The sequence below is a fragment of the Lytechinus pictus genome, chromosome 14, assembly GCF_037042905.1.
Source record: "Lytechinus pictus isolate F3 Inbred chromosome 14, Lp3.0, whole genome shotgun sequence".
NCBI lineage: Eukaryota > Metazoa > Echinodermata > Echinoidea > Temnopleuroida > Toxopneustidae > Lytechinus > Lytechinus pictus.
Window position 1 is genome coordinate 931,737 of NC_087258.1, and position 60,948 is coordinate 992,684.

Genomic DNA, 60,948 nt, shown 5'->3' on the forward strand with positions numbered 1-60,948 from the left:
AATCCTTGCATCTGATTGATTGAAAGGGAATTAGTCAGTAAAAATTACCAACAAGATGCTTTGTAAAGCACTCTCTGTGGGAGCTTTTCATGAAGAGATTTGTCAGTGATTTTCACTAACAATTACAAGATGTCATAAGCTACTGAAATCTTTGCATTTGATTGGTTGAGAGCACATAAATCTGTGAAAATCACTAATAATATAATCATGTATTGCTTTCTCCTGTCATTGGTAGTATTGAATTGTGAAATAGCATTTGTTAATTATACCACATTTTAACAGTGCCAATTGTGAGCTCTTGCACAAAGTGCGAATTATTCTGATCCTCCTGTGAACTATTTAAAGAAAAAATAAATTGTATTGTGAAATGATAAAAAAGAAGGAATGAATTTGTTTTTATTAAGCTCTTTGGTATGCTAGCTTTCCCTTCAATATCAGAGAAAAAATAAAATAGCATCTCATATAAGTGTGGACTGAAATTCTTATTAAGCCTGGAGTAAAATCACAGGATTTTGTGAGATTACCACTCTTTTTTTTTTTTTCTTAAATTCTTTCTTCTTCTAGGTCAGCTGATTGCAACAGGATCAACAGATGCATCAATCAAGGTATCATTATTGAAACATGAATCCATCCACTGCATTACTAGAATATTGCCAGTCCATTAGACTTGGATGTTGTCAAGGACCTACCAAGTTTTAGGAAGTAAAAGCTTTATATTTCACACTAGAAAGGACAGTTCTTTCCATTTGGATTTAAGGATATTTGTTTTGTAAATTTGTATGTAATTTGATTAGGTTACTTCCAAAATTTTGATGCCCGTGAAAAATGATCATGTTCATGTGGATAATAAAGAAGTCTGGAATTGAAACAATTGTCTTTTATCAAGATACTTTTGGTTGAATATTGCCATTCAAGAAAGTGCATAGGTGTATTCCTTGTATATCTCTCAAATCTATGAGGGAATGCCATTGAGTAATGCTGATCATATGGTATTGTTGAGTGTAGATTGCTGTTTTTTTAAAACTCACTGGTACTGTATTAATTTTCTTTTGGTTTTTAGATCCTGGATGTGGAGCGTATGTTAGCAAAGAGTGCAGCCTCAGCCCCTACCACAGATACAGTAGAAAGTCACCCTGTTATCAGGACCTTATATGATCATGTTGATGTAAGTAGTCTCAAACGTTCTCTTTTGAATATTCTGTTCCATGGCATTTGCTCCTGCAATAATTGCTCCTTCAACAATTACTCCCACTGAAAATACATTAAGCCAAACATAAACTTGAACTAGCTTTTATTTTTGACTTCCTGAAGTAAGCTATTCCAGAATTTCGGTGGCACAAATTCAAATACTTGATCAGCTATGGTTACATTTGTTTTGAAGGATGGGATCTTTAAAAACAAATAATCTTCTGGAACTTTCCAAGTTACAACCATGTTAATTGGCTTGGTATGTTAACAATTCTGCTTTTTATCAAGGCCTGTCCAGATTATTTATAAGATGTGAAAGAAGGAATTTTCCTCATGTTATCATTTGAACTTTGCAGGACATCACAGCCCTCGACTTTCACCCGTCATGGCCCATCTTGGTATCGGGAGGTAAAGACTGCACCGTTAAACTCTTTGATTTCTCAAAATCAACCGTCAAGAAGTCGGCCAAGTCCATCCAGGAAGTTTCCCCGATCAGGTTCACTACATTCCATCCATGTGGGGATTTCTTACTGGTTGCAACAGAACACCCAACGTGTAAGTTTGATCTCTTTGTCACATGATTAGATGATTAGGAATACTGTCATCTGCTCAGTTCTGAAAAAAAAAACGTGCAACTTTTCAGTTTTTTCTGAAATCGAAACATTCTCTTCAGATATAAATTAGAAGAATAAAATGTAAATGTTATTTTGAAAGATCTTAGAGTCATATTTCATGTAAATTCATGGTATCCTAGGAGCACACACCAAACCCATCACCTAAAAAGAGATGATGGCCTTACCCTGACCCCAGCAGTGACCCCAGATCCCCTCTTTCACTTTAATTTACCAGACTTCTAACAATGAAGTATCATGTAGTTATATAGGAAAGGAAATTTGTAGGAATCCCTGTGATAACTTTTCCTTTTAAATTTAACAATTTTTCCATTTGAAATATGTGAACAGAATTTTATGAAACAGAAACATTTAGAATAGAATCATTCTATCTACTGTATTATACTAATGATATTGTATATGTATAATACTAACCCATTGCCTGCTAAAACTGGTTAGTCACTGTAATAAGCTTATTGGAATCCCTGAATTCATTAGTCATTAAGTAAACAGGACATATCTGAGTATATTGCAAGGGAAATCAGGATACTGCCAAGATTTAAATTTTTTTTTCATTGAATGAAATCATGTTTGTTTGTTTGACAGTGAGGCTGTATGATGTAAATACTGCTCAGTGCTTTGTGTCTTGTAATCCCAGCGACCAACATAAAGCTATGATGAATATGGTAAATATAAACACAACGTGTTAGCTCTTTGTTCAATGAAATCAATTCTTGGAAGTGTGGGTTATGCTTAAATGCTGATGCATACATGAAATGTAACATGCAGTCTTATTGAGTAATATGCAGTAGACTGTAGTGCACACCTTCTTAGTGTGATTTGACCAATGTGGTTATGCCTTTTATACTTTGCGAAACAGGGATGCCATTACGACTCGAATCGCACGTTAATAATTCTTTGTGAAACAACCCCTGACAAGACATTCATAACTATTTTTTAATGTAGCCAAATGATATTCCACATTCCAATGTGATGTCATCTAGTACTATCTGTTTTGGTCACTGTACTTTGATAACTTGACTGATCACTACTTTTGTAGAAAATGTTGATGAATGATGATGGTGAGGAGGAGTCATGCCACAGCTAGCACACTTTGTTTAATGAAATACAAACTATAAATCATTCCTCTTGTGTAACATCCATTTTTTATTTATCTTACCAAGCCATACAATAAATTAGATTGTTACTCTTGTTAACTACCTTTGGTATTTCTAACCAACCCATACAGATGGAATACAGTCCTCTTGGCAACATGTATGCCTCTTGCAGTAATGATGGATCTATCAAACTCTGGGATGGTGTGAGTAACAGGTGTGTCAATACACTCAAAGACGCTCATGGAGGAGCTCCTGTCTGCTCTGTTAGATTCTCAAGAAATGGAAAGGTGAGAGAAGCCAGTTTTTGTAAATACTTTCTTTATCTGTTTCATGAAAATTTTATAAATCAAATCAATGAAAACACTATCGACATTAATTAAAAACAATTTTGGCAATGGTAATTTTGTTTACCTGTTTGCCAAAAAAAAAATGAATGTATGCAGGAAACCATAGGACCAAAGTCCTAGGGTCCTCTCCAAGGGACCTGGTTATAAGTATTAAAGCTTTACCAAAGGGCACTTGAGACCATCGTTCACCAGACTGAGCTATCATGCCTCCACATTCCAAGATCACTGCTATCTCATTCTACAGAACAGCCCCTTCTCATTGTTGACACAATTGTTTGTGTGGTGTTTATTTCTTTATGTTTTCTGTTTTACAATAGTATGTGCTATCCAGTGGCAAAGACTCCTTGGTGAAACTTTGGGAGATCGCTACCAGCAGAACACTCATCACATACACGGGAGCCGGGTCTGAGCAGATGAAGACTAATACACAGGCTGTATTCAACCACACAGAGGATTATGGTAAGATTAGTCTTAAACAAATTTAAGCAGACTGTATTTAGTCTTTTAAGGATGCTTGTTGGAAGATTCTTGACCAATCTAGGAGGAGCGGAGGGGGAGGGGAGATGTGACATTAGATGATTTGAGCAGGGAGGGGGAGGGGGCAAACGTATATAGGATTAGGTTGTGGGGATAGATTTTTATAATTTTTCTTTTCGTACATTTATCACAAAATTTTCATAATCAAGAATGATAAATCTTAATGCATGGAACTTTGAAATGTAAATAAAATTTTAGTCACTCCCAGTAACTATTCATCTTGTTGGTTTTGGTTTCTTTCTCTTTAGTATTCTTTCCTGATGAGAAGACATTGAGTTTATGTTGCTGGGATTCAAGGAATGCAGAGAGGAACAAGCTGTTATCTCTAGGTAATTAGAGTCTGATTACATTCTTGATTTATATATCCTGGTATAGGCCACGATCTTACGAAGAGGTGCAATTGATCTGTCAATGAGAAGCTAACAATGCCATAATTAACAATCTGAATGGCTGAGTTTCGGATTGCTTTGAATCAATTTTCAACTCTTTGTAAGACATTCCCTGGCCATTATCTTTTGAAAAAATAATACATGAATTAAATCTGCCCCCATGGTAAGGCCAAAGATTACACAATTAACCATGTGAATTGCATATGCATGTCCCCATTTGACAAAAATGAAGATGCTATGCTTTTTTTGATATTTCTATATATCTTTTTTTTTTTCAAATCACTTGTTGGGGATGACTTGGCCTTCAAGCACTACATAAAATTGGGTTATCACTGTTAATTTATCATTATCCTTTGAACAGTTCTTCAACTTTGTAAAATGAAAGAAAGATTATTATCTTTTGCAGTTTTTGTCATGACATATTTATGTTTTCATTTTGTTTTCACCTCCTAGGCCACAACAATGTCGTCAGTTGCATCATCCACTCACCTACAGGACCTGGCTTTGTGACTTGTAGTGATGACTTCAGAGCTAGATTCTGGTATCATCGAACTGACTCGAACTGATTTTCTGAGAAGCATAATTAGCTGAAGTCAGACATATAGGAGTGTAGTTCAATCAGGGGTTTCTAGGTAAACTAGGCCATAAGCTTCATTTTCAATTCCCTCAGAGAGGATTTAGACCTGTAGTTCTCTTTATTTGCTCTAGAACATACAGGACCCCATTTCATAAGACTTTCTATCGATAAACATACTAAGTTTCCATGACAAAAACTATCTTGGCCAAGCGAAAGGCACCGTTACAGTAGCTTATAGTAGAAGCTTTGAATGTGTCATTGATGACTAGTTTTATGAAGCAGGGCCCTATCCTGTCTATCTTGATGCCGGTCATGTAACCTATTCTATTACACCCTTAAACATGTAATATTTTTGTACATTATTTTGAAATGTGTTTGGGTAATACATGATTACATGTAAATGTTTCTGAAGCATTACATGGTTTTAGGTATCTGCTGCATTTTTTGTTAGGTATTCAGGATTTTTTTAAAGTAGCTGTAGGCGAGAAGACACATTCCCAATCTATAAAACAGAGAATTAGAAGGGGAAAATAGAAAAATTGTAAAAAAAATAACACTCCACTCATACTAATTCAGGCTACAGGCTATGCAGCCAGCAGGCTTATTTGATTGGAGGACATCCTTATAAACCAAAAGTTCTTTATTTTGAAACATGCAAATTGCATATACAATATATTCCTTGTTCCTGAAATGAAAAAAAAAGGGTCCATACATTGATTATTTGGAATAACAAACCACATTTTGTGTTTAATTAATCAACTTAAGAAATGTTGGATTAACAAACCTTTGAATGAATAAACATATTGAACCTTCCAAGAATTCAAATTTTCAGAATGATAATCGTCAGACTTTGAGCTGTAAATGTGGAAGCAGAATTCATCAGAGTATTCTGTCAAACCCCTTTTCTGGGTCAAGAATCTGCTACATATAGCATTGAAGAGCTTGCTGCAAGTATAGAAAATTATCCAAGTGACATTCTCCAGAAAATGGTTTTGAGGAGTTAATTCACCCATTTGGCATAGGAAAAAATGTGACAGAATTAGAGACTACCAAACACCAGAACCTAGTGTGCACCTGTGGCCCAAGGATTTGTATTATTTCACATCAAAACCTTTGTAATCATCTGGAAGCTTCTATTTCACTTTAACTTGATTTTTTTTCATATGAAGGAAAAGAACATTACCTGAATTATTTACTAAATGTAATCATTATGTTGAAGGGTTTATTTTCATTAGGTCTAATGTCAATCTGTCCAATTGCCAACTTGTCTTCTATCATTTGGTCTACCATCAGTTCTTTCAATTTCTACGTGATCTAATTGCCATTTCATCCACTCACCATTTCGTCTAATAACCAGGTAGTCCAATAGCCATTAAGTCCATATAGCATTTGGTCTAATAATACTAAGTGTTGATTGGGCGAAATGAATGAAAATTAAACGGATATTAGACCAATGGTTATGAGACGAAATGTTGATGGACGGAATGGCATTAGACTAAATGAAGGTAGGCCATGTGGCGAGTGGACGAATTTGCAATTTACCAAGTTGAAGTAGTGTACCTTGTGCCATTTTCTGAATGAAGTAAATGCATAGAAACAAATATTACATTTCATTTTTTTTTTGGGGGGGATGTGATATTGTTCCTGTTTTTCTCTTTTTTTGTAACACATTGTAATTATTCTCTGTCACAGTTCTGTGTATATTCAATGTAAATAAATTGCAAGACAATTTCAATATGTAACTTTGTGGTGATTCTCGTTGACAAGTGGATATTGACTCCAAGAATGCATTGTGGTTCAATTTTGATGTTGAGTGATGCCTTGGTGTTTGTAAGTCTGACCTCCTGTATATTATATGTCATGATTCAATGTATCTGTTTTTCAGTGCTTTCTAGTTCACAATCACATGAACATATACACGGGCGGATTAGACACAATAGTTTTGAGAGGTCGACTGTTGGACAAACACAATATGGCCCCTGAAATGGTATTGTGTCTAATCTGAATGGATCTGCACCTTCATATGTTCTCAAGTGCGTGTGGGCTGAGGATTTCATGGCATGAATAGGATGGATAACATCGGGGTCTGGCATATAACATGGGCATTTCCCTGTGTGTGTTGTGATGTCTAAATTTGAATTGTTAATCTTGTTTTATGTGTTGATTATGTATATTTTAGTTTCACCTCATAGATATGTTGATTTAAACTTTCAAGATTTTGCCAAAATATTCATAGGTACAAGTGAGTTGCAACAACTTGTGCACAATTTCAAAGAAGTTTACCAAGGAGCAGGGGCGGAAATCTCTCGCAAAGGGTAGGGGGGACACAGGGGCGGATCCAGCCTTCGCCAATAGGGGGACGGAAATTTGTTTCAGCTATATTTTCCCCGATCGGCAGCTCGAAGATGATTTTTGTTTGTTTCTTAGAAGGGGTAGTCCTCATTAGTCACTTCTGAGCTTCATTCTTATGAATTAATATACAATATCATAATCCTTATTTATATGATGTGAGCGCGAAGCGCGAGCAAATTTTTTGGAAATTTTATGTTTTTTTTCCTAAAATTTGAACTGATTCTGGGAAATGTTTTTATCCTGAAAAAGATGTGTATCCAACTTAATAATTACCACGAACGCAAAGCGCGAGCAGAAATGAACTGATGGAAAAGATACCTGTTAAATTAGCATTTAACAATCAAATAATGCGAGCGCGAAGCGCGAGCTGATTTTTTTTTTCATTTTCACCTAAAGAATGGAAATTCTAAGCACTTTTTGTAACTCAAGCAGAAAAGGTATATAAATAAGCAATTAATGCGAGCGCGAAGCGCGAGCGGAAAATTTCGAGATTTAGTCCAATAATATTTACTGAACGAGACACTCTATTCATGTTTTGTAAATCCTGAAAAGGATGAGTATCAATAATGCGAGCGCAAAGTGCGAGCAGAAAATGTTTATATACGTTTTGAACTGGTACCTGTTGAAAAGGTACGTGGTAAGTACTGCTTGCACTTAGCCATGAAGGCGTTACATATTTCAACAATCTAAAAATGCGAGCGCGAAGCGCGAACTGAAAAATTTTGAACTTTCTAAAGAAAGAATGGAAAATTTTAATCAGTTTTTGTAATCGTGAACAGGATAGCTATATAATATAACGATTGATGCGAGCGCAAAGCGCGAGCAGAAAAAAAAAATCAAGATTTAGACCTAAAAATTGGCCACTCTGTTCATGTTTTGTAAATCATCAAAAGGATGAGTAATATGGGGTCTTCCTACATTAATAATGCGAGCACAAAGCGCGAGCAGAAAATTTTAGATATTGTGATCGGAAACTGGATAATGATTTAAATTAGAGAACAAGTTGAGTATCTGAATAAACATGCGCGAGCGTGTTTCATATTTAGACCTAGAATCTAGGCATTTTAAATACAACTTTAATGATGAAAATCATGAAACTTTGATATTCCGATCTGAAAAAAGAGTCAATTTCAGCTTTATATTTCACGCACTATGTAGAAAAATTTTAAGGTGGATATGGATCGCACTTAAAAATTATTATTACTTTGAGTTTTGACATAGGACCGGGACATCCTTACGACATGTCATCATATGAAAATGATGACTATCTTCCTATTCCTCTTGTTAAGCGCGAGATGAAACAAAAGGGACAATTTAATTATTAAATTAATATATTTATTAATGCCTAATGAGGGCGCGAAATCTGATGATATCATGGCATAAAAACTGGACATTTCACTTTTGTGAGTATGAATAGGATGCATCAGTTAATATATTTTTAACCATTAATGCGAGCGCAAATCGCGAGCTAAAATTTTTGATAAACTGTCATGAAAGGGGATTTTAAGTATTTTGTTGTATAATCAATATTAAAACATTCATATCACTCGCCAATCAAAATGCGGGCGTGCAGCGCGCTAGCTGATACGTCTTGACAATCAGACCTGAAGAGGGATATTTTGAAAACTTTATGGAATACACGAAAATAATAGGTACCTGATAAATCAAAATTTGCGAGCGCGCAGTGCAAGCAGCAAATGTTAACATTCAGACCATAAAACTGACATTTTACAGAGCACTTTTTAAAAACCAATTTGTAAATTGCACAAAATAATGAAAGTTTGATTTCCGAGGTGAAATATGTTTTGTATATTGACTTCCAAACTTGATATTCGAACTCCATATTGAACAAGATATGTAAATCACCTAACAGGCAATGCGAGCGCGAAGCGCGATCGAAAATTTTATATAGTGGCACGAAAGATTCTTTTTATTTTCCAAGTCTTCCCCTCATCTGATTTTATGCACTCGTCGTCCTTCTCTTCTTTTTCTCCTTTCCCCTCCTTTTTTCCTTCTTTCTTTCCCTTTTTTTCTTTTTTTGCTCCGCCAAGAGGGGGGGGGGGGGGCGGGCCCCTCGGCCCCCTGGATCCGCCTATGGGGACAAGGGGCGGGAAAATTTGACAAGCAAAAAAAAGGTTATCATCGCCAAAGTAAGGTCATCTCGTCCCAAAATACATGTTTTATTTCGATTTAGAATGATGTATTTCTTACCATCATATAAAAAGACCAAAATAGTAGGGGGGACATTTGATATTGTGTCCCCCCTACTATTTTGAGTAGGGGGGACACGTCCCCCCTGTCCCCCCTGGGATTTCCGCCCATGCCAAGGAGCTACTAACTCCATGCTAATACCGTGTATTGTGCATCCTAAAAATTGCTCAAAAGCAAGATTGGTTTCAATTCATACTAGTACAGTTCTAAGTACAACATTCAATTTAAAATTTGCTGACCAAACTTGAACTCTTGAACCCAAATATTTGAAGAATAGTTTAGATGCAATTCTAAAATTGAACAGTGTTAATGATAAGATTTGAGCATTGTTGCTCGCTCAGAATAAAGAATATGCTTTATGATCAGCTTATTAGTTACTTTGATAAAGCAAACATCAATTGGTGGCAATTGTGATAATGAAAGAGATGTGATGGTGTGGTGTTGGTGCTAATGGTGATGATGATGGTGATGATGATGATGATGGGAAGATGACGATGATGGTGATGATAATGGGGATGGTGATGATGATGATGATGATAAATGATTATGATGATGATGAGGATGGTGATGTTGAAGATAATGAAGTATGATGCCATAGGGTTGTGATGGTGTTTGTGATGATCTTGATGATTTAATTAACATTGCAGTGCTGATGATAGCCTGGGGATGGTGATGATTAGGCCCTTATGATGGTGATGATAATGGTAGTGGTAATGATAAAGATAATTTAGGTCCAATCAATTAAATTTTGTTGTTTGTTTTTTTGTTATGTAGATTATATATTCCAAATTTGGGTCATGCCTCTGCAGCCCTGGCTCCCCATTTTATCCAAGTAATTAAGGGGTTATAATTTACGAATATTAAAGCGGAAAAATTTTGAGATATCATGAAATAACAAGGAGAGATTTGGGACGCAGAAAGATCAAATATTGGACGGGTGTCTGCGTCCACTGATGCCTACATTTTTCACCGCCTGGCTCCTCCTACTTTAATTTGAAATTTAAGACTGGAAGCAAGACTATCCAGTTCAGAATTTGGCAAAAATCGACGAATAACTCTGAACAAAATGGCGAAAATAGCGCTTTACATCCTCCTACTGATCATCTTATCTGCTAGTCTGTTTGAGTGCTCCCTTAATCCCTATAAAACTTTATCAGTTTCGAAGTCAGCCTCTCAGCCGGAGATAAAACGTGCTTACAAGAAGCTCGCCCGTGAATGGTAACTATTGACTTGCAGTTGTCGTTTTATTGTTGCCCCACGTACTAAATATCGTGTGAGCGTGAGTGAGCTTGTGAGCCGTATTCGTGTAGATATTTTGTCTGATGAGGAAGCTGAAATAATGAAAACGGCCGTGGGCCGCGGCCCTCAGGTTTAGCTCAAACCTGTGTGCATTGTCTGAAATTTAAATGTATTTTTCATTTATAATATGAGCAGTCAATAGAAAACAAAAAACCTGTGATTTTATTTAACTTCAATTTCAAAAGACAATTCAGATTCAACTTTCATTAATGATTTTCATTGTTTCAAGTCAAGACACTGTCTAACTTAGAATAGACTAAGACTAAGTGACATGAAAGATGTTTGTTGTGGCTTGTGCTCATCTAACATTAGACAGCTGGCAGCCGACTGTTTCGAGGAGGGTTTTTAACATTTATTAATTTTTCTCATATTTCTCCACGTATACACATGCAGCTCAGACGGCTCGCGATCGTGCAGCTGCCATTAGGGTATTAACATTAAATGCAAAATCCCCCTGACGGGGCTCATTGATTTTGGTCTTTATTTCATAAAAATATATAGATCTAAAAAGAACAGGACCAAAATAAAGATTATTATTCTATTTTGGCCTGAAATACACCAAAACGGGGAAAAACAAACTTACTTGGGGCAACTCCCATTTCCCTGGTTTATCCAAACTTAATAGTTTTAAACATATGGCCATTGTGAGTCCCTGTACATATCGAGTAAGAACTTCGGTCTCAGACTCTGTAATTGGTGAGTGGAGCCAACGGAGTTCAGCGAAACAACCATATAACAGACACCAAAGCTTTTGGTCCAGGGCGGGCCATGCTCATTACCACCCCTAATTTTTAATGAAAAAAAAGGATTGGATTTTAATTTTAGGTCTCCAAAAAATGAGCTAAAAACAAATAAATCTGTGAGTGTGGCTATTATTTAATTTAAATCCAAGTTTGCAAATATTGTGAATTTATCTTCAAAGTTGTATGAATAAAAAAAAACAGTCAACAAAAGGTCAGCCGCATTGAATTTCCATGGAATAGTCAACAGCATGCTATAGCAGCATTAGCTACTGAGTTGACTTTGACAGGGGTATAAGCGGAATGCTGGAGCCAATGACTGAGAGCAACTTCCGGGTTGCACATCACATGCGGTGCAGTGCAATTGAGCAGCTCTTGCGTGTCTTGACTTTTGTTCGCTCAATGAACCATGTCGAACAAAGGGAGGAGATTGTTGAATCACGGCCATGAAACACTGTGACGCATTTAAAGATTTCAAGAAATATTTAGCAAGTTGAAAAGGAACATTGCAATTGAACAAATTTGACAAACGTAGATAATGCAAATTTAATTATGTGAAAAGAAAGTTTAGGACACGAAATATTGCAGGCTAGGAAAGCTTACAGTGTAACATGTCCAATCATTTGCAGGTTACTCTTAGCCTTGCCATGTAGTCCCTATTCCATGATAGAATTATACCAGTCTATAATAATATATGATTTATACATAGCGCACGTATCCACCTTGTGAGGTGCTCAGGGAGTTCATTACCCTGGCTAAGCTATTCTAGTGATTCCGGTGCTCACAGCTTTTTGAAGAATTTTTCCCTGCCAGTACCCATTTACCTCATCTGGGTTGAGTGTAGCACCATATGGGTAAATTTCTTGCTTAAGGAAAACATGCCATGGCTTGGAATCGAAAACACATCCCTCAGATTAAAAGAAGAGAGTCTTAACCACTAGACCAAGACACGCTCTAAGTAAAAGTAAAGAATTGTGTAAATTTGATGAATGCCATTTCTGTTCAATACACAAGGCCAAGGTTAAATGCCATTTGGGGGTCAGTGAAGGGGTATTGTTAAAAAAAAACACATAATAATTAAGACTAAAAATTTCAAGATAAATATATTCTTTTCAATTTGAATACAATGATTATCGTGCATTGGCAATATAAGGTTTGAGTTCCAAGGTCAAGGATCATTTCGAATCGATTATCTTCATTACAATTTCGCGACATTTTGTTAATTTAAATCAGTATTTTTTGTTTGTGTGGGATGGTTCTTGAGATCACATATTTTATCAAAATAGTATCATGATATGAAATGAGTAAGTCAATGTCGAGAGACATTTGAAGTAAATTTGCGTGGTGGTTTCTTTAATCAAATGTTTGTTTGAAAATTCATATTCTACGAAGTTTATTACAAGGAGTGTAGTTTTATTTATTTGTAACAGTTGTGTTCCTCTCTGGGTTAAATTGTTAAATTTATTTCATTGCTCATTGCAGGCATCCGGATAAGAGTGACCACCCTGATGCATCTGATAGGTTCATCAAGATTCAGCAAGCTTATGAGGTAATTCAATTCTTTGATATCATATTGTGCTAAGCACTTCAGCTATATTAATAAAATGTAATCAGTTGCTATTTCAGAGTTTATGTGCAACAAAATTTGTACTTGAATTCACAGAAAGTAGAACATGTTTAAAAACATGACTTGATTCTTTGTAAAACACCCTCTATAAAAGTTACACACAGTATCTGTAAATTGGGTGATTGTGTGTGTTTTATAGGTTAGAGATCTGTATTAGTCAGACATAGATATTTACTGCTGGGTTCGATTGTTTTCCCTAGGCTGACCTTTCTGTCACTATTTATCCTAAATAATGTGATTTAGCAACTTAGAAAAACTGTTTCTCATGGGCACAGCTTAGCGAGTTCTAACTGTGGCCAAGTTTTAAATCCAAGGCTTTTGTGCATCTGGTCAGCCAAGCTCAAGTTTAGTCAGCAACTTGGAAGAGAAGTCGCCGCAGCGAATAGGAAACTGAGAATGATCAGATGCACCTTTTCATCTTTTGACCAAGAAGGATTCCTACATTAGAAACAGTAAAAAGATCTATTGCAGTGTAGTAATTAATGTTCAATAGAATTTACACAAATTGTATGTGAGTCTGACTATCGGTGAGTCGAATCTCTTCAGAGTGGGACCATTAGAATGTGTTCAACTTCCATGTGAAATGTGATTTAGGAGAGGTATAAAGTAGCACACAGTCTGTATTCAAACTTCCAGTTCCAAGTAGAAATTTAGAGCATGCTTTTGACCATGTCTTCATATTTTTGACTACAGATCTTATCTGACGATGAAAAACGGAGAGAGTATGATCAATTTGGGTCCATCGATCCTAATGGCAGCCCACGCAGGCAACAGGATCCATTTGGGGATCCCTTCTTCCAGCAGCATTTTAATGGCTTTGGTGGGGGCTTCGGCTTCCAGGAATCTAGAAATGATGACCCTCGTAGAGTGACGCTTTCCAGGTTACAAGATGGTATCCTACCACAGAGCGGCAACAAACCCTACCTGATATTCGTGACTGGAAGCTTCTGCTTTAACTGCATGAATATTGAGAGGATATGGTCGGATATTGCTCCAGAAATCGAGTCATGGGGTAAGAATAAGTTTGAGGATAGTTCTCTCAAATTCAAAGCGGTCCATTTATTTGTTATATACATTTTATGATTTAGACATGAGGATGTCTTAAGTTTAAATGTTCAATGCAATGCGATAAAACATTGATATTCATTTCAATCAGTATTCTTCCAATTCCAGGATTCCGAAATGAAAACATACAATTTACAAAACAAAATATCAGCATTATTTTAACGAGCAAAAGTAGAAACAACATTTTTATGTAAAAAATGATAGTTTGGATGATATCACATGTTAGAGTAGATATCAATTGATATCCTGTATAAAACTGGTTTGATTGATTTTATATTTTTACAAGATTTTGTGCAATATGTTGGATTCACACCAGGTCTGTTCTTTTCCCAATCTAGGCGTAGGTGTAGGAACGGTCAACATTGACAGTGACCGCCGGCTGCCATCTGTCCTAGGGATTCGCCATCGTCCAGCCATTGCTGGTATTATTGATGGTCAAGTGAAGGACTATGGTCAGGGCGGTGTGACCTTGAAGGCCATGAGGGACTTTGTAGATCGATTGGTGCCAAGCAGTCTGATTCAAGAGGTAAGTCCTATTTTTTCCTATTCCACAGCAAAGAAATATGGGAGCACTGTGGAGCGTTGTGGCCCTGTGGATTAGTCTTCTGACTTTGAAACAGAGGGTCGTGGGTTCGAATCCCAGCCATGGCGTAATTTCCTTCAGCAAGAAACTCATCCACATTGTGCTTCACTCAACCCAGGTGAGGTGAATGGGTACCCGGTAGGAAGAAATTCCGCTGGTAGAACAGTTTTCGAATCTGAAGTGGCTACCCTGGGTAAATACTGTATACCTATATTATTATTATTATTATTATTATGGGCATTTTCATGCAATAAATGCAACATGTGTGCCTGTTTGTAATGAGAGGTCTACTTCGAGTGTTATTGATTTCATTTCTTTCATGCATTCATATCAATGAAGAACAATAAACTAGTGCTCTATTGCTCTTCATCAATTCTATTCAGCTTCTAGCTGTGATGAATAAACTAATTTGTATTTGAATTGAATTTAATTCATCTTCAAAGCATAAGTACGTGCAAGTCTACATATTAATGGAAGTCTTCTAAATATCTGTGGCCTAAGTCGAAGCGTAGCATGTGATATTTACAATTTTCATCTCAGTCAAATTCTTCTGTTGGAGAGATTTATTTGTTCCCAATAAATGGGCAGATTAATCTCTATTTGAAAATCACTGCTTTATCTTTCAGTAACATTTGCTTATTTACAGGTCAACAATAACAACTATCAAGACTTCTTTGCTAACTTCTACAATGAGAACAAACCCCGGGTCCTGCTGTATTCCCAGAAACGAGACATTCCCATCATCTTCAAGGTTGGCGCGTTGGCATTCAGTGAGTACCAGACGTTTGGCTTTACCTCTTCCAAGTATTCCAACACAAATGAGGTTCTGAAGCATGTCGGCATGCAGCACAAGGCAGGAACGGTCTTGGTCTTTAAAGAGAATATCAAAGAGAATGTGGATATGGTTGAGGTAAGTTATAATATAAGGCACATATTATGTACCTAATGAAATTTGTGCCATATTTTAGCAGCATTTTCATCTTATGTCTTTCGATCCTCTATAGACAAAATAATTGGATGGAGTGAGCATTTATAGAAACGTTGTCATTCAAGCTCACTTCTGTGTATATGCATGTGCATGTACCTTACATAAAGCTGTAAAAGCTTTAGTATTGATCTTTGTTTTTAATACCAGGATGTAGTGTAAGTCTTGTCCAAGGTAGGATTAGGGATTAGTGCCATCTTTATCATTGTTTATTTCACTTATTGTTCTGAGAACAATGTATTTCCTGCTCCCTCATTTCCCCCATAATTGACTGATACTGAAAGTGTATTATGTTCTGTCAAGTTCTGTTTTTTTTTCATGAACACACCTCTTTTATTGTAGAAACAAGTCAAACCAGCAGTAATAATAACTATCCAAGTAACACAAAATTTCACCCAAGGAAATATGCATGCATGGCTTCAAGAAAAGTCCTCTTTATCAACAGGACTACTGATTTTCCAGTTATGGAGCAACTTATTATTACAACCTCAATTATTTAGCAAGCATGTAAAAAAATCAGTTGAAGACAAATACACTCTACTGGTCTAATTATTGTAATTAAGTTATTGTTCTCAGGGTCTGGTTTATTTATCATTATTTTTATTCATTTCAATTACATGTATTACGCAGTGTATAAATGCATTCATCAGTAATACCATTTTCATTTAATGCTGTAGATGATTGTTATATTTTGATGAAGTGCTCAAGGATTTTCATATCAGGTTGTCTAGAGATTTTCTTAAAGATAAGAATTGGCACTAAAATAGAATATTGATGCAGGGAAAATAAAATTAAAATTGAATAGTTTTGATATCTGATTTTCTTCTTCTTTCCAGGAGAGACATATGACTGTGGAATCACTGCATCATTTACTCAACTACAACAAGTATCTCTCCTTTCCCAGACTCTCTTCTCAAACTATCTTTGAAGAAATGTGTCCTGAGTCTCCATCATTAGTAGGAAGAAAGTGAGTATAAGGGTTGAATCATTAAAGCTGTTATTGTGATCCACTGACACATGATCTTGCGTGCTAATTAGATTCTTGGCCATTTATATTTCCATGAGGCAAAGTTTATTGATCTTTGTAGATGAGAATTATGTTGTTAAGCATTTTCATGAAAAGTTCAACTTTTGTCACAATTTGGTATATGATTTTCATATACTTTTTTTTTTCTAATGGTTTTAAGGAATTCTTTAGCATAATTTTGGATGGTACAGTCTAGTTTAATACAAGAAATGTGGGCCCTGCATTTCATAATGTCATTATTACCATCCTCTACTCTGAAATGCCTAGCACCTGGCTAAAAGCAGGGGTCCCATGTTAAAGTCTTTGGTATTACTCAGCTAGGGATTGAATCCATGACCTCCCGTCCAAGAGGCTGTTGGACAACCAACTGGGACATGTGTAATAAATGATGCGCTATCAAGGATCAGATGTTGACCATTCTGAGATAATTGGTGGAGCGTTGTGGCCGAGTGGATCAGTCTTCTGACTTTGAAACAGAAGGTCATGGGTTCAAATCCCAGCCACGGCGTAATTTCCTTCAGCAAGAAATTTATCCACATCGTGCTGCACTCAATCCAGGTGAGGTGATTGGGTACCCCGCAGGATTAATTCCTTGAATGCATGAATTCTGAAAGACAGCTCGAGCTAAAGCCGGGGTAGTAATAATAATAACATGCCTTGGAATAGAATATTTCTAGATAGATGGGGCTATATAAATGCCTATTGTTGTTATTATTATTATTATAATTGCATTTCAATTTCAGATTATGCATCATCCAGATTACCAAGGCCACTCCAGAGCACGAGGCATTCCGAGCTTCTTTCAGAAACATGGTGATGACTACGCCATCTTGGCCACACCAATCCAAGGTGACATATATGCTGTTTGAAAGACAGGAGCAGGTAGCAGTGGCAATGGAAGGCTTAGAGGTCGAAGTTCAACATGCTGTTCCTGTAAGTGCATGTATATTGTGCTGCAGATACAGAGTTGCAAGCATCTTCTAGTACAGAAATTGAAATGCATAATTTCAATTCTAAGTGCCTGTGTCTTTTAAAGATCATGCAAGTTTTACTGAAATGATACAAAGATTTAGGAAATGCCTCTCTTCATACTGAAATCAAGTTTCTGAGGTTCTGTGTAGATTGTCTAATGATTCTAAAAAGAAATTACAATTGACATTACAATTCTTATTAAAATATGTAATTTTTTTTCTTATGTTTAATTGCTCCTTGTCTCTTTGCCTATCAGAAACCAAAGTATTATTGTATGGTACTTAAAGGAGAAATATATTGATTATGAATATGGCCTTATTATATATCAGTGGAAAGGTCATGATGTGGGGATTATCATTTGGTCATTCAAAAATAACGAAAGTAATACATAAGTTGGAAATCACCAATTAAAAAGCGCTAAAATGCCTCTCCGAAATACGCCTCCCATCGGTCTCTGAATTGACTCGAATTTGATGACGTGTATAAGTGTACGAGAGACGTGATTGGCTCTCCCACGTCAAGCTCCATTGCATGCAAGGGTACGTTTTCTCCACACTGTCACTGAATACTTCGATCACGAAATGAAAGATAACCAAGAAGTTTATCTAGATTTTGGATTTTCAAATTTATGATTTTGAAGATGAAGAGAATGATGATGAAGTTTCTAGCTCTAGTGACGTGGATGGAGGTAAATTAGGGGAATTACGCCTATGATGATGAGTCGGACAATTCAACTTGCATGCCGATTCGCTACCAACTCATGCAGCTGCTAGTGCTAGCTGCACGTACCGCGGGCCAAAATAAATCCATGAAAATGAATTCCAGCCTGACCATCCACTCCAGACAGAGTCTCTTCCCTCGGTCAATAAAATTTGGAGAGCCTAAAATTTACTCTAAAGAAGGAAAATAATGATATAACTGTACTTACAAACAATTGAATATATCCGAATCTGAAGGCAAATCAACTCAACGAATAGCAGCAGACGATAAACTAATTCATGTGGCTGGGATAAATTGTCACTCGTTCTGTTAGATATAATTTCTATCTCATTATTTTGACAAAATTACGAAATTCGGGGAATTATTTATCTATATAAAAATATAGTAACACCTCTTACTATTTTTTAATTTACGGAAAAACCTTTTTTTAATAAATGGGTTGAGGTAATTAAATTAAAATTAGATGTAAAAGATCATCCCCAACATGCGTAGCTCGTATGTGATTGTAAACAAAAACACACATTGCTTGCTCGCCTTGGCTGAGAGAGTAGATGCACGTGTTGCACAGCTCTCAATCGGCATTTTGGATGGTTTGTTTACCTCAACGTTTTGCTTCAAAAAAGGTTTTATCATAATTTAAAAAATAGTACAAGGTGTTACTATATTTTATATAGATAAATAATTCCCGGAGTTTCGTAATTTTGTCAAAATAATGAATATATGAATTAATTATGCTAATTTATTCATGAAATCATACTTTTTGCTCTGATTCACTAAATAAAGCTCCTAGAATGCTATTTTTTGGTGAAAATATTCTTCATAGCATTCCTAACAATTGTGAATGAAAAAAATTCTGGTACCAAGACCGATATCTTATGTATTTTATTGTTTTTTTAATTTCTTATGTATTTCTTTGTTTTTTACTTTTTGTTTTTTATTGTTTTTTCGATGGAGATCGTTTCAGACTTAACTCTGATCATAAACAAGGCAAAATTAATTAAGTTTAATCAGTAAAAGTAGAAATAATGATACATTTATTAATTTTGGCTAATACACAATCTGCATTGGATTTGTACATGAAATCATGTTTATGAGCAATTTGGGGTATGACAGGCACTTACATAATGTAGCGTAATGTCGTAACTGCGTACCTGGGCGTCACAAATTTGGTCTCAAAATTTGCGCTAGACTTGAAAGTAAAAAGTTAGTGAGTGGCGAGGTCAAAAAATTTTGCGCAGCAGATATATCTCAAAAATTGTCGAGGGGGGGCATTATGGTTAAGATGTTCATGTTTTAGGCAACTTGTTATTGGTCTGTGCAGCGTCCTTTAGCAGGATGCCTCTATACAGGCACTATGCATCTTTTCATAGTGGTATTCCCGTATTTTGCATTACTCTGTCTATGGTGAAATGCAAGGATTGGTAATGAAAGGCTGCTTGCATGATTCATGCAAGAAAGCTGTGGCTCGAACATTAAAAAGGTACCTTAGTGAATTCTTCTCTCTGTTTTGGATTTCCTTCTAGGTTGCGGTCATTTGGAGACAGCGAGGGAACCAGGTCCGGCTGGCCTGGCTACCCGATGGCTGGGAGGGCCAAGATATCACCATGGAACGAAGAGGGATCAAGGAATTCATGTATGGACTCAATGATGGAACTTCCAAGTTTACCCATAAAGTGACCCTGCCACAGTTCAATGATGAAAACGCACCAGTAAGTAATGGCTGTGAGGATTAATGGTAGATTATGAGGGGGGGGGGGGAGATTCCAAAATAACTTACAAATACTTTTGTCCCCTCTTTGGTCCGGCCTCACATCATCTCTTAATCACCTGTGTCCTGTTACATGAAAGATAATATTATGATAAATTTCATAGAATCTTTTATTTTGATTAGTCATTGAGCATTGTGATTCTGTTAGTTACCATTGGATTGGTTACCATTATGCAATGTGACCTTGATTGGACAAAAACTTTTCGTGCAGTTTCATCTGGTCAATATTCTTGTTGATTTGAGAATGGAGTCTTTCGTTTTGAAATATTTTATTTTTTGTCTCACCTGCATAGCAGAGTGAGACTATAGGCGCCGCTTTTCCGACGGCGGCGGCGTCAACACCAAATCTTAACCGACGGTTAAGTTTTTGAAATGACTGCATAACTTAGAAAGTATATGGACCTAGTTCATGAAACTTGGCCATAAGGTTAATCAAGTATTACTGAACATCCTGCCTGAGTTTCATGTCACATGACCAAGGTCAAAGGTCATTTAGGGTCAATGAACTTAGACCATGTTGGGGGAATCAACATCAAAATCTTAACCTAAGGTTAAGTTTTTGAAATGTCATCATAACTTAGAAAATATATGGACCTAGTTCATGAAACTTGGACATAAGGTTAATCAAGTATTACTGAACATCCTGCATGAGTTTCACGTCACATGACCATGGTCAAAGGTCATTTAGGGTCAATGAACTTTGGCCAAATTGGGGGTATATGTTGAATTACCATCATAACTTTGAAAGTTTATGGATCTGATTCATGAAACTTGGACATAATAGTAATCAAGTATCACTGAACATCCTGTGCAAGTTTCAGGTCACATGATTAAGGTCAAAGGTCATTTAGGGTCAATGAACTTTGGCCAAATTGGGGGTATTTGTTGAATTACCATCATAACTTTGAAAGTATATTGGTCTAGTTCATGAAACTTGGACATAAGAGTAATCAGGTATCACTGAACATTCTGTGCGCATTTAAGGTCACATGACCAAGGTCAAAGGTCAATGAACTTTGGCTATAATGGGGGTATCTGTTGAATTACCATCATAACTTTGAACGTTTATGGATCTGACTCATGAAACTTGGACATACGAGTAATCAAGTATCACTGAACATCCTGTGAGAGTTTCAGGTCACATGATCAACGTCAAAGGTCATGTAAGGTCAATGAACTTTGGCCATGTTTTTTGTTGTTGAATTACCATCATATCTCTGTAAGTGTATTGGTCTAGATCATAAAACGTGGACATAAGAGTAACCAAGTATCACTGAACATCTCATGCGAGTTTCAGGTCACATGACCAAAGTCAAAGGTCATTTAAGGTCATTGAACTTTGGCCATTTTAGAGGTAATTATTAGATTGCTGTCATAACTTTCAAAGTTTATAGATATAGTGTATAAAATGTGGATATAGGGGTAATCAAGTATCACTGACAAGTTTTAGGTCACATTATCAAGGTTAAATGTCAATGAACGTAGTATTGTATCATATGAATGGTGTTTTTTGTGAATAATTATTAAAAGGTTGTTTTTCAAAGTCAGCACTGCTGCTATATTGAATCGCGTGATGCAGGTGAGACCGCCAGAGGCATTCCACTTGTTTTTTCTCTCTCCCTCTCTTCCATTATATCTCCTATTCAACTGTCATTTTTTCATTTTCATGACAAAAGTTTTAAAAAGAAGGTAAAGAAGTATCTGTGAAATAGCTCCCAAAGTAATTATTCAGTACATAAAATGATGTTCATTATATGAAATGTGCTTCTAAATCATAATTTTATTCCATATTTTCTACTCCTGCAGGCGTGGCCAATACAGAAGTTCAGGGAATTAATGCAAAAGATGGCAGACATGTTTAACTCAGCCTACAACTTCTTATTCCGATCATCTTGGTAAGATAACTCTAAAGTTATTATTATTTAAAATATACTTTTGTTGACAATTGTTATTGATGCAAAATTGTGATTGGTACTGGAAACCACTGGATTTGATTTTCTGATATTTGATAATTTTTCTTTGAAGATGATCAAAATGTTGCATCAGTTGGTGTTAGCAGTGTACTTTATATTCTATATCTTAAATCTGGTGGAATCATGCTTGTATTTAGTAATTTCTGAAGTTTTCTATTTGTAGTGTGTTTTTTGTAAATACTGAAAACAAAAATTAATTTTAAGACATTATTCACTCCACACCTTCCCTTCTTTTATTGTTTGTGTGTGTAAAAGAGTTCTTTAGCCAATGCAACCAGAAGAAGAAATTACTTACAAATAGTTTCTAAATACAAGGAAAGGCCAGTGTGTGGGGGAGCTATGGTTCTGACTCTCAGCTTGTAAACAGAGGGTCGTGTGTTCGAATCCCACCACGGTCTGGCGTCCTTTTGCAGGCATTAATCCACACTTTGCCACTCTCAACCCAGGTGCTAAATGGGTACTGGGTAGGATGTGAAAGTCATTGTAGCTTTCCAGTACTGTGTGCGCTTCACCAGCGACTGAATGGAGTACTCCCCAGGGAATTGAGGATGTGCATACATTGCTTGCGGGAATCCGATGACTGGGGTAATAACATATCTGTAAAGCGTTTAGCCACATCGTTGCGATGTATTAAGCTCTATATAAAAGCGGAATATTATATCATTATTATCAGATGAATTAAGTTAATGATGTAATGCATGGATCAGATTTTGCTATGTTTGGCTGGAACAATTTTTATGACCGTTGTAAGTTTTAAGCCAGCAAAACCGATATGGTCAACTTGCATTGGGAAGATTTTGGCCACATAAACATTGAGCTGCATGGGGAAAATGAATTGATTGTGACATAATTTTGTTTTACCACACAGGGAAAACAGTAGTCTTTTGATGATCATCATGTTTATCTACATGGGCTGCTTTGTCTTAGCATTCCTTGGTCTCTTTGGCGGAGGAGGGTAAGCCACTGTTACCATGGTGATAACAATCCATGATTTTGGTGTTCTTGACATTGATGGAGTTTTTATAATATCCTGATCATGTATGCACTGGATTTATAACAATACTGTCAAATATTGTCACTACCTGGTGATTTATTAATATCTGCTATGCCTATCAGGGATGGCATCTCAAAGCACTTTGTATCTTGTGAATAAGGTGCTTATAGAAATGTGAACTATTATCATTATTGTATGAGGACAGTTCGATAAAAAGAATGAAATTCTCATCAACCTGGATTTTAACCTGTGTCTCAAATTGAAAATAACCCATGTACAAAGTTTTATAATATTTACCCATTCTATTATCATAACAAAATGCAATTTTTATACAGGTTGAAATTGCAATATGTAATTTACTTTTGGACTTTTATTTTTTGTGAATGCTAATGTTTTTACTCATGTAACCATGCCTTTATGTGTAAACTCATCATGTTTTTCTATGCCGCAATGATGTTTTGTTTCTGCCAATAAATCAGTTATCTAAGAAGACGAGGGGGAGGAAGGAAGGATGAGAATTGTCAGTGAAGGGGTAGGACAGATTGGGACAATGGCAGTAGGGGGATTAAAGCAGGAAGAAGAAGAGAAGAAGGTGAAGGAGAAAGTGGAGGAGATATGGGATGATAAAAGTAAGGGAGGATGAAGACAGATGAGAGAAGGAAGAAGATGAGGAATTAAGGGAAAGTAAGAGGAGTGGATGACGAGGAGTTAAAAAATAGGGAGAAAGAGGTGGAGATAGTGAAGGAGAATGGAGTGCAGGAGAATGAGAAAGAAGGTGATGGAGAGCAGAGAGGATATATGTGAATTAGGGCATAGATTACAGGAGGGGGGGTCCCAATCATCACCATCATCAATCCAAAGTATTGAATCTGGTTTTGTTCATGTGAATAGTGGTGGTCTGATTCACCCCAAACTCACAGCAAAACTCCTTCCAAATATCCTCTTATTATCAACTGCAACATGCTTATTTCCGTCCTTTACGATCATACAGCTTTAAGAAATGGGGTAAAATTAAAGAAATATATATATTTTAATGACATTGCATTGTCTATCATAATTGTATATTACAGAAAAGAAGCAAAGGAAGCAAGCCAAGAATATGATGCTAACCAATCAAGAGATCATGCACCTCATTCAGGAGGTGAACGAACTCAGCCTAGAGCTAGGCGGTGAGTAGAGTAGACTGTTTTACATTATCCTATTGTGTTGTGCTTGTGATATTACTGCGAAGAAAAATCTTCTTGAACCACTTTTCCTCTGACTTGACAATATCTTCATTGTGAAGTTTCCGAAAACATCACCTTCCTACGTCACTTCTTGCAGCACCGTGATCTCTCTCATTTGTTCCGTTTTTGTGAAAGATGTGAGTCTCAAAGGCATTTGGTATAGCACTGCTCCTCAAGACACAATTCATTACTACATAATCGTTTCAGTAATGTGACATACCATCGCCACTTTGTTTAACACCTAGCATTCGTCTTCTAAAGAGGTGGGATTGATCAACTATGGAAATCCATGAATGTGGTAATTGTACACAACATTCGTTTGGAAACTACGAAAAGCACACAGATTTATCAATAAAATGATGCATGAATGAGTATATATCATAGTATTTGAATTCTGGATGTTGGTATCACAAGATTCAAAGGCATTTGGTATAACAAAATTGCAAATTTTTCTGATCATCCAGACTATTTAGCTTAGTGATAGCTTTTACTGTTGATTGGTATGATTGATAGTGCTGCAGTGTTATCTGGGGAGCATTTCATGAAAGGACTTTTCAAAACTTTACCATCCAACAAGTTCTGTTTTATCAGACAGTTTTCATAGTAACAGCATTTCTCAGCCAATCAAATTCAAGTAAAGTTGTTATATCTGACAACTTGTCAGACAGCAAATGTCGATGAAATGCTCCCCAGTATTAACACGCAACTCTAAAATCAAACTCTATTCCTAAGGATTGTGTTATGGAGACATGGTGTTATGGGTCTCATAATCACATGGTCAGTATAATTATTTCCCTCTTTTTTTGTCATTTGAAGGAGTTTTGTCCTAAAAGAGCTCAGCCAACGCGAGTACAGTAACTTAATAGAAAGACAAAGGAAATCTTGGCATCTTATCCTACTGGTCAACGAGTCTTCAAGAGAGTCACTCTGTCAACAGCTTTCCAAAGAACTTGGAAATTATCCATTACGGTATGTCACCTTTTACAAAGTTATATCAAATCTATTTGTACAGTAAAGTGTTGGTGGCAACACTAAAACTAGCCACTACACCTGGGTGATTTTAACCCTAAGAAGATGGGGGGGGGGGGGGGGCTGACCCCCCTCGACATATTCACAATAAATCCGCTGTGCAAATTTTTTTGAACACGTCGCTCGCGGAATTTTTACTTTCAAGTCTCGCGCAACTTTTGAGACCAAAAATTTTACCTCCGGGTACACCGTTCTGAAATTACTCAACATTTTGTAAGTGCATGCAGACCCAAAATTGCTAAAAAACATGAATTTGTGTTCAAATCCAATGCAAATAGTGTTTTTAGCCAAAATTCATAAAATGTATCATTATTTTCCTTTTACTGCTTAAAATCAATTGATTTTTTCTTGTTTTATGGTCAAAATGAAGTCCCCAACAATTTCCATTGAAAAAAAAATGAAAAACAAAAAGTCGAAAAACAACGAAATACATAAGAAATTTAGAAAACAATAACATACATAAGAAAATAAATGTGATGTTGACATTAAAAAAAAATATATTTGATCAGATGCCTATAAAGAGTATGTGAAACAAAAATTAGCATTTTAGGGGCATTATGTAGTTAATTAGTGCAAACTAATGATTTTACGCATAAATTAGCATAAATAATGAGCAATGAGATTTTTCGCAGAATTTGATATTATAGTTCTGTAGATAATGCCATGGGTAACGCGCGTGCCAATTTTCGTCGCGATCGCGCAATCAACGGCCGAGATCATAAGGGGGGCTGAATCAGCCCCCCCCCCCCCCCAGTCTTCTTAGGAATCGAAATAGCCCAGTCTATTTAGGGTTAAAGGACAAGTTCACTCCAACAAAATGTTGATTTGAATAAAATGAGAAAAATCAAACAAGCATAACATTGAAAATTTCATCAAATTTAGATGTAAAATAAGAAATGACATTTTGGAGTTTCACTTTATTTCCCAAAACAGTTAAAATGAGGGGACTGATAACATCACCCATTCACTATTTCTTTTGTATTTTATTATATGAAATATTTCAATTTTCTCCCCATTGTCATGAGAAACAAAGTTTTATTCCTCCCAGAACATTTGGAATTACCATTGTTTTAACATTTTGTGGTTCAACCAAGAGGGTCCTTACTGTCAAATCTGTGAAAATTGAAATATTATATAATTCCAAAAATAAAAAAACAAAAGAAATAGTGAGTGATATCATCGACTCTCTCGTTTGCATATCACTGAGTTGTGCATACATGTATATCTGTTTTGTGAAAAATAAGCAAAACTTTAAAATTTCATAACTTTCTTATTTTACATCAGATTTTGATGAAATTTTCAGCGTTATGCTAGTTTGATTGTTCTCTATTGATTCAACTCAACTTTTTTCTGGGGTGTATTTGACCTTTAAGTTTGGTGGTGATGCCCATGTTTGAAGCTGAATTTAGATTACCCTTCTTGGCTTTGACACCTGATTCATACCACACTCAACACCTAGTAAGATTTGTCCAAGGACCAATTTAATTCACATTTGATGCTGTACTGATGTTATAAAAAATCAACTCCAAAATGTCAACACTAAACTTGAAATAATAATAATGATTTAAAACTTATGTAGCGCTTATACCTCGGTCACATTTGCTCTACGGCGGCCGTACAGCGAGTCAAAAACATAACTTTTATTCATTTTTATTCAAACCACCTATATGTAGCTGTTACCAAAAATGTTTAAACGGCTGTTTTCGACTCGCCGTACGGCCGCCATGGAGCAAATGTGACCGAGGTATTAATAATATATTCTGTTTCTAACTAATGTACATTGCAATTTTCAGGCAAGTGTCAGGATTGACCTCTAAATGAAACACATTTGTGGCAGTTCATACAGAAAGCTGCTTTAGATTTTTGTCTGAATGTTGTATTACATTTGGTGATGATCTCTCTTCCTATTTGTTAACACGTCTAGCCCCCAGGCATTTGGGTAAACCATGATTTAAAGTTCATTTCAGGTGTTGGTGTGTTAGGTCTGAAGCTTTCAAACAAAATAAAAACATTACAGTAAAATTAGTTTTCATAGCAAAGTTGAGAACAGATCAAAAGAAGTTTTACAAATTTTAAGGGCTAGAATGACTAGTTTTATTGGGCCAATATTCAATTGCACTGGATATGGGTGTTCATTTTCTACCTCTCTTATCTATTGTATTTTTCATCCAGCTTGCCATTAGATTTTGTGCAGATCGACAAGCATAGGGGTTGGTATCGCTCCTTAGTCCCAGGAAAGGAAGTCGGAACTGTTCTTGCCATCCGCCCTTCCAAGAAACATTACTGCATTTTCAACCCCACCTCTTCTGCGAGTTCCTCTTTGGATGGAGACTCTACTCTCCGGAATCGTCATCGTCCTGGCGATAGCGGGGAAATGGATACAGATTTTATAGGTTTCAACGATAGCGATGATGAGGGTATGATGAGGAATGGAGTGGGAGTGAATATCTTTTACGGGTTTACGCTTTGGTTGGATCGATTACAGGACGGGGAGCTGCAGAAGGTCGAGGTACCAGACTGGCCAGAAATGGAGTGAATTCTGTTTGTTTTTTCTCAAATGGAAAATGTGTGTGCAATGGAAATGATCAGCATCCCAAGTGCATATATAGTTTTGAAAAAAATATATGTATATTGAAGAATGAAATATTGTATCACCAGGGGAGTATTTCATGACACAAATGGTATGTGATTTTCACTGACTATTTTGCTCTGATCCAATCAGATGCATGGATTTTAGTAGCTTATAACAATGAGTTAGTGAAAGTCACTGACTATTCATTTCATGAAATTCTACCCAGAGCTTTGGGTGCTATGGGTTTTACCAAACTTCATGTATGCTGAATTGTGATAACATTCACACAGCTGTAGGATTTTTGTTTTTGTCTTCTTGACGTGCTTGTACATTGTAGCAGATGGGTAGACAGTACATTGTGTTGACCACAATATTGGGAGTTAATATTTGAAAATGATACTGGATTTCAGAGGTATTTGAGATTCTGTGCAAGATATCTTTGAAACAAGGATGTACATGTAGGTGTTTATAAGATACCTATTGGAAATGCTGCAGGATCTGTTTATATTGGTTAAATGTTACAAACATCTTTTTGTTTTAGCAGTTAACATATTTGTTCAGGGTTTTGCTTGGGTCTATTCATTGAATCAAGTAACCATATATAATTTCTATTTTTCCTGTTTGTAATAAGAGTAAAATGAAAAAAAGATTTTGCAAAATATGAAATGAAACTAAAAATTAATGACCAATTTGGTACACTTCAGTAGGTTGTACTGATTTTACTATTCACAGAGAGCTTATTTGGCTGTCGGTAAAGCGTCTCCCTTTGGAACCAAAGATTGTGGGTTCGAGTCCACCCTGGGCGGATGACTGGAGCCTAGGTTGAGTTGAATTTGGCGCAACAAAAATGTTGAAATGTTTGAAATTTTCATCGCACCAAATTCAATTTTTGGAGCCGTTACGCGCCAACACACGCCAGTTAGGAGGCAGTTTGAGCGACTGCACGTCACTTGGCACGTTTTTGGCGACACTAGGTGCCGCAGTCGCTTTGCATTGGCGTGAACTGGCGCTGGTCAGTAGACTTCTAGCATATAAGGGTAAAGTATGACTGCCTGTACGTATGTGTTTTATCATAGCAGAAAACTATACAGTAGTTTCACTCCCCACGGCAAGACTTGTATTCTTTTTCAAATGCATTTATTTTTTTTCTTTAGCCAGATGGTAAGAATGAGGTGAGTGAAAAGAAGATTACACCTTCCCTACTGCTAATTAGTTTAATGATCATTTACTAGTGAGAGTTTATCGTGATTTATATGAAAGAATATTCTATTCCCAGTCATATTTTCTGTGATATACATTCATATGCTCAAATGAATTGACGAAACATTATTTAAGAAAGTTATTCTCCCTCTCAGTCATTTTTGTTTTAGAATTGATATCAATACAAAACTTGTTGGTTTGACCACTCTTAGAATATGTTACACCATTGATACTTATTGTTCAATGGAGAAGTTCTTTTTTATACATGTAAAATCTTTAAAAAATCAAATAGGTGAACTTTCATTTAAAATAAAAGAGAAATATTGAGTGTGTGACATCACAGCCCCTCCTTTACATACTGCCCATGCAATTATTTTTTTAAAGAACATTTTACATTGAATTTTGATTAAATTAATTGTATTGCTTGTTTTATTCCAGATGGAGTGTACATGTGTTGGGATAAAAAGTTATAATGACGACTTCTGCCAAAAAAAAGAGAAGAATTACAAAAGCAAGTTTGTAAATTGATATATATACCTCAAGTGAAATTGGGTATTGGGGGAAATAAAGTATTTAAAACATATTTGAGTAATTTTTTTTAAATGTGTCTCTTCATTATCGATTTTGGCACTTGTACCTTCAGTGGCAAATTTCTAAAGGAGGCATATTATGCAGCTCACAGCCCCCAAAATATCCAGGAAGGTTTTTAAGGTTGAAAACTTGGCAATCAAAATACTTTCTATACATTAAATTGTGTTCAAACCTAAGGCATGTGTAGTTGCAGCTCTCACCCTGTGCCTTATTATGTAGTCAGTCTTCAACATAAGAAGCTCAAAGCAATTGTCGCAAGAAAAATTATTATGTCATGGCATGATTAGTCATTGCAATGTGTCAACATGATTAACCTCTTAATGTACATGTCTCTTGAGTCTACAACCACAGCCTTGGACCCAGCTGAAAACACATGACATGAAGTCAGATTTTATCTGATTCAGTCAGATGTTTTTCTGTCCAAAACTGTATGAGCAGCATTTCTGATATAACATTGATATGTTGGGAGTAGATGTGGTCCACTCTTATGTATTGATTGTCAGAACTTTGCAAATGGCTCCAATTTACATTCAATTATCTTCTCTTTAATGCCAATGTATCGCAGTCACTTTATAGCATTAGTTCAAGTCATGAACTACTAAAATAGACCCTCGGTCCTCACCCATAATGCACCATTTTGATCATGTGGTATTGTGATATATGCTCATTAATATCCTTTATAAAAGTCCACTACACTTGAACATTCATACCATATTTTGACCAGGAACAAAAGGATTATAGCATGCTTTCGACTATTTCTGGTTTTTTTTTCAAGAGAGATCAAATGGTTTATTTTTCTTTACTGACTTTGTGATATTATTGATGGCCTTGTAATGCACATTCTTTTAGGACTCTTCCTCTTTTATAGTCATTTAATTATTCATTTAGAGAGGTTCTGCAAGATCAGCTGCAATGTTGCATGGCACTTTGAAAATGACAAATAAAAGCAATCACTTTATCTCCTTTATCAGTTTTGATGCTAATGCCTGTAAAGGTTGCCATTGATACAACTTTGTGAATACTTTTGTTAGTTTAATTGAAAGATAAAAATAACTTGCTAATTAGCCAAATAATATAATCTACTGCCTTGTTCAAGTAATGTTCTTTAATAACTCATGGAAACACATAAGTGAGCATGTCAACACTGACTATTTTCTTGATAGTGCATGACTAATTGTATATATCTTTTAAGACCTTCTATTACATAACAAAGGAAATTAGAACCATTTGTCGGTAGGATGTTCTAATATATACATATATATAAATTGTATAGGGTGTCCCAATATTTTCAGCAGGTTTGTGGTGGAGTATTATAATGGGTGTTTCACAAAGCTTTTAAGGTCATGCTTGCAAAGTCTTGCTCAACTATTCAGAGGTCAATGAAACACCACAGGGATGTAGTCCACCCCCCCCCCCGGCAAAAAAAGTCTCTGTCACTAAATTCAATTGATTGCTAAAATGTATGAAGTTCTGATGTGGAGGATTGATATATAACCACTTCCCCCTAGCATAGCAAGCTCTGAAAATTTAAGGATATAATCCTTGTCTCTGGCTTTTTGAGAATTAATCACTTATGTAAGGTACACTCAAAAGGCCAAAGAGAAAAATTAAAAAAAGTACAGATAAATATTGGAAAAGTCTAGTTTTCTCACAAAAATTAATCAGATAAAAATGAAACATCAGCCGCTACACCTTTGGTAGAATGGAACATTTAATGTAGAATTCATGTTACTGACCCTTAACTTAAACTTTAGAAGGGCTTAAAGGACGACTCATGTAATCACATGTTCTTTTCGGCTGTGTTCTTTATCATGTCATTTTGAGGTTTGGATTTTGACAGATTTGAGCTAATGTCCCTGCCCTAGTTTGTGAATGACTAAGTGTATTAGTCAGATTTAATCATCTAGTCAGTTGTGTTTTCCCCCTTGTAATTGTAAGGTGTAAAGTGGTTGTCACTAAAGTTCACTCTGTTCTTTATGTAAGGGGCGCTCCTTCCTGAAATGCTTGAATATTTTAAAGAAAAAAAAACGTATTGTAAAATCTAACAAGCAGAACAATGAGAATTTTTTAAACAACTTATTGAAAATATGGAATCTGTGCAAGATTTAGGTTTCATATTATTTTGGTAAGACAGTTGCATGTATGTAACCATGAATATGCAATCTCACTATGTCACTTCCCCATTCCCTCTTTTCTTATCCTATTATAATGTATGTAGTAATCTTGTAGATGTTTATTTCATACATGAGTGCAAAATATCTGGCATTTATTGACAATCTCAATATCATCGATGGGCTGTTAAATTGTATACCTTGTATCTCAAATTGAGGACAGGTCACAAAAAGCTGCATGTTATAGCTATCCAACCTCATATTATCTAAAAGCAGTCTCCTGATACCTCAAGAGAAGTATTTGAGGCCAACGAATGTTGCCACTTATTTCAAAACTCAACATACAGCTTCTTTATACATGTAGCTTTAAAACATTTTAGAATTTGGGATACAAGTTTTTCAAAGTCCAACAGCGATGTAAGATGTTCTGTAACGTGTGTTTGGAACAGATGTGGACCTTCATCACTAAATCAGCATCAAGAATTAGATTGACCTACATGTATCAATCATCAATGAATTTTTACAACCAGATGCATGGGAGGGGAAAATTTGACGACTCGCTAGAGAATCTCTGTTTTATCACAAAATTGTTTGAACAAAGTTTGGTGACTAATCAGGAACAGGGAGCCCACTGTCATTACAATTACTGTGGGATTCTTCTTGTTGCTCTACATGAGAACTTTGAAATCTTATACTTTTCTATGGTATGCAATTTTCGTTGCAACTTTGATATGCATGGTATCATTTGTGACTTTGAAATAGAGTGTAATACATTGTATTCTTACAAGTATAGTTATGCTCATACCTTCTAGTACTAACTTGAAATGGTATGTGCTTTTGACTTTTAGAATAACAGTATATCATGCACATTGTGTATGAGTTTGAAGGTTTTAAGAGCAAGGATAGACCTCTTCATGTTAGTTAGTTAGCAACTCATTTTCGCCAAAACTTCACATGATTTAAAAACAAAAAAAATATATCACCTATATTTACAGAAGGTCAGCAAATATCCACTAACCAATATTATTGGATTCACATATGTTTATGTTAGATAATGTATATCATTTGTAGATTTGTGTATTTTTTCAATCACAGTTTCATGTGCAATACACAATGGATTTATGATGACTCTGCCATTTTGCTGTAGGCTCAATTTTTGTGCCATTCATTTTTTTGACACAAAGGCATAAATATATTTAAGTTTCTATTCAAATATATATGTAGGACTTGTTTAATATGTGTAGAGTGTGGAGGAGAATCTTAGTTGATATATGTTTCTGTTTAGTTTCTGTTAGTATATTAGAATATGAAGCACTTAGTGGTGCTGTTTTTCAGTAGATTTATTAAGTGAAATAAACGATTAAACATTTTGTGATACGTTATTAATTGATGGCTTGTTAATTGTTCGTCTTTCAAAATCATTTGAAGCCCTGGAATTTAGAAGGGTATATGTGTGAGTTTTTGTTTTTATTTAATTTTCTCAATTTTTGCATTTAAAAAATGCAATTTCATTTTGAAATAAATGTACTCGGTATTGTTTTCTATTCTGCGATGCATATTTTGCCATGTTATAATATGTTATTCTTTTCAATGTGTTATTCTTTTCTTATAGATGTGCTTTGTTTTATTTCACCTTTACCAAGTATTCATACTTTGACATTTTTTCCCCTTAAAATGTAATATCCCTAGTTCCATATGTTCCTATCTTTTATGATCAAATTTTATGGCCAAACGACCATGAATGTATTATGTTTCTGATGTTCGAGTTATTTAATGAAAAATGTTCATTTGTCTTGAAAGTAGCTACAGTTTGCTCTTCATAAATTGACTTTGTATAATTGAAATAATCAATTTTTCAGTCTAAAATATGCAAAGTATTTTTTTTTTTCATCTTCAAAGTCAAATTTCTCTGTTCACTAGAGATTTCACTGGGATATATTCACCTTCTGTTAGGTGAATTAAATATGGCTATCATTTGTTGGAAAAACAGCAATAACTTTTGGAAGAAAATTTTAAATTCAAATATAAATGCATTGATTGTTGTTTTGATTATGTATGTTCTGTGTATTGATTTATGTGGGTACTAAACGGTGGTGTTTGTGCCGGCATTCTATCTTGCGTGTAAAATGCGTGAAAACTATTGTAAGAAAATATCACATTCTTACTATCTGAGTATCACGGTGAAAAGGATTGAGTATGTGTTACAATTCAGATCGATCTTGAAAATAGATTATCAAAACCAATAGTGTGAAAAGGAAATAATAAATCATCTCACCTTTTTGCACTATGAAGATATTTGTGTGGACCCTATACATGATTTAGAACGTTTGAAACTTGCAAAATATCTTTGTTTCCAGAAAAGTATTCAAAGCTTATATTTTGTAATACCACAAAGGTTTGAATATGAATATATGAAGCATTGTGTGACGTATATCGTGTATTTTACAAGGGGTGTGTCTAAGGACATTTCTATCTGTAATCTTTGGGAAGGTTTATATGAAGGCTAAATCTTTTAATATCATGTACTGTTTATTCTTGTAATTGTCTTCACTTGTTTATCGGCAAGAGCTGTTTTTTCATAAGTTGAGATTGCTTTTAAGAAAACATGTTTATTTATGTGACAGCCTCACTTATTTGTCTTGGCAATATGCATCAGGAATAGATATTTTCAAGGTTTCACTTATCACCATGTTTATTTTGTCCACTCATTTTCTTTTTTAATGTTTCAGTGAATATTGTTTTGTTGTGGAATAGTATAGTAATATGGTATTTGAGGAAATCTGTTATTGCATTTACATCCTCCTTTTTGGGGAAATACATTTTTTTTCCTTTACACTATATTTATTATGTGCATTTGTTTGTAAATATGTGGTGCAAAGTATCTTGATGATAACATATCTATGAAATGCAAGGAATTGGTAGTCGATGCACAATAAATGTGAATTGATCCATTGTTTATATTTACTCTTGCCTATGCTGCACGAGTCAGAGTCAGTATGTTTTGTTTTATTTAGGGCAGTTGTAGAAGTATAGTAGTAAAGAACAAGAGGAATTAATAGAGGAAGTAGTGGTGGATGTGGAAGTAGTAGTAGTGGTAGTGGTAGTAGTAGTAGTAGTAGTAGTAGTAGTAGTAGTAGTAGAAGTAATAGTAGTAGTAGTAGTAGTACTAGTACTAGTAGTGGTAGTAGTAGTAGTAGTAGTGGTAGTGGTAGTAGTAGTAGTAGTAGTAGTAGTAGTAGTAGTAGTAGTAGTAGTAGTAGTAGTACTAGTAGTAGTAGTACTAGCAATAGTAGTAGTAGTGGTAGTAGTGGTAGTAGTGGTAGTATTAGTACTGTTATTAGTGACAGTAGTAATAGTAATATTAGTGTAGTAACAGCAGCAGGAGTAGTATATGTAATAATACAGTAGCAGTTGCAACGGACATGGTTAGCAACAGTATTTGAGAGTATATAATTCAATTAACTGTGCATGACATATCAGAATACTTATTGAGGTTGATGTTTCTCTTGAAAGTTAACTTTAACTTTCTTTAAAATATATATGTAGCGAGGACTGTGCTTGAAAGTGAATGTAATCATTTGTGAAGGGTTTATTTTTAGCATTTTCCAGCTCATGTTGAGGGAATATAATCTTCGAGTGGGATTAATAAAATCATGAGTAAGACCCACACGTTCTACCGACCCGACAGACGGCATCAGTCGGCCGTCAGGAGGGGGGCTTGGAGGGGGCAACCAGGGGTGCAGTTCCAGAAAACTTTCTATTGGGTTATTTAGTACTTTATGAATGCATAGTGGTAAGAGTTAGACAACGAATTTTAGGAGAAAGAAATATAGCGATACATGGAGTGAGAGAATGAAAGGCAAAGAAAGAAAGAAGGGAGGAAGGAAGGAAGAAAGAATGAAAAAAGAAAAGGAAAGAAAGAAAGAGAGGGGGAGCGTAATGAAGGAAAGAATACCTTGAAAAGCAAGCAAAGAAGAAAAAGGGATATTTTGATAGTTATTACGATCGTGAAATGTTTTACATGTAATTACATATCTGAACTATTTCCCGGAGAGGAAACTAAAATGTCTTGTTTTTACAATAAAATTCAAATAATATGACCTAAATAATTTGTAAAAACAGATTTTATATATAGAAAAAGAAAAAAATCCTTAATCGTGTTAATAGCGCAAAGCATGGCTTACATTAAAATTATACGTAAATGTGATTTACTTAAAACATTTAACACCATTCTTTTTTGTTATTGTTACCATACATATACTCTCGCATTTTTAAAGACTTTTGACAGGGTTTTTTCTTCTTCCAGGAATATTAATGTTTGGTGATGCCTCCTATACATCTTTGTGTTTGTAATTGCTGCTTTTGCCTGAAATCAAAGAGGTCAAATAATTCAAATGAAATAAATTAGCTTGCCTCAGTACTAGTACTCCACCTTTAAAGCTCTTTTCCCCGAACCCCAAGTAAATGTTTTTCGGATTTGATATTTTACAAAACTCTCATCGGCGTTGGCAATGGATTAAGAAGATTACGACATTTCTACACATGAGAAATTGACTTATAATCACTGCTTTCCATGTGCCCCAATCGTTTCAATCACCCACAATTATTTTTAGCCGAAGAGCCTTTGACTTTTAAGTTGAAGACGTGGTTGGCCTTCACATTAAACACGACAGAGAAAGAGAAAACTAGGTAGGGGCGAGAAGAAGAAATTGATTAATAGTGAAATAGAGAGAAAGAGTAGATTAATTTGGTAAAAGATAGAGATAAACCCACAAGAACAATAAAATAATATTTTTCTACACGGTAAGAACGCTGTTTAAGATTTTATACAACGGTGTTACTATACGAACCTTACAGTATTTTTTTAACCGTTTAAACAATCATGTTTAATTCATTGAAGATTAGATATTGAAAATTAAACTTTGTTGCTTAAGATTTAAACACTTGTTTAAACTGTTTAAACAATTACTGTAAGGTTCATATAGTAAACAACGTTGTATATTTTTTCTTTACTGTGTAAAGGAAAGGAAATCGATAATCTTCGATGTTTAACCATACATTGATCACATTATATAGTTAATAAATATCAAGTTGGGGATTGCCTTCTTTCATCTGAGGCTTCTAATGGAATACGCATATACACAAATAATTAAAAACAAAACATCAATTTTATAGTCAGTATTCCTGGGGCCCCATTTCTCAAAGACTTCAAGTTATAACTTTGTAACTATGATATGATATGATATGAAAACCTATATTTTGATTGGCGGCACAGACCTCTTACCATCAAGGGCAGCAGTAAGGTTTTGAAAGGGGTGGGGTGTGGAGGGGGGGGGGGCTCTGACCGGGCTGACCATCAGATGCAAAAAAATTATGGTCTCTGTATACGTTTTTGTACGCGTTTATTGGAAAAAGCGGGAGGGCACTAAACTCCACCTTCCCTTGCTCCGCAAATCCTGAGCCTGAGCAAAATGGAACAGTTATCATATTTTTTTAGTCCTTTATCACACGGGGTCCCAAATATCGAGGGGACATCACAGTTTATTAGTAATGTCACTTCCTGCAAGCAGGGTTACCGACTTACCGTAGAAATACATTTGTGATGCACGCATCTCCATCCTAAAATGCTATAAATTATTAACTTTGCCTAATGCTGTAGTAACCAACATTATTTTAATCATGTTTGTTGCTATGAGAGGCAGCCATTCAAAATGAGTTCGTTTTATGAAATTATGGAAGTGCACTCACTGTCTCAAGTAAATGGCTTTCTTGTTTTGTTTTTTTAATTCCCGATTAAGGTGAAATATCAAATTATAGAAAATAATCCCTCTTATAACGTAATTTTATATTTTATTTTTTAATTCTGAAACCGATCGCATTTTTGTGTGGAATCTTTGTTTTACTCACTCTTATGTGACACGTGCATGATTTAGTCCCATCAAGATAAAACAGAATATAAACTTTAAAAATATACTGTTAGTTGCACCCAGTGGCGTAACTACGGGGGGCATGGGGGGCACGTGCCCCCCCCCCCCCCCCCAATCGGCTGGCAAAAAAAAATAAAAAATAAAAAAATAAAACGGGGAAAAGGAGAAAAAGAGGGAGAAAGGAAGCGAAACGTAGTATTGAAAGAAGAAATTATTGTTCATTAAAATGTTATATTATATTATGTTATGTTATATTACATAAGATGCATTTTTTTCATAAATTTATGAAACATTGTTTGCTCAGGGCCTATGTCTTCATTGTTCCTGGTGCTCGCATAGACTGTTTAACGAGATATATAATTCTGTAAAACCTCCCGTTTTCAAGTCAATATACACCAATTATATTTCCTCGCAATTTGAGTTTTTATGGAGTGACATTTGCTTTTTTTCATGACTACTTAAAATGATTGCCCTGGCTATTTTAAGGTCTTAATATAAAACATTTCCTGTCCGTGCTAACGTTTGCATTAGTTTGGTGAGATGTATGCTCTTCATGAATTCCTAAAATCAGTACTTAAAATATCAATTGTTCTGATCTGAATATCAAAAATTTTCAGCTCGCGCTTCGCGCTCGCATTATTTGGTTAGTGAAATACGTAAGGGCTTAGTGAATTCCTACAAACAAGCCTTAGAATGCCCCTCTTCCGGTCTAAATTTCAAAAAATTTCAGCTCGCGCATTTGATTAGTGAGATGCGTATGATAATCGTGATTACAATGACTATAAAAAGCGCTTCACGTGTTCAGATGTAATTTTAACAAAATCACCAAAGGTTGGCACTAGCATTAGATGACTATGCTTAGATATTTATACTCTAAATGGATTCCTAAAATATAGTCCTTAAAATGTCCCTGTTTGTGGTCAATATATACAAAAATTTCAGCTCGCGCTTCGCGCTTGCATTGTTTGTTTAGCGAGACAGATCATGATTACAGAAAATTTGATTATAATGTCCTATTTTAGGTCTGAATATCAAAAAATTTTAGCTTACGCTTCGCGCTCGCATTATTTGATCAGTAAGATACATATCCGTTTAATGGCAATGCATGTCCTTAAAATATCTCTAGTAGGTCAGTATACCTGGCAACTGAGCGCGCTTCGCGCGCTCCCTAAGTGACTCGAAATTTTTGCTGGTGCCCCCCCCCATGCCGTGACCCACGGTACGCCACTGGTTGCACCCTTTAGAAATCAGGTAAATTTGGAGGAAAAGTGATGTAAAACTTGGCCAAAACTTGATATAGTCAACACCACTCGACCACTTTTGTCTTATATTAAGGATTTTGCTATATTAATATTATCTCTCCTGTGCACGTGGATCTTGGTAAAATACTTCTTTATAATTGTCAAAGTTCGTGAAAGCATGGAGTGTTAGCTCCATGGTGAAAGTAACCTCGAGTTCGGTATATTTTTTCGGCAACTTGCATGGAAGTGAAAGCAGCAGCTGTGTATGTTGTTTATCAATAATTATGTTATTTCTAAGAACCTTCTAATTGCTATAGAGGCCAACCTTTCCTGATCGTCATTTTGCCACACCACCCACGCACCAACAACATTTTCCTCCGCACTCTTATTCTCGATCCATTCAGTTAAAATAAGGGTTTCAAGAATGTCATGATTGGGATAAAGCACGACTATGATACTGACCAGATCAATGCATCCATCATCATGTGCATGATGTATTAATCAAGACACGTTTGTTTTCAAAATTAAACTTAATCCACAAATAATTGTATGGAAATTAGCTCAAGCTGGGATACATTGTTTTCAAGATAGAATGCTAGGATATATTTTCCCCCATAATAATGAACAAATTTCTCATAAGGATGTCGATTGGGGGGCACTTTTGGCGCATGCCCTTCCTATAAATAAATTAATAATAAATAGATACTTAAATAAAAAAAAAAAAAAAAAAAAAAAATATTAAATAGAAAGATAAATAAATAAATAGATAAATAAATAAATAGGAAAATAAATAAAATTGATAAATAAATCGAAATACAGATAGGGGCAAAGAGCAAAATCAAATAATGTTCTTCACAGTGTTTGATGCTATTTGTAATTCTTTATATAAAAATAATAATAGCCACTTCTTCCCCAAATACGGCTAAAAGCGCTTTCCAGCATATATATTATTTCCTCGGTCAGTGGATTTATTTCAATACCGCACGACAGTGCACAATTTCCACTCCCTGCCATTGGGAGCAGTGGTGTAATACGGGGGGCATGGGGGGCACGTGCCCCCCCCCCCCCCCATCGGCTGGCAAAAAAAACGGAGGAAAAGGATAAAAAAGGAGAAAGAAGGAGAAACGTAATGGGGAAGAAGAAATTATATTAATGTTTTTTCATAGCTTTATGAAACATAAATTGCTTAGGGCCTATGCGTTCATCATTCCTGGTTCTCGCATTGTCTGTTTAATGGGATATTATAATCCTGTTATACTAAAACAGTTTTCAAGTCAATATACACCAAATATATTTCCTCGCACTTCGAGTTATCGTTATTTTTGGTAGTGACATATGCTTCTTTACATGAATATTTAAAGTGATTGCCCCCTTTTAAGGTCTGAATATAAAACAAGTCCAGTCTGGGCTTCCGTTCGCATTAGTGAATTGATGATATCTGCTCTTCATGGATTTCTAAAAACAATCCCAGAAATAACCACTTTTCTGGTCTGAATATCCAAAATTTTCAGCTTTCGCTCGCATGATTTGGTTAGTGAAATACGTATGATTTTAGTGAATTCTTTTAAAAACAAGCCTTAGAATGCCCCTCTTTAGGTGTGAATTTCGAAAAATTTTCAGCTCGTATTTCGCGCTGGCAATATTTGATTAGTGAGATACGTATCATGTTCATGATTATAATGAGTACAAAAAGTGCTTTATGTGTGAAGGTGTAATTCTAACAAAACCAGCAAGCGCTTGGCGCTCGCATTATATGACTACGGTAAGATATGTATTTTCTTCATGAATTCCAAAAATTGTCATAATTGCGCTTCCACTCTTCAAATAAATGTGTTAGTGTGATCACTCGATCTTGATTACCAGACGCATCGTTTACAAAATCGAAAATTGTGAATCACTAAATAAAAGCAAATAATAACAATGATAATAACAACAATACAACCATCTGATGGGAAGCGGCTTCTCCTGGGATGCCCCCCCCCCCGAACGCCATTTATCACTGAAATGAAAGGAAATATCGAAAATAATAAGAGGAAAAGTCAAACGATTGTTCCGTTAATAATAAAATCAAGGAGATTTAAAAACACAAAGAACAATATAAGATGAGTGAATAGACTTCCGGATGGGGGCCTGTGCGCGACATGCCTTCCAATTGAATTAATGATTCATGCTCAAGCTAGAAGTTCGGAGAGAAATCGGCTTTGGATTTATACGTATCTTCAATTGAATATCCGTTATATCCGTTATTGTCAAAGAAATGCAATTGTCAAAGAAAAAAACATATTATATGATGACGACCCCTATGAATAAAATGAAAACCGAGTGATTTTTTTTCTCTTTTTTTTTGTAAACGATTGTCGGATGAACACAATTGTTACAATCTTTCTATTGGATTGATCTCGCATTACAATCCGAATATATGATATCTATAATTCATGACTAATATGAAACATGATAATCACTTGGCATTCGAAGATTAACACATAGATTATATTTTCTTAATTCAGTAATTGTGAAGAAGCAATTTAATTGGATAACACTCCCAATTAATACCAATTATAATAATTTTCGCTTCTCTATTGCACAAAGTAAATAATTTGTGCAACATAAAAATAGATTAAAGGGATTCTCCGGACTAAAAATATCTATATTTTAATAAATAGAGTAAAATCCACTAAGCAAAATACTGAAAATATCATCAAAACCGGATAACAAATAACGAAGTTATTGAAATTTAAGTTTAGCAATATTTTGTGAAAAAAGTTATATGCAAATCGTCATAAATATTCATTAGTTGGGCTGATGATGTCACATCCCCACTTTCCTTTTTTATTATATTATTACATGAAATCATAAATGTTTCATTTTTTCATGCATGTGTGAACAATATGTCTCCTTCATAATGAAATAAGTTGCAGCAATGAATATCTAATGCATTGAATCAGTTGTCAATCCAATATTTTCTATTCTTGGTAGAAAAAAAAAATCGAATAAACATAATTTCATATCATAAAATACAAAAGAACAAGTGAGGATATATGAATTCATCAAAATGAATATTCATGAAGATATGCCTAGAACTATTTCACCAGAATAATGCAAGTTTTTAAAATGCCATAACTTTGATATTCCTTGTCCAATTTTGATTTTTTTTTGGGGTCTTATTTGTTATTATTTTCAGCCCGGAGTGTCCCTTTAAAGGATACATTTTACATAATTCAGCAAGTAATTTGGACTATACAAACTAATTATCCACTCGAGGTTATCTCTTTCTTATTTTATTTATTCTTCTTGCTTTGTTACATTTTTTATGTGTTTTATTTTCTTTCTTGATATAAAAAATCATTTTATTTTTCCCATCTGATATTGCATGAAATGGATCATTTTTCAACAATAAGATTTGTCTTGATAATCCATCGTATAAAACTCACACCTCCGAAGCGTAATGAGCAAAAACACACACACACACAAAACAATGCAGTGGGCTCAACTGCGTGTGTGATAAAAAATCTTTTAAAAAGTCGTGAGCCGGCAAATTGTTGACCATTTTACTCTTATCGTCAGAGGAATGAATCGAGCTTTCAAGTATAGTTTTATATTCAAAGAATTATCTTCATGAAATAAAAATCAATCTTTGTTTCCCATTCCTGTTCTTTCTTGGTCGTAAAACTTGAGATGGCATGCCCCAATTAAAAGACCCCCCCCCCCCCACCCCTTCTGTACGCTAGCGATTGAAGAGGTTATTAATATTATTTCAAAGTTTATCAAAAAATTTGGTATTTGCCTTTCCGACACAAATTAGGTTGAATAAACTTTGATGGCATGCTAAGGGTGTTTGTATACTTACACGACGTCACAATGAACTATTGTGAAAGGATGTCTCAGAAGAATATCCCTACCCATTCAATAAGTTCGCCCTCTCCAACAACTGAGCTGCTTTGATCGACCGCACCCGGGTACCTCTCTTCATTGTTCTTCATGAGAAGTAAACGTTCGGATCGATCAGCCATTGTGACGTAGCGATGACCTCATGGGTTTGAAGGAGACTTGATAATAGGCCTACATCTTTACGCTTGGGTAATCTCTGTCAGGATACCCCCTCCGTTTTCAATAACCAGACAAACTCTTAATATACTTTTGCATATTCTATTAAAGGAGTCGGGGTAGTTTAAATAGGGCGGTCAATACTTCAAGACTGTATCATGTTTACTTTTGAAGATTTTCTATGGAAGTTTTTTTTTTCAATGTGAATCTCTGTCAGGATACCCCCTCCGTTTTCAATAACCAGAAAAACTCTTTATACTATTGTATCTATTAAAGGAGTGGAGGTAGTTTAGATGGGGCGGTCATACTTCAAGACCGTTTCATGTTTTATTTTGAAGATATTCTGTAAACAAAAAATGTTGTCAATTAATGTAACGATAATAGTACCTGCATTCTTGACACCATGGCGATAACTCTTTGTTGACACCTATTCATTACGTAAAGGTCAAGTCCACCCCAGAAAAATGTTGATTTGAATCAATAGAGAAAAATCAAATAAGCATAGTGCTGAAAATTTCATCGAAATCGGATGTGAAATAAGAAAGTTATGACATTTTAAACTTTCGCTTATTTTTCACAACACAGTTATATGCACAACTCAGTGACATGCAAATGAGAGAGTTGATGATGTCCATCACTCACTATTTCTTTTGTTTTTTATTGTTTGAATTATACAATATTTCCCAATTTGACATTAAGGACCAACTTAACTGAACCATAAAATGTTAACAACGGTAATACCACATGTTCAGGGAGGAACGAAACTTTGTCTCACATGACAATGAGGAAAAAATTAGAATAATTCTTATTTCATATAATAAAATACAAAAGAAATAGTGAGTGAGTGATGTCATCAGTACCCTTATTTGCATACCGACCAGGATGTGCATATAACTGTTTTGTGAAATTAAGCGAAACTTAAAAAATGTCATAACTTTCTTATTTTACATCCGAATTTGATAAAAATTTTGGTGTCATGCTAGTTGGATTTTTCTCTTATTATTCAAATCAACTTTTTGGTGGGGTGGACTTGTCCTTAAATTACCAATAAGGTGTATTTACCCCTGTTTTGCAAAGAAATGTTGTTTAATATTATCAAGGATGATTGATGCTACCAGGCATGTGTAATAGAGAATTTATACATCACTTGCATCTGTTTCTTTATTAATTATATCAATTACTGGTTTTGTTCTTGAGAATAAATGAGATATGATTCTTATTAATCCAGCATCCATCTGACCGCCGCGGCGACGCCCAATTCAGCCTTTATCTTGGTTGATGCTGAGGTTATGCAAGCTCATATGGAGGCTAATAACGTGTCAAATTAAACGATTAACAGTTATTAAAGGATCAACAAATTAAGTTGATCAGTTGACTTTATTTAGAGAAATATGAAACGAAAAGATATGTTGATTCGTTTCGTTTGAAGTAATTTCATATATCTGTTTTGTATCTAGGAGTGAGTTAAGGTACATTAGCTCCTCTGAGGTAGCTTCTTACTGTCTTTCGAACCCTCTCGGAACAAATATCAATCCCCTCTCCCATTTTTCTCTTTTAGCATCCAAGCCGCCTCTTATCTCTATGTATGTATCTTTTTTTCTATATATTGTCGGTCAATCTTTCCCCCTCTCTCAATCTCGAGAGTATACCCCTTTCTTCTTTCATGTCAATTTTGGAACTCAATTCCTACCCTATCTCCCAATCTTCTTCCCTGCTCCATTTTATCCCATTGCTAACCCTACTCTTAGAGGACAAGTCCACCCCAGCAAAAAGTTGTTTCGAATAAAAATAAAAAATCCAACAAACATAGAACTAAAATTTCATCAAAATCGGCCGCAAAATAAGAACGTTATGACATTTTAAAGTTGCGCTTGATTAAAAAAAACATATATATATGCACATCATGGGCGGTATGCAAATGAGGGGACTGATGACGTCACTCACTCACTATTAATTTTGTATTTTAATATGTGAAATATTCTAATTTGCTCCTCATTGTCCTATGAAACAGGGTTTTCTCCTCACTGAACATGAGGAATTACCATAGTTTCAACATTTGATGGTGTACTCAAGTTGGTCCCTTTAGTCAAATCTGTAAAAAAATGAAATATTGTATAATTCAAACAATAGAAAATAAATGAAATAATGAATGAGAGACATCATCGACTCTCTCATTTGCATACCACTGAGTTGTGCATATTAATTGATCTGTGAAAAATAAGGGAAACTTTAAAATGTCTAAATTTTTTTAATTTTACATCCGATTTTGATGAAATTTTCTGCATTATGCTTGTTTGATTTTTCTCTATGGACATGATGGATTCAAATCAACATTTCTCTGGGATGGACTTGACCTCTAACCCTCCTTAGTTCTCATAACTTTACACCTTTTCTCGTCAGCTTCTTCAACATTTCGCCTTCACACCAAATATCCCCCCTCCCCCTCTCTCTCTCTCTATCTCTGTCTCTTTTTTTTTTTTGGGGGGGGGGTCACGTCTTGATCTCTTTATACATTCCCTCCATATCTCAGTTTCTCTCTCCCCTCGCTCTTAATTTTTTTTTTCTCTCATTTCTCGTCTCTCCCCCTCTCTCTTCCTCTATCTCTCTCTCTATCTTTGACTCATACACACGCACACCCCCTTATGTATACATATACATACTGTTTTACAAACTTGGCTTTGGGTTTATATTGACATCAACATTTTAATCAATGAAAAATATTACATCAATCGATTCATTATTTGCGAAATACAGTACGATTTGCGTATTTACACAGCTATATAGTAAGATAAATTTAGATAAAGCTATTTACAAGTCATGCGCTATATAAAGTCAAAATGACAAGTTGCAATGTCGACACTGCAAATTTCTAGTCTACGTGCAAGTTACGCTACATTTACAGAAAATGATATCAAATTACACAAAATAATTGTATTATCAACATATACGTTTTCTGATAATCTATTCAAATAAAAAAAATCACTAACAATTGATTTTTCATATGAGTTGAGTAATACAACAATATCATTCCGACATGACGAAGACATTGCTAATATAAAAGTATGATTATACACAATGAGTATGATGGGGATGAAATGATTAAGTTTTGAAATAAGTACCTATATTACAGTGAATATCTGAATAATCTACTGTAATGGTTCTTCACATATGAAAATCATAATACTCGTAATGCGGCAAGCATTTTAGCTAAGAAATTGCATTGAGAAAATGATTACCTTTGTATTTAATAAAATGGTTATTGACTATCAAACAAAAAGGGGATAGATCCACTACAAAATGAAAGCTAATTCGTTGGAAATTGATACTTCATCTATTCTTAACTTACTGTCGTCTGAAACGACAAGCCACACACATAATGCCACATAGAAAAAGATCAAAATATATATGAATCACACATTTTTTTCTGTCAGACCCTCGAAGTTTAGGAGTCAAATGTAAGTCAAGCCTGCTCAACTGTTTGTATTCATGTGTGGTTATTTCTGTCATCATCCGTTTCTCTAAACCTACAATATTCTTTTGGCAAGGGACCTAGAAATGTACCAGGGGCCGTATGTACAGTTTCACAAAGTTACCATTAAAGGCCAAATCCAACCCCAGTACAAGTTGATTTAACGAATAGGACACCTGTTTAAATCACTTTTACAACTGTAAGGTCTATTATCTGCATATAAAACTGGACCAAAAAACCTGAAAAAGTATAGTATTGAAAATCTCATCAAAATATGATTTAAACTAAACAAAGTTATTACTTTGTATATTTTCACTTATTTATATAACAGTTATATTTGCAACATTGGCAGTATAAAAGCGAGGGTGACAATGATGAAACATACGCGTTATTATATTTCAATTAATTCATCCAATAATGGAGATATTTTCATAGTTTGATTATCCGTTAACAAGTTAGGACACAGTTACTTTATTTCATATCTTTTAAATACATAACCAGAGCTATCAATATTGAACTAACTGATATCAGACATATATGATATAAACTAAAAAGATCGTGTGTGTGTGTGTGTGTGACATAACCCGCTCTCACAAATTATGATGTGTATACAGCTGTATTGAAAATACTAAATAAGCGAAAATTTAAAAGGCCATATCTGACTCATGAATGAGATTGTAAGAAATGTTATTATCGTCACTATAAAAAAGTACATTTTTTTAAATTGATTGTAAAGTCTTCAATCGCTTTTCCAATACCTTAATAACACTGGCTTGTTTCCAAGCATATTTTGACTTATCTGTTGGGGAATCCCCAGGGTACTGAATATCAAAATAAAATTAATAAAGAGGGGCGGTGCCTCACGTGGGCCGTTTTTCCGGTAATGGGGAAAATTGAAAGATAAGAAGAAAAAAAAGGAAATAAGGAAGTGGGAAAACGGGTGATAGGTGATGTAACTAGACATATACGAGCCCTTTCTTTTTCATAAAGAAAAATGTCAACTTACTCCCTATCAAAATACTTGTGGCAAGCAATCCCAGAGGTTTATACATTTCGGGAAAAATTGTATAAAAATTAAAACGGAGCTAGAAAGGCATGTACAACTCCGGACGGTGCAAAATAACACGTAATGCAATGAATTAATTTGAATTAAGATCTTTTTTACCCGCGAAGAGGTATGTGTGTACTTCATTTTCTCTGGTGCGAACAAAGAGTTGGAGAGGATGGGGTGATTGATTGATTGATAACGAATTTATTTTATTTCAAAATTTCAACATAATTACAAAGTAAAGGGGTATAGGGTTTAGATATGACAACACTTAAAACCAATCTTAGTAAACTTTAACCCGGAGGAAGTTAGTGATAAAGTCATGACGAATATCAGATACTCTTACGCAATATACCCCCGGCGCTGCAGTCTGGGGCCCCTATTCGTTATGTCAAGTCATGATGACAAACGATTTAAGATTCAGGGAAATTATGTCGCAAGGTGAAGGGGGAGGGGGCAATTAAGGAAGGCGAAGGGAAGGGGCGAAATAAGTGCAAATGATATAACATTATGACGCATTTGTTTTCCACCTGTAATTAGGATACGTACAGGTCATATGCCATCGAAATATAGTTAAAGGGAGACCAAAACCAGAAATTAGAAAGTGTCATGTATTTTCATCCATTTCATTTCATTCTCCATACACATGACACAAAGAACATGTTGGGCTGGTTAAGGCTATTGTTTCGAGGGGCACCCATAATTTTTGCGATTCGTAATTGCCATTGTCAATTCGTTGCATCATAATAAAAAGTCAAATTTATGAATAAAAATTTACCGAGGCGGGGGGGGGGGGGGGGGCTCTGGAAATCTTAAAGAGCTCAATCCAGGATTATAATGCAACCCAAGAAACCTTAATTTTAAGATTCCTGAAATCAATTGATGGCATCTTTCGTAAGTATAACTTGGCAATACGAAGACCATTGTTTGTTATTAGCGTAATATTCAATCATGTGCTACAATGTCCTTTATTAATCATCATGATAAGTGTGAGGTTTCATTCCATCAAAATCGTTGAAACCGGAAACGGGGACAATTTAGGGTTTTCTTTGATCATGTTGGGTACGGTCACATGGGCCGCAGACGATTTTTTAAAAGGGGAAGGTGGCTGTGCCAAAAATGTGGGGGTGACCATGCAAAAAAATCACATTCAATTGGTAACTTTTACATTTTTGGATAACAGTTGGTGAGCGGCTGAAGCCCCCATCCCTCTACTCCGCCCCAGTTCTATGGCCCCTCAATCATAACCGTACATGCCGAAATGGAAATGCTATACAGTCACATCGACAGAACTGGCTCCAAAACCGACCAATGGTTCACGGTATCATTGGTAGTAACGTTGATCGGTCTTGAATAGGTTTCGTTGGTGTAACCACTATTACGCTTAATGCTGTAAAATGATATTCCAACACCTGCTATTTGGGCATAAACCATGATTGATGTTGCATGTAATATATCATATAAGAAAAAAATCGCACATTTGTAACCTCATTTAGGTATTTGATAGTTTACATTATGCTCCATAAAGAACATAATAAAGAATACAGTCATACTTAAAATTATTATTGTAGCCCCATCTTTGCGCCCCATCCAACAAGTGTCTACAAACTGATGGACAATAACCAGCGTTTAGAGAAACCCAATTACATTAGGGCAGTCAGCTTCCCAAGATGTTGAAAGTAACACCAACGAAACTGATTCCAAATCGACCAATGGTATGTCATTGGAAACATTTTCGATCGATCTGGAAGCGGTTCCGTTGGTGTGCCTGTGGATTAGTCATGTCTGACGTCATCATGAACGGATGATAATCTTAATATGAAATTTACAGCATTACGTAACAATATCTTGTTGAATGGTCATAGATTTGCTTCGCTGTTATGTCGATCTCGCTGCGAGACCGGCGCGCCGCGGCGTTTAATCAGGCAGGCCGATATCCCAATCGAAGGATACAATTCGCGTCAGTCTTGAAGGCCTGTTTTTTATTCGAAACGACATCGACTGTCATCTTTATATTCATGATGTATTGAGAGTACAATTATTTGAAATATTGCGATTGTTGGTTTAAAGAATTGAATCAGACATGCCATGATTATCAATACCGTTACTAAGAAGATCATTAGCAGTGAGCGGTCTTGTATCAGATCCATTGTTCTTATTGCTTCTACCTATGTTGTTGCTACCATTCTGTTGCGCGCTGGACGGATTGATCAAGTCTTGAGTTGATGTCCCCTTTCCAAATGCAGGGAACGTCGGATCGGACTCTGCTGTCCGGCTGGAAGGCACTTCGTAAGGTTTGGAGTTTCTCTTGGAGAGTTCGGTTAGCTCTTCGACATCGTGTTGACTGCCGCGTCGTTTCTTCGACGTCAAAACGCAGACGATAGCTGCGACGATAAAGATGAGAAGGAGACCACCAACAGCTGCGATACCCATGATGATTGGAAGAGTGAAGAAAGCAGCTATGGCGTTCGGTGGACCTGAAGCAACTGGTGTCGTCTGAGGGCCTGTTGAAGGCTGTTGGGTCATCATGGTCGTAGGACTCTCAGGATTCTGAGGGAACATAGTTTTCTGTGGGAAGAATGTTGTCTGTGGTTTCCACCAGTCGAGTGTTGTCATATTACGTTGAACGATCGTTGGGTTGAAGGGTCCTACCGTTGCTGTAGTGTTGCCTGATTCTGACGTCACATTTGTCCCATTGGTGCCTCCTTGCAGCGTCGTTGTTGGCAGCGTCGTATTCTGTGGCTGCTGTGTTGTGTTTGTCCGCAACAAAGGCGCTTGTGTCGTGGGTCCTTGTGGGGGAGTGGTAGCAGCTGCAGTAGCATTTGGTGACGAACTGTTTGTCACTCCCAATGTCGTATTGCCATAAGCCAGAGTGGTTGTTACATTGCCAGATGACATGGTTGTTGTTGCGTTACCTGGCTGGCTTGTCGTATTTACCGCATTTGTCGCATTTGATGTGACATTCACCAACATGCTGGGCGTCGCTGTGACGTTCATCGGGGCCATGTCTGTGTAATAACTCGCCGTCGTCGGCCCTGTCGTCTGCATCACCGTGGTTGGCATCTGGGTGGTCGGAATTGGATCGAGTGTCAAGGAAGCCTTTTTAGTCGCGATGAGAACTCCGTCGATATTGAGTGAACATACGAAAGGGTTTTCAGTGGTAGTGTTGGTAATACCGGTAATGTAGATGGTTGCTGATTGTCCAGTAGGAGTCGTCTCTACAACATAGCTCTCAGTTACAGTTTCATGTAGGAGCCAGATTACCTCTGCACCGGGCAACGTGGTGTGACACTCCATGCTCACATTCCCGCCAATCATCACAAAAATTAAAGAGTCATTAACAAAGAAATACTCATCAACAGGGTTGTCGACGACGACGATCTGTCCCAGACTGCAGTTCCGTGAAGCTTTATCCACGCACCCTGGATCGCGACATGCAGCAAAACAGGACATGATCTTTCCATTCTCATCAGCGGTGGCGTTTAATGATGACGTGATGCTTTTCAACTCACTGTTAGTCGTTGTCGAATTGATGGGCGACGTCGCGATCGTACCGGACAGATAGCTTTCCCAGACAAGATCCCATTCGGGAACGCCGGGTTCGCTTTCACAGATGAACTCCAAGATATCTCCTTTCCGGACCAAGGTACTACCCCCCGTCACCCGGCACTCTGGATAGATCGGTGACGGCTCATATGCAATAAGAATTGCCTCGCTCGACAACGGATTCGTGGCCGTCGTCGGTCTGCACGCATAGGTGCCTGCATCGGCCATGGTCAGGTTTGATATGGTAAGGTTATATACCATGCATTCTGGGTTTGCGTTATTGGCTTCGATCGCAAACCTTGGTCCGAGGTTTCCAGAAATAACTGCATCAACGGAGAGGATTTCGTCGGCTGGATTGACCCAGGAAGTCGACAGTCCACCGGCACCAGATACATAGCAGGACAGAGTCACACTATCCCCTTCTCTTACTAACTCGCTGCTTATATTTGTGCTTATTCCATTCTCAATACACTGTGCATTTCCACTGGTTACAGCATATATAGAGACAAAAATTGCTGTGACATAAAACACCGCACTGGTAGCAAGTTTGGTCAACATGATTTGTCCGAACGTATAACTTCCAAATATGAAATAATCACAATATAGAAAGCAACAATCCTGTTTATTAGTGGAAATAGGAATGGTACGTTAAATCCAGATGAGAAAACAAATCAAGTTTCTGTTCAAGAATTTCAGAGTCACAGTGTAGAGTTCTCAATTAAAATTGTTTTCTGGTGACGACTCACGACCAAGCAAGTTTTTTAACAAGAAAATCTGACAAAATAATCCAGCACTTTCTAGTCATATGTGGTAAATCATTCCTTTTCTAAATAATTTATGTAAAATCAATCCAATCCATGTTAAGGACGAGGAGTTATTGTATCGGATTTTAGTTCCAAGATGCTGCGAAATATGTCTTTGCAAAACTTTATCCGACGCCACAAATGAGCCAGGGGTTAAGCGAGAAGAGCACGAGCTTCCACCGACGAGATCTGAGCAAACTGGCTTAATGAATTATTTCACCCTCCGTGGGTCATTATAAAGCGCGCGATTTTAAGTCAGCAAAGCATTACTCATCGCGTAACACTCCAAGAATCAATCTTGTTACCCCTCTTTTCAATGTAAGCTCCTTTCGTTGCTCCATGAGTGCTGCTGTTACCCCTCCCTAATATGAATATTGAATGCTACTGAGTCATTGGCTGTAAGGATATTGTTGCAAGCGTAATTTGGGCGCACTCTACTACCTACAATGTAATTTGATATTGTAATGTTATTAAATCTGTCGTATACATCTTATGCAACGTTAATTCCAGTTGTTTGTTACTTTTTTTTTCTTTCTCTTTATCCACTCTTCTGTTTCTCTCTCTCTCTCTCTATTTAACACTTTTCAATCCCTTCTCTTTCACTATGGAATGCCCGATGTTATATAACTGGTGATATCTGTATAAATATGGTTTCTTAGATAGCTTTAGTGACACAAATCTCCTTTGCCATATTTATATTCATCAAGTTTGATATTCTCTTCTTTCTATATAAAGTATTATATAAAGCCTCGGCCTAACATTTTTTCATAATTACTGTATATTCCAAAACTAACTTTAAATCATTATCGGTACAGTGACTATCCAAAGCAAAGTTCTCCCAATAAACTGATCTGTATTTCATTTTATCGATTTGAATGAATATATCCGATAAACTACCTTAACTTAACATACAATCACAAATGCATTAGGCTAAGCATGATAAAAAAACGTTATAAAAGGCAAAAAGAGATCGCTTTCGCATAAAAAGAAGAAAGATCTATATACCTGAAGTTTAAAGACCCTTTTTCGTCACATTATGTATATCTGCCCATCTCATCCGACTAGAAGCAAATCAAATGTCGTTTTTCATTCGAAATGCAGGACTTTTCAGTATAGGAACAGAAATATGTGCCTCATTATGATTGCTTAAAGTCGTTCTTATTTGGTTTGCTAGTCCATTGCCAATGGTCATGATGGTACATGGATTAGTTTATAACCAGAAAAAAATGGTTTCATAATTAAAGGGGGGGGGTATAAGCTTGGATAAATTTGCTTCTATTCTTTTTACCCGTTTTACCATATAAAAAAGAACAGCTCTCGAAAGACTCTTTGCGTGCATAATGTTTATTACTGGCAAGTTCGAATGCTCTTGACCACAATCTATATTGTGAGGATGGATCATCGCCCCCCCCCGTTTTTTTTACCATAAAACGTTATAGATTGCTACTATGCAATCAGGAAGTTCATGTTTGGTTTATTGTTTTTATTGTAAGACCACAACCTATCTTGTTGACGGAGTAACCCCGTCTGTATTAAACGGAAAAAACTAAAAACCTCCCAATTTACCTTCAGCAAATGTGGAGTAGTTGCCATTTTTAAGGCATCACACGTGGTGCCCGTTTCAGCATGTTATCATTACAAAATTGTTATGACAGTTTCAAGCTACTTTACTCATTCAGTTTAATTGGCTATAGTAATATTGCTTCACTATCCATTTGTCATGTTTGTTAACATAATAAGTCCTTTTGAAACAGGACCATGCTTTTTAATAATTCGGACGCAAGAAAACAAATAATATACAACTGTCTATACGATGACACTCAATTACAGAATAAAACATAAACGAACATCAACCAATATGTTATGGGAACACTAGGGTCGGATCTAGGATTTTCGAAGGGGGAGGGGCACATTTTCTCGAGGAAAAAATTGACAAGCAAAGAAAAAAATGGGGGGGGGGGTAACCAAAATAAAAATATTAAGGATATTTCTTCCACGAAAAAAATTGACATGCAAAAAAAGTCTTCACTTTCAAAATACTGTTTTAACGCCATTTTTACATTCCAAATTTTAATTGTGCTTCTCAGAAGGGAGAGGGGGCACGGGTCGGCTTTGCCCCCATCCCCTTGGAACCGCCAGTGGGGAGCACCAATTTTTAGAAAAAGGTGCGATGTTGCATCTTTAAAGTGCTCTCCCTTTTGAAAGGTGCAAAGTGTGTAAAAAAAACATTTTTAAAACTGCTGCCAATGTAATACTCGTTTGCTCCTTTTATAGCAATAAAAACGATAATATCAAAGGTGCAAAGTTTTCGGAGTAATGGAATGACGGTTACCTGCCCCCCCCCCCCGGGACCTGGCCTAATCATTCTTTGTCAACTTGAATATCAAGACCGTTTGAGTCCATGCATTATGAAAAAAATGCTTCCAAACAAAAACAAGATGTAAGACATTGTCTATAAAATCCTTATACTTGGCCCAAACATTTTCATTGTTCTTCAAAAAGACAAACAACTATCAAGTTCCACAATTCGTCACGTCTCATTAATTAATAATATCCGATACGGCTAAACAGGAAATATATTTTTAGTACATGTGAGAACAGTAATAGCTCCCTAAACCATTCTGGAATCCTTCACCACTCCCGCTACTTCAGACAACAAAAATGTCTCAGGTTTTTTAACGAATTTGAATTGCTCCAATCCTGCTCATGTTTAACTGAAGTAGCGAATTCGAAAATATGCACAAACTGCTATACCCTGTAAAAAATAAATAAATAAATAAAATAACAACCCCCTCTTAGCCCCTAGTTCCCCCTCCCATCTCCTCCCCTTGTACGCCTTGGAAATAAGGATGGAACATGGTTTATCTTGGAAGGTGGGTTTTAAAAATTTTTCATTAAAAAATATATTTTTTCTTTCAGATATTTCAAATATCATTTCCACTGTAAATTCGACAATTTAATACTAATTTCAAGGAAGATATATTCTTATCAATAATGTTCCATAAAAAGGATGTTAATTGGAGGAATTACTGATACATAACAGGCATGGCTGGGGGCGGTCTTCAAAATACGTCACACCATGGACAATAAGAATCTAAAGTTGAGTAACTCTTCTACCCTCCTTAAAGAAAGATATATTTTTTCTTGAAATGTTTATCGATTCACTTCAAGCATTTTCGGCTGATGTACAAGACAATGAAGGTTATAGGTTAGACTGTACTGCCTATTATGACGGAGCTCCCAATAAGGTCTTTTTGTATTGCCTACGATAAACTTCATTTTATTTCTATCAATCTATTTGCAGAGGTTGAATTTTTTTTTCATTTGGCCTGTAATCTACGAACGAATTTGTTACTACCACGCCTTAGTCTTAGAATAACTTACACAGATTTGTATTTTCCGGAATGAATTCTAGAACGTCTTGGGTACCCAGTCTTATCCTGATTCCAAGATTCGCTGATTACATAGACTTAGCTACAAATTCTGATCGCCCCAGAGGTGTAGATATGACATGTATGAGGTGGTTGAGTGGTAAAAAAGTATTTGGTAAAATTTTAACCAGCACGAGGGTAAGTATGTGTCAAACCAATTTGCGGCAAAATTTTATTCAATGCGGGAAGCATATTGTCCAGTAAGATTTAAAAAAAATAAGCAGCAATTACTTTAGAATGGGCAAAGTTTTCATCACACTGGATAAACAAAAATGCCCAAACGAAATGCCCAATGTTTGTTGGACACATAATTACCCTTATGGAACATTTTTACCCAATATTCTTTTAGAGTGTACAAGAAATTTTATATACATTACTCTTTCTATTTGATTCATTGATACAAGTCTGTAACCCCTAAAGGCACAAGCACACACAAGCGCCCCCTCTCTCTGCAAAAAAGAACAATCGGTGTTCTATTTCATTTATATTCACATTTCTCGTTATTTTTTTATGTGAAAAACAATAATGATGTTTAAAATTACATACAAATATTAAAAGTACTGGAAAACCACTTAAATTTCTCTAATGGGGGCGGGGGGCTAATTGCAGCACATGTAGTATACTCCGACCCCTTTATGATTTTTCGCGTGTAATTGTTCAGGGTTTCATTTTTACAACACAACCATGACAACAGGTGACTATGAGATCTTGTAACTCCGGCAATATTATCAAAGTCAATTCAGTATTAACCAATGCCTAATAACCCTACGTTCTGTATTGAAGCAATCGGTGGGTGTGGCCCCGAACACTTGGAGTTGACCCCTCTAATCCGGATAATTATCGACGTCTTCCCTTACGGTGTAGGTATGGGTAATAACGAGTGTCGTCTGCTATTTAATCTAACATGTGACCATGTTTACATGTTTGGTTGCGAGCATGGTATCTGATGTATCTCTATTGACGTATATGCCTATATGTCACTATTGAAAATTTGGGTAAAAATACTCCCTTCATTAATGAAAATTTCAGTGCCACTTCGGTTGGAACCATGGTAAGCACGGAAATATATATATATATATATATGTATGTATTCAGACTATCATGATTATAGAAATGTAATTTTTTATAATCTATTTCTTCTCACCGAAAGAACGATTACCAAAATAAATAAAATAAGGATATGCTTCCCCCATAATTATTAGGTGATAATTATTTTCCAATCATCACTTCTAATAATTCTTTTTTCACATTGTACTCAAAATTGGGGACATCAGCAATTGATTGAGCTCGAACATCCATGAACATTCTTTACAAACATATTGTCATATGGCTATAAACAAAACATCAGAAGATGTAGATTTTGAAGAGAATAATATCATTCCTCTTATAGGACGCATGTGGCAGGATGATAAATAAAATAAAAATCATGTATGTACACGCTGATACCCCTTTCCTAACTTTCAAGTGCGTCTAAAGAACTTTAGCTTCCTTTACTTTTTTTTCTTTCTTTTGCACAATGGTAGTAAAATGGATACTTTATACACTTCAAAAATTCTACCCAATTCAAATGTAGGAAATGTTGAATTTAAGTTATTCAAAAAACAAGGTTTCATAAATCCTTTGATTATATAAACATGAATATGAATGTATTAAGTGCCCTTAATATAGAAGTATCTATTCAAATCGATTTGATATTTTATTCATAGTGTAAGCCTTCATCTTCAACAGGCATGTTATCTATGCGGCAAATAATTGATCTTGACCACTGCTGAATACACATATTCCAGAGTAAACAATTTGAATTTTCAACCTTATTGTCATCTACAAGACATAAGGATATTTTGAAACTTAGGCTTGGTCTTGACCGCTAATTTGACGTCACACTGTCCCGGAAGAACACGTCATGGACGAGGACATATCTTGGGAGCAAAACACTCTCTGGGATCACGCTGAATACAATAATTGCCCTCAATTAGAAACAGTTATCATTTGCTATTTAAATCCCCCTAAAACCATGTATACAAGTTGTTTAGCAATATGGAACCATGTAAGTTATCATTCGATTTGATTATCACTGGTGTAGAATGAAAACCTTCGCTTAATTAGCGGATATTAATGATTAGACTCACTCTTTTCACGTTTGCGTGGAGGAAACGTGATTCCGTGACGAGCATTTTAATTGCTGTTCAGCGCTTGGAGGGGGAGGTTGCGGGAAGGGGTGATATGTTTTCGTGAAGGGAAGGGGCAGCTGTGATCGTTAAAAGTAAAGTCTGACCAGACAAGGCATCCTATAGTTCATACTGGAAAAGTAACTGATCTGGAGCACCGAATTACGGAGCTTCATATGGGGTTTGATACAGTCGGTCATTAGATGAGGCGTACAGTTTTTTCCGTTTTTGTGTAAAAAAAATATCTAAATTCTTTGGAATGATCTTAGTACTACAACCCTATTGACTGAATTTGTTCCTTTAGTAATGTAGTTATATTTTGTAAATACATATATTTTGATATGTTCATTTTGGGAAATATTCCAGATTGTTTCTGCAAGACCCTGTTTTAGACGGTCGAAGAACTGAATTGGGTTTTCCCTGTGAATGAAATCATTAAATAAATAGATAAATAAATAAATAATTTAAATCAAATGAAGAAAAATAAATGAAGCAAATAAATTGCACGCATTACCATTGACCATTAAACCGGTAACTTAAACACGTAAATGGTCGATACTCCAGGCTAAAAATGATATAATTTGAATTAGTGTGTAACAATATTAATGCAGAAAATATTCCTAAAGTCGGCTGAAACGTAAATGAAGTTCTGACATTTCAAATTTTGTATCATTACCATAAAACAGCCCAGGGGTGCCAGAAGTGAAAGGGGGTGGTCGCTCCCAGCTAAAGCATTGGGGCAAAATGTGTTTTTGCTTCGTCAATAAAGCCCCCCCCCCCCCCCCTCTTAACCACCTCTCCCCTAAATAACAATGGGATTGAAAAAAAAAAACATACAAAACTATGATGAAAATCTACATAAAAATTCATTGAAATTGTTCCCCATTCTATATGGGGCCCTTTTCATAAAGGCCTTGCAACTGTTGTAACTTTGCACTAATTGCAACTGACAGGGCTCAGCCGCCAATCAGAATCAAGGTTACCATGGTAGTTGCCATAATGGCAAAGTTACAACAGTTGCAAGTCCTTTATGAAACGGGCCCCTGACCACTATAAAAAAATGCACAACATACAAACAAACAAAGTAAATTTCGATAAAATCAGTTGCTCCGGTCCCTCGGCTATGATTTTTTTTCGGGGGAGGGGGGAAATATTGTTTCCTTCAAATGTATGCGTCCCCTACTCTCTGAAAAAAAATGCTTAAGGCCCTAACTGCATTCAGGACTTTGCAACACGTGCCCCCATCACCCGCGTAGCCAGGGGGGGGCCGGTGGGGGCGGTCGCCCCCCCCTAAAAAAAAAAAAAAAAAAAAAAAAAAAAAAAAAACGCTCCCAAAAAGAAAAACTTAAGCTTCGTTGTTTTTTCCCTATTTTTTGTCTAGAGAATAAAAACCTGAACGAGACGTTCTTTTCTCTTTATACAAAATTGCTATTCCCTTTTGTTTGCCACACCTCCGTTTTCCCCTTCCCGGCTGGGGGAATTGTATGTTCTTGCCAGAAATTATAAAGTATACATGGGCGGGTGTAAAGAGTAATTTTTTTTTGCATTGACACAAAATTTCGGCTCTTCTGTTCGGAGCGGGGAGACTTTTCCGTCACTACCCGAATCCCCAAATGCTATTTTTATACTTTTCAGCAAGTAATTTTTTGCAAAGTATCTGCTCAAAGGGGAGGCATTAAATTCATGCCGTGGTATATGCAATAATAATTATGTACGATATTAAACTTTATTCTGTATCGCTGTACATCCATTTCCTGTCTTGTTTTGCGCCATTGATTTGAAATATTGAATATCACTGAAGTTTCTTGATCAAACAAAAGGAAGCGCTTAATATGAGCGAAATTACACAATGTTTTTTTCTTCCAAAATAAATCACAGAGGTTTCCGTGATTCGCGAGCATGGGAAAGGAAAAGTTCCTCTTCTAGCTTGCATCATCCCTTTCAAATTTTTGCTCGTTTTTCTTCTTAATAGAGTTGCATATAATCTAAGAAATATCAAAATTAGAACAGGTTAAAGTTTCAGAGAAATTTCTATAATTCAGAGCTTCAACGCCATTCGCGGAAAGAATAGGGCCTATTTCCTTCCTGCATATACCCGTTTTCTGTGTTGACTTGAGTTAACGAAATTTGATGTGGATATAGTTTTCACAATCAAATCTGATGTGACCAAGGTAGGCATAATTGTAACATTTCTGTTCTCTATTTTTATAAAACGTTTTAAGCTTTTGCGCTTCGCGCGGTAAGAGGAATTATTTCAAATTCTTCAATCTTTTCCCATTTTTGGGCGCTCATAATTTCTCTTTCGAAAACAATTTTTTCAAATCACAGCAGGTCAATTGAATTCGAGTTGATAGGGTTCTAGAGACGCAAGAGACACCTTCTTTTGATTTGAATTTGATGAGATATCAAAAACTTCGCGCTCCGCGCGGGAAACTCCCCATCCCTGCACCCTAGGGAGCGCGCTTCGCGCGCACTTACCGCCTCCTCCAAAATTAAATCCTGGGGGGCGTTTCATGAAAGGACTTGTCGGACGTTTTATCCGACAAGTCCCATTTTATCCGACAGTTACCATAGTAACAGTGACTCTCGGCCAATCAACATCAGAGAAAGATGTCAGATCTAACAACTTGTCGGATGAAAATGTTGATGAAACACTCCCCTGGTTACGCGGTTGGCCCCCATCATATTGGCAACACCTGACTGTAGTGTAACGTAATGCTTTACGCACATTTCTTAAGGATTCAAGTTTAAAAGTTCAAAACGTTAGTCATTCTTAATTTATGATAGCACTTGATTTTATTCATTCACGTTGGGTTTGACTTGTGGAGGAGTGTCTAACACGGATCTTATATTCTTCTTGCATGTAATCACACTTTAGATGGTTGTCTGGTCTGGTGACACGTCATCTTTGGGGCGACATCTAGGGGAGGCAAGATCCACATTGTATTGTGTGAGACCAACTGTTAAACCCCTTGTTAGATCATCTTAAAGATTATCTTAACGCAATGGCTGTTCTAATATGATTTCCTCCAAGTCTATATTTAATGCAAATCCATTTTTTTCAGGGGGGATGTTCACCAAGACAAGGGCCCCGTTGCATAAAAGTTGCCATTATGGTAACTTTGACGTCCAATGGTAACCACAATGCATACGCTGATCAACAGCCAATCAAAATCAAGGATTTCAGGAAAGTTACCATTGACATGTGACGTGATCCAGTATCATGATTTCCGAACAAAAAGAAAATCAAAGTTCTGAAATGCGATGGTCATGTTTGATAAACTATATTATTCAAATGTGATTTAAACACTGTCATTTCATATTAATTATATTTAGTACTATATTGTTGATTTGTAAACGTATATGAAATGTTTATTGGGAGATGAATAAATGATTTAATAAATGTTTCCTACAGGTCGTTTTTTTTTTAACCGGATGAGTAAATAATCCAAAATATTG

The 60,948-nt window shown here is 35.9% G+C and overlaps 3 protein-coding genes across 4 annotated transcripts in view; 2 read left to right on the forward strand and 1 right to left on the reverse strand.

The window, feature by feature from the left end:
• LOC129276809 (cleavage stimulation factor subunit 1-like) overlaps positions 1-6,502 on the forward strand; it is an 18,999-nt gene extending 12,497 nt beyond the window's left edge. The window contains exons 5-12 of the mRNA XM_064109101.1: positions 565-605; positions 1,061-1,165; positions 1,545-1,743; positions 2,406-2,485; positions 3,049-3,204; positions 3,582-3,723; positions 4,050-4,130; positions 4,644-6,502. Coding sequence (XP_063965171.1) covers positions 565-605; positions 1,061-1,165; positions 1,545-1,743; positions 2,406-2,485; positions 3,049-3,204; positions 3,582-3,723; positions 4,050-4,130; positions 4,644-4,756 — 917 coding nt within the window. The 3' untranslated portion in view covers positions 4,757-6,502. The remainder of the gene's footprint in view (positions 1-564; positions 606-1,060; positions 1,166-1,544; positions 1,744-2,405; positions 2,486-3,048; positions 3,205-3,581; positions 3,724-4,049; positions 4,131-4,643) is intronic.
• Positions 6,503-10,327: 3,825 nt separating this feature from the next.
• On the forward strand, positions 10,328-29,705 carry LOC129276808 (dnaJ homolog subfamily C member 16-like). 2 transcript variants are annotated; one of them, XM_054913210.2, is made up of 13 exons: positions 10,328-10,548; positions 12,852-12,918; positions 13,690-14,008; positions 14,400-14,587; positions 15,291-15,554; positions 16,466-16,596; positions 17,400-17,589; positions 19,872-20,057; positions 21,923-22,011; positions 22,958-23,044; positions 24,154-24,252; positions 25,126-25,278; positions 27,511-29,705. In XM_054913210.2, exons 1-13 carry the CDS (start codon positions 10,397-10,399, stop codon positions 27,872-27,874), a joined length of 2,289 nt encoding a protein of 762 aa, XP_054769185.2. In that variant the 5' UTR covers positions 10,328-10,396; the 3' UTR covers positions 27,875-29,705. The 2 variants fall into 2 exon arrangements, 1 of the variants encoding a protein (XP_054769185.2); XR_010295640.1 differs by lacking the exon at positions 27,511-29,705 and adding an exon at positions 25,709-25,724 and having other exon boundaries at positions 10,331-10,548; positions 25,126-25,521.
• Positions 29,706-45,701: 15,996 nt separating this feature from the next.
• Positions 45,702-52,102, reverse strand: LOC129276805 (mucin-17-like). Its single transcript, XM_054913209.2, has one exon. The coding sequence runs from the start codon at positions 51,643-51,645 to the stop codon at positions 49,606-49,608; it is 2,040 nt and encodes a 679-aa protein (XP_054769184.2). The 5' UTR covers positions 51,646-52,102; the 3' UTR covers positions 45,702-49,605.
• Between the last annotated feature and the right edge of the window lie 8,846 nt (positions 52,103-60,948).

Bases quoted from the DNA above. Each gene is read 5' to 3' on its own strand.
- LOC129276808 (XM_054913210.2), top strand. From the start codon at position 10,397: ATGGCGAAAATAGCGCTTTACATCCTCCTACTGATCATCTTATCTGCT. The intron at 14,009-14,399 runs GTAAGAATAAGT...TTCCCAATCTAG, and splicing joins TCCAGAAATCGAGTCATGGG to GCGTAGGTGTAGGAACGGTC. The intron at 22,012-22,957 runs GTAAGATAACTC...TTTACCACACAG, and splicing joins TTCTTATTCCGATCATCTTG to GGAAAACAGTAGTCTTTTGA.
- LOC129276805 (XM_054913209.2), bottom strand. From the start codon at position 51,645: ATGTTGACCAAACTTGCTACCAGTGCGGTGTTTTATGTCACAGCAATT.